Consider the following 72,089-nt stretch of genomic DNA (forward strand, 5'->3'; position numbering starts at 1 on the left):
TTGGAAAGGTGTCATCCGATTCTGGAAGTGGGGCAAGCTAGGCCCAAGATATATTGGTCCTTTCAGAGTGTTGGCATGGGTGGGCAGGGTTGTGTATCACTTGGATCTACCAGAAGAGCTCAGTTAGATCCATAGCATTTTCCATGTCACTCAATTGCAGAAATATTTTACCATTGATTCCGCATTGGTACCATTGGAGGGCATTCAGGTGGATGATCGTCTGAGTTACATAGAGAGACCAGTGGCCATTCTTGACAGGACGATGAAGAATCTTCGAAACAAGGTTGTGGAATTGGTAAAGGTGCAGTGGTAGCACCGAAAAGGGTCAGAATGGACATAGGAGATAGCATTACCCAGAGTTGTTTGCAGAGGCGGACTTCGAGGACGAAGTCTGATTCAAATGGGGGAGAATTGTAACGTCCGAATTGTCAAGTATAAATTAATTAAGTAAAATTCTTTTTGTGGAACCATGGACTCGAGTACGTGGGGCGTACATATGGTACGACGGGCGTACTTCAAGGCTTGCATGATGCAGGATGTCCCCCATGTATGTTGGGATTAGCCATATGTATGCAAGGTGTATATCCGTCAGGGGCAAACCCTAATTTTTTGGGTTTGCACCCTATTTAAACACATTAAGTCCTCCAAATCTTTCACCTTATCAGCCTCCATTGTCTCTTGAGCCATATCTCGAAACTCTAGTCCATTTTCCAAATATATTAACCTTGTGTGTATGTGTTTGTGTGTGTGTGGTGTTTCTTGATGAAGAAGAAGAAGAAGAAGACTTGTGGAGAATCATTGGACAAGAAAGAGCTTGTAGATCTAAAGGTTATTCACCATTTCTAGCTTATTGGAGGTATAAAGCTCCTACCTCGATGACTCCATGTGTCAGATTTAGTTTAGGGCTTGCTTTTATCATATAATGGTCCTTTGAATCATCCTTGAGAGTATGAGCTACTCCAGGAGCTTAGAATGTTAGATTTCATCATTTTTATGGTGTTAGTGCATAAAAATATCATCTTGATGGATCATGATAAACCATGCAAAGGTTGGTGTCCATTCTTTGAGGATAAAGTGTTTAAGTTGGCTTTGGAACGATTTAAGACATGCAAAAGCATAAAGTTTGCAACTTTATGGCTTAATACGTTTTAAGGAGCCTAGATCTGAAGTTGGACATTAGGTCTTAGTGAATTAAGACTTTAAAAGCATGAATTAGTCAACTGGGGCGTACGCCCGACGTACATAGGTGTACGATGCGCGTATGCACCAGGGGTCCCAACATTGCGAAGTTCTCGAGTACGTCGGGCATACTGATGGTACGCTTAGCATACTCACCAAAGAAGTTTTTTGGGGCTTTTTCATTTCGGTCCACTTTGGACTTAGGGATTTGCGCCCTTGTTGGGCCGTAATCCTTTCTATGATGGGACTTTTGGACTTAGGCACATAGCGGGCATGGAATATCTTTTGGGATTTGGTCTAGTTGGATTTGGGCCTTGGTGTGTTAGGCCCAATAAGGCAGTGATTAAGCAACCTTTTTACCCTTGAAGCCAGGGTTTAGGATTTAGACTCTCGGGTAGGGTTAATGACCTAATTGCTAATTGGGGCTCTTTTATTTGTGATGTAGTGAGAGGACTTCATGATTCGACAGTCCGAGTGTGATTTGCTATCTTTAGACTGAGGTGAGTTTCCTCCAATGTACTCGTGGGTCGAAGGCACCAATGTCGACCCACTAGATTGTGTTAATAGAATGATAGTTGTCTCTGTAACAATTCCATGTTACTTCGATTTATGTTTGTTGTCTTCGTGACTTTTTCTGATATGATTGTATGCTTAGCTGTAGGGGTGAAATAGACCCAGTACCGGTTGAAGATATCGAAGGGGTGAAATAGACCAAGTATTGGTTGAAAGATACGGAAGGGGGTGAAATAGACCCAATTATGTTTGATAGTTATGTATGTATAGTATATGGTATTTTGGGAGAGCTCACTAAGTCTTGTGTTTACAGTTTTCAGTTATGTTTTAGGTACTTCCGGCTCGAAAGGGAAGGGCCCGGCTTGATCGCACTGCATCCGCCCTTGTTTTCCACATTATGTGATTTTGGGATATGTACTCTAATATTATTCCACTGTGATACACTTTTGGTTTTTTTGACATAATTACCGGATGTTTTGGAATAAATTAAAAATGAAATTTTTGTCTGAAATTTTTGGGATGTTACAGTATGGATGAGTGGTGGTAATCCGACGGCAGTGGTGGAATGCGCACGTGGTGGAGTTTTTGGGAGAGGTTGGTGTGGGGCCACTTGAATAGATATTCTAAAAAGAGGTCAGAGTTGATACAGGAGAAGTTTAGTCGGTAGGATAGTGGACCAAATCCCAGACGGTTAAACGTGGTTCGGTTATGTGTGAGTATTAAAGGAAGTCATATATGAGAGAGGATAGGTAAAGTTTGGCAAAAGGGGAAACATTCTCATTAAAGACAACATGTCACGATATTATGATCTTGCGATAGGAGATATCATAACATTTTTATAACCCATATGATTAGAGGGGTAGCCGAGTAATACACAATGACAAGATCGGTTTTCAAGTTTATGAGTGGAGTTGGAGGTTGTAACGCCCACGTTTCTCGCTAGGCATTAATAAGATAATGTAATAATTAGGGTCAACAATTGCAACCTATTTGGTGTGATAAGGGAAAATTTTGGTGAATATTATGTGTTCTCTGCATCAATATTTGTAGTATACATGCTTATAACGAAATAATAAAATATGAATAAAATACACGGCAAAATAGAGTAATAACTAGGATGCATATCCTTGACGAAATTTGAAAGTCATGACAAAGATTCTGGAGATATAAGGAACGCTTAAATCCGAATTATAACGAAGGATTTATGATCCGTTGACATATCGCGTTCGACCTGGTACGGCTATAGGTATCATAAATAGTGAATCGGAGATAGATCGTTTTTGTTTGCCTTAGTAATTTAAACGAAAGTCGTAGTAGTCATTAAACCAAGAGTGTACATATAAAGAATGTCAAAATCCGACTTCATTAGAGGAAGTTATGATTTTTCTAAGATTCAGCATAGCAGTATACATTTCAGAAATCGAATTTTAGATTGGTTGATTTTTAGTCGAAAAATCATAAACAAGAATCAAAGATCTCGTTAATAGGAGTTTGTCGATATAAAGACAGTCGAGAACGGACGTTGGACGAGAAAGTTAAGAATTTTTAAACGGACATTAACAATCTAAGCTTAATAAAAATATAACTTTAAAAATAAAGTCAAAATTAGACGATGGAGTCTAAATGAAAATTGTAGATCTTGTGGATAGCTACACATGGATATAAAACCTATCGAAATGGAGCTCGTATGAAGAAGTTATGAGCTTTTAAAGATTTTATAAAAATTTGTGTGCAGACGCGCGCACAGACAAGATGCAGACGCACATCGAAAACCCACAAGATTGTGACACGTGTCACCACTAGATGAACGCCACGTCACCACCCCAACAGGATCTTTGGGCCAAGGAATCGGCCTTCCTGTTAGGGTTGTCATAAGAATTTTGAGTGTTGGCCCTTTTATGAATTTCTTTCTCTTCTTTTAATTTGATGAACATCAAGGTTCTACTTCTGACTTCATCCATTCTCTTTCATGGGGTCATCACAAGATCTTCATAGAATGGAGAATCCTTCTTCAGGCCCATTTTAAAGGCTTCCATGGCAGTGACCATGTCAATGTTTGATATATTCAATGCTTCCCTGCCAAATCTGCTTACAAAGTTCCTAAGGGATTCCTTAGGATCCTATACTACTCGATAAAGATCATTAATGATCCTTCCGAATGTCATGCTATAGGAAATTTGATCATGTAAGATTCAAACCAAAACCCTTGCATAAACAGACACAATGAGCAAAATATGTAATAGAGTAAGGAGGAACATTGAGAAGCCATTTCAAGGTTGATCATGTAAGAGTCAAACAAAAACCCTTGCATAAACACACTTCTTTTAAGTGCAATGGAATGGGAATGGTTTCCATTCTCTCTCTATATTGTGCTTTGTGCTCCTCAAGATCTATGGTTCCATCATAAGGTTTCTTGTTGGGAGTTTGGAAGCGCTTTGGAACTTCAATGTCGGCTAACGAGGGAAGGATATTTCATGTATAGTTTGAACCACTCCTAGAACGCTTGAGATAATCTATCTTAGTTGTTGAAGTTCCTTATCCATGACTGGACTTATTCTTGCATCAAGATTGACATAGTTAGTATTAAAAGTATTACTTTTGAATAATTTACCAGCATGTCTATTATCAGGGGTACTAAAAGTTTCGTCAAGATCGTAGATCACAGGAGTTCTGTTGTTTGGGATTACACCCCCAGTTGGAGTAGCAACGGATATTGGGGTTGTATTATGCAAACGCCTCCCTGAGGATCTTGTGGTATCTACATTAAGGATCTTGGGTTTCAAGATCTAGGGTGTCGCTTCATGGGGTTTGCGGATTTCTGCTATCATTCTTTCCACCTCCTTGAGCAATGTTCTGTTGTCTTCCTATTGCTAAGTCACCTGTTGTGTCAAAATCTTCATCATGGAGAAGAGTTCGTTGTTAGAGATCAAAATGGGAGGATCCTGAATTCCCTTGGGCAGTGATCAAAAAGTTGCTATTATTAGAAGCATTAGAAGTTTTCCTCTGACCAGGAGGTCCGCTTGGAGGTGGTGGAAGATTTTTTTGAGGAAATGAGAGGAATAGAGGAAGAAGATAAGGTCAGTTAGGTGAAAGTGTTGTAAGACTACGGGGGAGCCGTAGCATTCACTAATGGTCAATTAAGGTGAAAGTGTTGTAAGACTACGGGGGAGCCGTAACATTCACTAATGGTCAGTTAGGGTGAAAGTCTTGTAAGACTACGGGGGAGACGTAGCATTCACCAGTAGTCAGATAGTGTGGAAAGTGTTGTAAGACTGCGAGGGAGCTGTATCATTCACAAATGGTCAGACGGTGTGGGAAGTGCAGAAAGACTAAAAGGCAGTCGTGGCATTCATGGATTCGTTCAGATGACTTACGCCAGGGTGGGTCAGTTCACAAGGTTGTGAGTAGGTCACAAACATAATTGGAATCAGGAAACGGTAAGTCAAAGGAGACCGGGTATGATGTAAGACTACAGTTATTCTAGCAGCATTCACCTTTTACGTCGGATTCAATGGTGAAAGGTTGTCAGCCTATCATGATCGAATGGATCAAAGGATAGAAGGAACCGTGAGTGGCATATAAATAGGGCAGTTATTGTCATACGATGTATCCTTCGGAGGTCATGTGGGGCTGATGTACGTGTGTCCTGGCCCAGAAATCGGCTAGGTTTATGTTGGGAGTCGTGAAGGGCGACAGTGAGGGAGCCTTCTTGGATCAATAATTGGGTTGGAACCTGAAATTTTAGATGACTGGCTGACGAATTGGGACCATGGAGGTCTCGGTAGATTGAGGGAAGCAACCATAAGGCAACAACCTGTTGTTTCAAGTAGTTTCAAGACTTCATGCGGTATTAGCGATTTGGGTTCCATGGGAATGAGGAGTATCTCGGTGTTGGGTAATGTCAAGTCACCCACAGTGGGATTAAATAATCTCATAAAAGTCTGAGTCTATCCGTTGCAGGGAGGGATCTTCTACTCGAAGGATTATTTGAGCTTCTATCAGGTATACGTGTTCTGCAGAGAAATTTGGTCTATGACTCTGTTTTCTAGTGGGAACCTCAAGTTATCAGAGGTTGAGTAGCTAGTTGGGATAAAAGTGCAATGAATTTGGCAATGATTTAGAGTGAGCGATCTTTTAGGGAGACAGGCCATCTCGAGGCTTCAGGTTTCAGATTGAGTAAATGTGATCATGTTGCAAGGAATTCGTTTCATCTTTGGGTTTTAGAACCCTGCGGGGTTGGTTTTGGTTGCCTTGGAAAGGCTATGGTACGCTCGGGACCGTGTCCATGTTGCTCATGTTGCTTGGCGTGTCGGCATTGGTAACGAATGATTTCGAGAACGAATTTCAATTCAAGTAGGGAGAGTTGTAACATCCTGTTTCGAATTGTTCCCATTTTTAAATTGGTGATCAAGGATTAAGTGCTATCAAGCTACAGATACCAGAGGGGTTGGGTTTTAGACTAGTTGGAGTTAGATAATGTGCCTTGGATTGCTTGGATATTCAGTTTGAGATTTTGGATCAAAGGGTATTTCGGTAATTTGTCAGCTCGGGTCTTATGGGATGTGGATGTTGGTTCGGTACATTTTATGGTAGGAAAGAATTGATAGTAGTGTTCAGCGTCTCGATACCTTTCTATGGATATATGAATGGTTGGAATCGGAGTTATATCGAGTGAGTTATAGCCTTCGGAAGAATTAGGGTTTTTGGAAAAGCCCTAGTATTCGGGGAGTACCAAGGTGGTACGCACGGCGTACCGAAGAGAAAAAACTATATGAGTCGTAGCTGGAGGAACATCTAGCATATATGCGAGGATTGGATTAGGGTGCACAACCTTGTATGCATTGCGTACGGGAAGGGACGTTGGGCGTACGAGGGTCATACTGAAAACCCTAAAATTCGGACCTGACATCTATTTAGACATCCTTAAGTCTTTAGGACTAAACCCTAATCCGCCTCTAGAGCCTCATTTCATCCCTTTACACCAAAGATACCTTGTGAGAGTGTTTTTGAGCTTAAGGAGTGTATTGTGGCCATTTTTGACTTCATTCAAGAAGAAGGAAGTGCTAAGAAAGCTTGGAGTGGCATTGGGCTTCAATAATCTGCATCTAGTTCACCTTGAAGAGCTTCTGGAGGTATAAAGCTTTGATCTTGCCATCATATTCATTAGATCTAGCTAGGGTTTTCTATATTTTTCCTTTTAGTTGGTTTTTTACCTTCTTTGAGAGATAAGCGACTCTAGAGGCTGAAACGGTTAGATCTGAGCCTTGTGAGCATGTTAGATGCATAAAGGTGCTAGCTTGAAGAGTATCTAGACTCCATGCATGATTTTGAAGCTTTAAATGAAGTCCTAATGTGAAGAATGAAGTTTTTAAGTCCCATATAGCATGCAAGGGCATAAAGTTGCCAATTTTATGCCCTAGGACGTCTTAATGAGCTCAGATCTGAGTTTGGGACGTAAAGTTTTCAAGTATTAAGCACTTAATGGATTTTGTGCATAAGATGTTTGTACGATGGGCATACAATGTAGTACGTTGTGCATACAGCCCTTTTTCTTAATACGCTAAGCGTACAGAAGAGGTACGTTGGGTGCTCTCAGGAAGACTTGGGCCTTAGCGGACTTCGGACCTTTGGGCCCTAATGGTTTTGGGCCTGGATTTGCTGGTAGTTGGTCCTGAATGTACTTTTGGGACATTATTGAAATAGTTGGGTCTAATGGGCCTTTTGGCCCAATACGAAAATGGACTTCGCATTATGGTCCTTGGTTTGGGCCATGCCTTGGACTATGTTGTTGTGGGCCTTCGTGGGACAATTGGGAACAGGGTTATGGACTAAGGAAATTATTAGGATTTAGGATAAGGTCTATTAGAGAGGTTGGGCCCAATTTGGAAAATTGGGTCATTCGAGGAACAGCAACTAAGGATTTTATTCAGGAAGCGTCTACATTCGAGGTGAGTTTTCTCACCATACCAATGGGTCTAAGGCACCAAGGTCGGACCATTTAATGTTATATGGATTGATAGTTGGTTATGTGATATGTTTCTAGGACGTTTGTATGGAAGTCCCCGGGGGGTTCCCGTGGCAGTATATTAAGACCATGAGAAGGTTCCTACCACATTCGGTATAAGTACTTGGAGGGTTTCCATGGCTTCCTAGTATGCTTACTTGTTTAGTTCGTATGATATTTCCATGATTAGTGTAGACCATGTGGATGTTCCCGCAGCAATTAGCCAAGACCACGTCGGGGTTCCAGTAGCGGCTAGTAAAGACCACGTGGGGGTTTCCCATGGCACTTGGTGTAAGACCTTGGAAGGTTTCCATGACATCCTTATATGTTTATATGCATGGCTTATATGGTTTATGTAGCTTTCATAGCTAATATGGATTATGTGATTATGTGTTTTGTGTGGGGTATGTTATGGGGAGCTCACTAAGCTTCGTGCTTACGGTTTATAGTTTTGGTTTCAGTTATCATCGATTTGGAAAAGAAGGGCTCAGATTGATCGCAATGTACACACATATGATATCCGCAATAAATGATTTTGGGATGAACTCTGATAAATGTTTTACTTAACGATGTTTTGGAATGTTTTAAACAAATGGTATCAGTGTTTTGGCTGTATTAAAAATGAAATTTTTACCCTTGATTCTTGGGTCGTTACGGTATGAGAGGATGTGGGGTTATGACGACTCTGTGCATGGGATTGAAATCAGGATGACACAGGTGATAATGATCACCTGCCTTTTTTAATTTTATTAATTCAAAGCAATTTACAAGGATGAGATTGAAATTACAAGTACAAGTGTATCCGTGAGTCTAAGTTTCTAGAAGATTGTCCATGTTGTGTATCTTTTACATGTGTATATATAGTTTAGGTTAAGTAACTAAGAGTTCGATATTCCCGAGATCCTATTGAAATAGTATTTGCACATTCCCTTGACTTAGTATATCCTGGTCTTAAGCCTGATTGAAACGGTTATTCAGAGTTGATGAGTCTTTTTTTGACTAATTTTGCACGTGTGAAGAATAAATAAGAAATATATCTATTAATTTTGTTAGGAAAAAATAATAACGGTGATGGTCAGGATCATGATGTATGTTTGGGATTCTAAGATTCCTTTAAGGTCCAGAATCCTAGATAGGTTTGAGGATCTTGACCCCTAACAGAGAGAGATTATGATTCACTTTCTTGCAATTACCTCTTTCTTATTATAGGTTTTTTAAGGTTTCTTAAGGACTTAGATTCAGTTTACTAGAGGTTTCTTTGGCAATGCTTGTTCTTCGTTTTGCTAAATGGTAGCCAACTGTTGACGAGGGTTGATACATGGGGATCCCCTTTCTCCATTTTTCTTCATTTTGATGATGGAAGGGTAACATGTATCTTTATAAAATGTGGTGATAGTTGGCTTGTTTCGTGATATTGTTATAAGAGATGATGATTTCAGATATCTCATCTTTTTTATGTGGATGATGCCATTTTTCTAGGTGAATGGAGGAGGGTAAATATAATGAATCTCATTGGTATTCTTAATTACTTTTATACGATCTCTGGTTTGTAGATTAATCTTAAAAAATCTAATATCCATGGGATTTCTGTCAGTCAATCGTAAATTAATTAGTTTGCTTCTCTAATAGGATGTAAGGATGCTAAAATCATGTTCTTTTTTATGGGTTTTGAGCACAACATCATTCCTATGGTGTACATGCAAACCCTAATAGCTTTTGGATCTAATTTGTCTAATAAACATGCAATTGAATATCCAAAGCTATAAACCCTAGATCTATCATATAAGAACTGAAATAAGGGTTTAGTAATTACCTTTGATTGTTATATAGCAATAATAATCAATCCTTAGCTTCAGCAAGCTTAGTGCCTCAAGTGTTGCACCTCTAATGGAGTCACAAACACTACTAAGCAACTTGGACGAAGAGGGAGGAGAGAGGAGGCACCAAAAATGGCTGGAAACCTTAAAGGAAGTATTCACCACGTTTTTGGGGCCATAAGGGTTCCTTATATATGCTGGCTATTAGGGTTTACAGCTAGGAAACCCAAATCTGACTGCTTAAGCCCTAAGCAGCCCATGGACTCCCTCTTTAGAAGCCTTGGACTATTTCTAATGGATTTCCCCATAGAATTCGTCCACTCTAACTTCTATGGAGTCCATTAGCCCATCTATGTAATTATCTTATAATTACACAATAAGTCCCTTAAGTTTAATTAATCTCTTTTAGCCACAAAATTAATTCTTAATTAATTCTTGACTAATATTAATTAAACAATATGATTTCTCCTTTAATATATTATTCTCATAATATATTAATAAATCATAATTAAACCTTTCTCTCCTTAATTCTTCCTACATATTGCTAAGGTGAAGGCAACCCAAAAGGACCATGCCCATAATCGGGTCGAGTACATACCAAAATAGTTATGGACTTAAACACTAATCCAAAAGTTTTATCGGGGGTGATTATGTCAATGTTATCTACATGAAAAACTATTATATACAAGTTTCATTAGAAACTTTTGGCTTGGAAAATCAAACTTCTTTCAATAGTTGGTCGGTCTATTCTTTTGAAGTTTGTGTTGTGATCTCTTAATATTTATTACATGTCTTTGTTTCGTATGTCGGGCACTGTTAATAAACATCTTGGAAGTTTAACGGGGGGTTTTTTGGAGGTAATGAAGTGGGAGATCGTTAATTACACTGGGTGAAACGGGAGTTAATTTTGACGAGTAAAGAGAAAGGTGGTTTGGATGTTGGTTCTTTGGAGGCATTTAACAAATCGTTATTTCTTAAATGGAAATGATGCTTACTAAAAAACCCTAAAGCTTTATGATGTAGGATGATAAAAAAGTTTCAGGGTCATGATGGAGGTTGTAAGGGTTGAAGTCTTGTAAAGATTCGAATAGTATTTAGTCAATTTCGTATGTAACATATTTGCTAAGTCACTTTCATACGAAGCTTAATAGTTTTAGACTTAGTATTTTTTGTACTCTCTGTTTCCCTATAAATAGGGACCGGGCTTAGATTTAGACATACGAGTTTTCCAATATCGTTGTCTATTTTTGTAATCAAGCTTATTTGAGAGTAATACAAACTTCAAAGTCTTATTTACTTTCTGAGATCTTTAAATTGATTGATCTTTTTCATAATCGATTTCTCGAATACAATTCTTCTACAATTGGTATCAGAGCAAGAATCAAACTACATTCATCTCATTTTCATTCTGAATCATTTGATTTTGAGTTATTTTTTTGTCTGAAAAGTTTCCGCGCTTTTGGTTCTGAAAATCACGTTTGATCTACAGATTTGATTAGATTCTGCATTCAAATTGTATAATCGAGTGATCGATTATAAGGTTCTGATCAATTCGTTTGATCAAATTTCAAATTCATCAAGTTTTCTGTGATTTCTGAATTTTTCTCGTGTGTTCATCAATGGCGAACTTCAACATGAATACAATGACTTCATATTCCCATCTGCTCGGATCATCAACCAAAATTCCAATGTTGATTCCAGAATACTACGATCAGTGGGCTGATCGTATGGAAGGCTACTTAAATGGTCTAGATGAAGAGTTGTGGAATTGCATCAATGGAACAGTTCAACCTCCATTGAATGTTCAAAACATAGGTTCATCTGGAACTACTTCTGTTGTTGGAGAGCAACAAGCAAGACTGAAGAACAATGAAAAGCGTTGCATGAGAGAGTTAAGAGGTGTTTTTCCACCTGTTGTTTACAACTACGTTCGTGGTTGTAAAACTGCTAAGGAGATCTGGAATACTCTCAAGGAAAAGTATCAAGAAAGCGAGAAGGCTAAGATCAATTTTGTTAAGCAGTGTTTGGTTGAGCTGAAGGAGTTCAGACAAAAGGAAACTGAAACAATTGAAGTTTACTACGATCGTCTGAATGAGTTGATATACAGATGCAATCGCTATGGAATCACAAGGTCCTTAATGGAGTATAATCTTACTTTTGTTATGGGACTTAGAAAGGAATGGAGGATTGTTAGTATGATGATCAAAAATCAACAGAGCTTCGACAGTTCATCTTTGAACGATGTATACAATCAGCTGAAGACACACGAAAGTGAAGTGTCTGAATTAATGGAAGAAGCGAAACGGAGTTTAGGAGGACCACTGGCTCTGGTCTTGAAAGTGTCTGAGGTGGAATCTGCTGAAAAGGAGAATTCAGATGAAGAATTTTTTTCTCTTGAATTCGGATGATGACGTTGTATCTTTTTACTCGAATAATCGAGTTAAATTTTTTTTTCATAAAGCCTTTTAATCCTAAGGGAAAGCAGAGTGAGGTGAAAGGAAATTTTACGAAGTCTGGTGTAGAAGAGAAAAAGAAATTTGAAAAGTCTGAGAAGAATGATGACAAGGTAAAAGAGTTTAAGGCAGAAAAGAAATTAAAAGGGGATTCTGGTGTAGATTGTCATTACTGCAATGCTGCGAATCACTTTACAATTGATTGTATGCTTCGAAAGAAAGAGGAAAAGAAGAATAGAGTGAAGGACGAAGCATATTATGCTGAAAAACTGGAGGAAGTTCGTGGGAAGGCCAAGGGATTGTCTCTTGTGGCAAGAGGAGAGGGTGAAGATGAAGAAAGTGGAAATTATCAGATTTGGTCACCCGAGTATGAAGATGAGGAAATGAGGCATCCTACTCATGGTGCCATGTTTGCAAGATTTGAGGATGGAGAAAAGAGGACATATCTGGACATTGCTTCGTTTCGAAGTCAAATGACAATTCTTCGATGACAACTAAGGTATGTTCTATACTTGAATCTTTTAATATTCCTTTACATGCATATGATTCTGAAATAATTACTTTTGATGATATTGTTTCTTACTTTGATGCTATTGTTGTGTCTGCTAGTAACGAGGCAAATAAACTTAATAATCAATTGCTTGAGACTCAAAAGTTGCTAGACACAAAACGTTGCAGGGTAGAGTATCTAGAGTTACAATTAGGAAATGTCAATAATGATAGAGAGAATCTAGATAAAGATGTAAGGATGTTGTTGGCACAATGTAACATCTATTGTAATTCTGCAAAACATTTATATGCCAAATTAACTGCTCTACATCATTCTTTTGACATTAGCAAAGAACAACATCGTAAACTGTTACCTTTTCTTGCATTCGAAAGAGAAAAAGTTGATGTCATGTCATATGATTGTGAAAACACAATAGCTGATTTTAACAAAGTACCAGACGATAGGTTTGCATATGGCATTGTTAAGAGAGATGAGTTTTTGAATGCTAATGAATTGGTTAATATTGTTAATAAAAGTTTGACAAAAGATGAACAAGTGAAAATTTTGAAAAGAACTGAACAATCGAAACTTGATTCACAACTCAATTTTGCTAATGTCGATGAGAATTCGGATAATCTTAGCGAAATCAGTGAAATTGAAGAAGAAGAAGAAAGTATTGATTGTTCTCAGTTTTCTATCATTAACATCACATCTAAAGTCAAAGGTAAAGAAATTGTTAACGATTCGATGGTTGAGGATGACATTGGAAAACCCTCTACTTCGAAATTTTTTGACTTTGATGATGTGGAAGTTCAAGACAGTCAGACAGATAGTAGTGATGATGAGGAGGACGAAATCAAAGCTTCGAATGTTTGTAAGACAGAAAAGAAAGTTTCAACTAAAACTTCAATTCCAAGAATTGGTGTTGAACAAGTTTATGGAGAAACTGAAAAGTTTGACAAGGTGATGAATGAAAAAGGTGCTCACTATTTGGAAACTAATATACTCATGTATCCGAATTTTACATGCATAGATGAAGTAGTTTTTCCAAATCAAGTATTTGTCACAACTGGGAATGCTGAGAACGTCAAGCCAGAATTCAACAAATTAGTCGAAGAAGACAATAAGCGTTCAACTAATGAAGGATTCTTTGCAAATCAAAACACAGTTGAAAACAACCTCACTCATAATTCGTATGTTTTTCAAAAACAAAAACCAAAACAAAAATGGGTTGTTAAATCTGAAAAAGAAAAAGAAGTTGTTACAAAAGAAGTTGTTGATTCAACTCCAATTGTGAAACTTAATTCAAACGAATTCAAAGTGTTTGTTGATAAGTTTTCAAAAGAACACAAAGTTTCAAAAAGAAAGGCATGAAAGGCAATTTTTTGGCAAGTAGTGTCTAACGAAAAACCCGCTCTAACTAAATCCAAAGTTTCGTCTGAGAAAATCAGTGTATCAAAATCCAAATTATCAAATATTTCAAAAACAAAGAGTTTTCAAAAACCATTTGTCACAGATAAACACAGAGACACGTCTTTTCATCAACCAATGAATGTAATAGACAAATTTCCAATTCATCAAAAGGTTGCACATGTTCAAAAATTTGATAACATTCGAAAGTATGAGACATCACAAAAATTTGTGAATGATCAAAAACTTAACAATGTTCGAAAACCAACGAATAGTCAAACTCATTACAAATGAAACTTCCAAATCAAAAGTAACATTTACACCAGAAAAGCCAAAATTTCCAAATCTTTCAATCACAAAACCAACAAAGGTTTCGTGTTCAAACGGAAAATTAGAAATTCATTCAATCACTAATTGGCTTGAGGGACAAGGCAAAACATATCAGTCTGGAAGATTTTCTCAAGTTCAGATCAAAATAGCATACGAAAAGTATTTGAATGAGTCAACAACTGGAGTTTATCTTCTCAAGATTCGAATACTCCAGTTCAGAGCTGGAAACCAATCAACAAATTAACAAGAATTGAGAAGCCTGAGGTGCAATCTAATGAAAATCCAAAACTATCGAAAAGTTATATTTCAATATCTTTAGATAATGATGTTGATTTAATTGATAGTATCAAAGCAAAAGTTCGAACTTGGGCTTTCAGTTCTAAAAATCACTCTTTGTTTCAAGCTAATAACCAAGGACCCAAAAAGCCTTGGGTACCTAAATTCTTTAATTAAATGCAGGTACTATGTGACGAGCAATATGATACGAAATGGTACATTGATAGTGGTTACTCACGTCATATGACTGGAAGGAAGGAGAACTTAAGAGATTTTCGAAGTCTTGAAAATGCTGGAGTGATGAAGTTTGGTAATAATAAAAAATGTCAAGTCAAATGATATGGCAAAGTAACGAATGGGCAATTCACAGTAAATCGAGTTGCATATGTGGAAGGTCTTCAACATAGTTTGATTAGTGTTTCGCAATTAGTTGTGGGCACTGGAAATCAAGTGGTGTTTAACAAAGAAGGAGTATAATCTCAAAAGTCAAGACGAACGAAGTGTTGCTAAAGTCGAAACAATATGGCGATATGTTCACACTAGATATTAAACTAATTGTGGGCAAACCATCTGTTTGTCTACTTTCAAAAGCCTCAAATGATGTCAGTTGGTTATGGCATAGACGTTTGTCACATTTAAACTTTCAAAATTTAAACAAGTTGGTTACATAGGACTTAGTTCGTGGTCTTCCTATGTTAAAGTTTGATAATAATACACTTTGTGCAGCTTGCGAACAAGGAAAACAACATCGCAAAGGACATCCTATCGTGATAGATTCGAAAATTGTTGAACCATTGGAACTTCTACACATTGAACTTTCTGGACCTTCGACTGTTGAAACACTTAACAAGAAATGGTACATTTTGGTTATTGTTGATGATTTTTCATGTTTTACTTGGGTATTTTTTTTCTCAGGTTAAAATCTGAAGTTGCTCAAACAATGATTGATTTTATCAAAAAGATAGAGATGAGTCTAAAGAAGAATGTTTGAAGAATAAAGAGTGATAATGAGTCTGAGTTTAAGAATAACATGTTGGATTCGTTCTTAACTTAAAAAGGAATTTCACATAACTTCTCATCACCATATACACCACAACAAATGGTGTTGTTGAAAGAAGGAACAGATCATTGTGCAAGGCTACAAGAACAATGTTGACATATGCGAATCTTCCTCAATATATGTGGATTGAAGCCGTCTCCACAACATGCTTTACTCATAATCGTTCTCTTATTCTTAGAAGATTTAATATCACTCCTTATGAAACCATAAATAATCGAAAACCTAATGTCAAAATTTTCCATGTTTTTGGTTGCAGATGTTTCATCATGAATCTTAAAGACAATCTTTCCAAGTTTCAAGCTGATGAAGGAATATTTTTGGGGTATTCGCATAATTCAGTTGCATATCGAGTGTTGAACAAATGAACTCACAAAGTTGAAGAAACTTTTAATCTTACCTTTGATGATTACTATGTTAAACAAGTGGAAAGAAAGTTTGAACAAAAACCAATTCTTGTTGAATCAAACAATCAAACTGAAAATGATAATTCAATTGATTTTGATTATGATCTAATTTTTGGTGTTCCAGACATGGAAATTGATGCAGAAGTTCATGCTGATGATAATCAAACACTCGAATCCTCAAAACATACTGATGATTCAACACTCACTTCGGATACTACTGAGAGTGGCGAAAGTATGCAAGATGCTCGTATGGAAAGGGAGCATACGAATATACCTCTAAGTGTTGAGGGGATCATCCTTTCGAGGGGGAGAAGAGTAGTATGGATCGTGAATTTGAGGGGGAGCATCAAAATGATAATCATGTTGAGGGGGAGCATGATGATACTGATATAATTAATCTTGGTCAAAATGATCAATTTCATGAATTTGATGATAATATTTTTGTGGAAGGTACTGAAAATGAAGAAATGTATGAAGATGCACCATTGGAATTTGATCCAGCATATCCACCGCTTGAGAAATGGATGAAGAATCATCCAAAAGAGCAAGTTATACGAAATCCACAAGATGGAGTTTTAACAAGAGCTCAAATTCATGCGAAAAATGAGGTACTCAATACGAATCAATAATTTTGCATGTTTAATGTTTTTATTTCGAAAATAGAACCAAAAACAGTTAAGGGTGCTATGGAACACTTAGATTGGGTTGTTGCTATGCAATATGAACTTGCTGAATTCGAACGAAACAAGGTTTGGAGACTTGTTCCAAATCCTAATGATTTTTCGATTGTCGGGCTAAAATGGATTTTCAAAAAAAAAACCCGACAAAGAGGGCAATAATATTCGAAATAAAGTTAGGCTTGTAGTTAAAGGTTTTTCACAACAAGAAGGTATCGACTATGAAGAAACCTTTGCCCATGTCGCAAGACTCGACGCTGTTCGAATATTTTTAGCCTATACAGCACACAAAGACTTTGATGTTTATCAAATGGATGTCAAATGTGCATTCTTGAATGGAGAGATCGAAGAGACAGCATATGTTGAACAACCACCAGGTTTAGTTAATGAAGAATATCCTAATCATGTTTACATTTTAGATAAGGTTGTGTATGGATTATTACAAGCACCAAGAGCATGGTATGCAACTTTTACCAATTTCTTAAAACAATCAAAATTTAAACAAGGATCAGTTGACCCGACATTATTTCGTAAGAAGGTTGGGGATCATCTAATGATTGTTCAAATTTATGTTGATGATATTATTTTTGGCTCTACTGACCCAGCTTTGTCTAGTGAATTTGAGAATTTGATGAAGAGTCAATTCAAAATGAGCATGATGGGTAAAATCAACAATTTTCTTGGGTTAAATATTCGTCAAAGCAGAGAGGGAATTTTCATTAACCAAGAAAAATACATGAAGAAATTGCTTGAAAAGTTCAGAATGACTAATAGCACGAAGCTACGAGTGCTAATGGTAGTAGGAACGAAGTTAACACCATCGTTAAATTCACCTGCTGTTGATCTTACTTTGTTTCGAAGCATTATAGGTTCTCTACTTTATTTAACTGCAAGTAGACCTGATATCATGTTTTCTGTTTACAATTGTACAATGTATCAAGCAAATCCAAGAGAACCACATCTAACAGCTGTGAAGAGTATTTTTCGTTATCTTAAAGGAACAGTTTCGTTAGGATTATGGAATCCTTCGAAATCTGGATTTTTCATTCAAGCCTTTTCGGATTCAGACCTTGGTGGATGTACTCTCGACAGGAAAAGCACAAGTGGAAGATGTCAGTTACTGGATGGGAAGTTGGTGAGTTGGCAGTCGAAGAAACAAACTTGTGTAGCTATTTCTACTGTTGAAGCTGAATACATTTCTGCTACTGCTTGCACTTCTCAAATCATTTGGATTCAAAGCCAATTGCATAATTATGCAATTAACATGAAAAAGATTCCATTATACTGTGATTTACAAAGTGCTATTCGCATTTGTCATAATCCAGTACAACATTCGAAAACAAAAAACATTGCTCTTCGTTATCATTTTATAAAAGATCATATGGAAGATGGTAACATTGAAGTTCATTTTGTGAAAACTACTAATCAACTTGCTGATATTTTCACTAAACCACTTGATGAAAAATATTTTGTGAGAATTTTAGCAGGTTTGGGAATGTTAGATGCGAATTCAATACCAGGATCAAATACTCAAAATTAACGAAATGATGTTATTGAAAAAGGTGTCGATTCAGAGGCTTGTCGTTTTAATCATTCAGAAGTTACTATACATAAAGAGGCTTCGACACGCTTCGTTTTCGTATATTGTAACTAAAACTTTTTGTGTGTTTGGTAATATCATTCCATTTCATTAGTTTAGAATTTGTTCATTGAAAAACTGAAAAACCAAAAATATTTTTATTTCTTTGCATTAACATTTGAAAATTCAAAAACAACAAAACACTACTAGAAAAACAGCCTTTTACGACGCTCATTGCGCGTCGTAAAAGGCTCAGACGACGCGCAAATGCGCGTCAAGGAAGGTCATGTCATAAAGAGAGATGACGCGCTTTTGCGCGTCGTCTATAGACGACGCGCGTTTATGACACACAATGCATATCAAGGAAGGCCCTGTCATAAAGGAAGACGGCATGCATTCGTGTGTCGTAACCTTACGACGCGCGTGTTAATGACACGCAATGCATATCAAGAAAGCCCCTGTCAAGAAAGGCCATGTCATAAATGAAGATGACACACATTTTTGCGTATCATAATATTAAATGTTTAAAAAAAATATTATTTATAGATTTACTTATTTTCACATTAAATTTGTATTTAATGTTTCATAATAGAAAATAAAATATCATATACAAAAAATAGAATCCATTGCATAAATTTAATGCCATACAAATAATCATTCCATGGAAAGATAAAACAAATATAAACCATGATTGGATAACATCAAGTGAGCAAAAGTAATTACATTGACTGACTATGCAGTAAAAAAATATGTATTGCTTGAATTATGTTATACTAAATCAATATGAACCTTTTGCTGATGAGAATGCTTTTGGCAAAAAGACTTCACTCTCTCAAGAGCTTTTTCAAGAGAATATGGGACTGCAACAAAAGTTACACGAATCCAGTTTTTCAAAGCTACAGTAAGTCCTACAACACCCAAAAATAAAGATATTTATTAGGTCATTATAAAATTCAACAAAATGTTACAAAAGGATTGTAATCACCTGGAAGAAGAATCATGGATTCCTATTTGGCTAGCTTGAAACAAAAGTCAATATCATCACTAATATCTTTTAGTAAAGAAACATTCAGTTTAACCTACACAAAACAAAAGAAACAATTTTAACAAAACTTGAAAAGTATTTACCATTAAATTTAAACCAAAACACCTAAACCCTTACCATAACAGCCATAGCTCCCTGTGGTTTTTCATTATACTAAGAATTCTTGTAAAGAACATTTCTTCGTATCCTCAAGGATCCCAGGAACACAGCAAGAAATTACCTAAAATACAAAAGAAAGATTTAAGTACTAAATTAAGAATTTATAAAATGGGACAAAAGGGGAGTTGGGAAATACCTTGTCATCATCTTGCAACATCATTCTGCTACTCAAAGATGAAACCATATGTTACAATTTATATTATACCTCAAGGTCACCATCATGTTCACTCATGGCAAGGCCATGCAATAGCATGCTGCAACATAAAACAAAAGTTCATAAAGAATGATATGAGAGGATTTTTTTTATAAAAAATGAAAAAATATATATATAAATATAATACCTTCCAAAGGACACTTTTATGTCCTCTTCGAATCCGGCATTGGTTATTGACATAGGCTGAGGGATTAAAGTAGAAGCTAACATTTTTTAACCATCGCTATTTTTCTGATTAAAAGAAAAAAAGATAGATAGGAAGTGAGTTTGGTTATTTAATCATAAAAATAAAGTCTTGTGGTGACAATTTTGTTGGATTCTTTTATTCATTGTTTCATTTTTTTCTACTTTCCCTAAATTTTGTTGTAAGCAAATTTATAGGAGATCAAAAAGATTGTTGAATTCTACGATCCAATTAAGTTTTCATTTTTTGTTTACAGTCATCAAAAGCTGATAGGTAGTCAAAAAGTTTTTTGTTTCAATTTGATGTTGTTTACAAGAAGGAAGTGGTAAAATTAATGTAAAATGGATCAGAAGTTAAGCAGGGAGACAATCAACATAAGGTAATTTTTTACAGAACTTTGACACTTTGATACATGGAACACTAATCTCATTCAGCCCTAATGTGAAATTGATGATGTCTACTTCATGTATAAGGTTGCAAGATTTTGGCAAGGAGATTCAGAACAACAAGAAGATATACATAAGGTAATTCTAAGACCAAGTTACAGTCCAATGGATAAAAAAAAATATGAAAAACCTTTTTGCTTATGTTATATTTGAACGTCACCAGATTTCTACTATTCTAATAAGGTAATATTTTTATAAGCTAATGGGTTGGCTTATTATTTGTTTTTTTGTTTCAGTCACTGAATGTGAGCATTCACCTGTTGTAAGGTATCCTGCTGCCATTTTTGCAATAGTTCAATTTTATTATCAACATCAGGTGTTTTCTGTTTTACTTTTCCCCATTTCCAGTTACAATTTTACTGATACCATTAGAAGTGTAGTTTTTTTCTTTTAGAGAACATATAATGATATATCTTGTAAAAAGACTTAGAACTAAATGCTCATTACATCTTAAATAATCCATGGTTTTTTGTCTGCCTGTTCCAAAATTGGTGGACGTAATGGTTTGCCACACGACCCATATGGATCAATATCTGATAAAATATTATGCATATCAAATGTTTGACAAAATTCCACGCCTATACCATTTATGATCTTTAGTCCTTTTGATCAATACTAAATTTGAAATTAGACATAAACAGTAGCACCAACGCCCTGCCAAAACAATAAAAATGTTGACCACTATTTTCATGAAATTTTTTCTTCATATGAATTCCTTCTACATAGGGCAATTAAGCAAACTAACTTGACTAAGTTGACATGGTTTCTAATTGGAACTAGTTTCTAGATGATGAATGGAATATAAATTCAGCAAGTAGGGTTTTGAACAACAGATATGTTGTTACCTTAATGAGGCCAGGTGGACCAATGATAACAAGATCTTCTAGAGCTTCTACTTTTTCTAGTGATAAGGTGTTGTATAACATATCAACATCCTCAAACTCATCGAAATCCTCCTGCAGATGAAATGGTTTGTGGTGGTTTTAGATGCTTTGTGAAAAGTGAAAACCCAAGATTCTTTTATCATCAATGAAGTCCTTATTTCATTCCACATAGTGGAGAGAACCTTAAAGAAACTATTGAGAAAATGTGAAAGGGAAAAAAGTATATGATGACCTGATGTCGTTCCACATAGTCATCAATGAAGTCCTCAACTCTAGTTTCATTATATGAGCCTTATGTCGAACAATTGATGAATCTAAATGTGTCTATGAAACAAAAGAGTGAAAGACATCCATTAAATTATCAACTGTAAGGTAGATATTGAATAATGGCGGTTGATTGAGTGAATGCAGTAAATAAAACATACCTGTATAGAGTTGTAGAAATTAGAAAATGAATGCTTTTTTGATTGGAGGGAGATGAAGAGAAGAAGTTACCAGAATAAAACGAGGACAAAAACTGCGTTTCTATAGAAATTGTAAAGGATCATGTAACCCATTATTTGGTAATTCCAGTGTCCGGGGACTAACAAAATAGGGACCAGAAAACGGAATTGAGCCATGGCAAAAATCCGATGACATCACACACTACTAAAAGTAAGCCCATCAAAAGAACTACATTGCAGTGTCAATTGTAATATTGGTAAAGATGAATACATACCTTGTGCTCTGTACAACCTGACCAACAGTTGCAACAGAAACCTCACGTTTAGTAGCAGTAGCTCCATCTAACAAAGCATCAATAGTTATTGGCATAAGTTCAGGGATATATTATCTCATAACAAAAGCACCCTACACATATACAAGTAAGACTCAACAAATCAAACATTTTACACTTAAGAGAACAAAAAAAATGTAACAATCTCCTACCACTCTAGCAAGATATCCCACAGTTACAAGAACACCACTGATGGTGCCATTGTTTGCATTCACTTCTGTTGTTTCTTCACATAGTTTAGCCAAAAGCGCCTGAAATATGCCACGTCAGCTTATAGAATAACTAAATATGCATATATATATATATATATATATATATATGTGTGTGTGTGTGTGTGTGTGTGTGTGTGTGAAAGTTTAAATAGAACTTAGGATAGGATAGCTTCCAGTTGTGAAAAAGCTTATGGATTTTAGTGTTTCAGATCTGAGTATACAAACCCCACCTCACTATATAAACCAAATCATCAGCATCCATACACCAAGGTTATAATCGTCATTTAACTCTTACATGCTTAAGCCAAAGCCTAAGACTGAATGTATCAAGTCATTAACTCTTTACCTTATGTAACTTATATCATGTTCAAATTGATGATATTATGAAATTTGTTAACTGGAACGTAAAGGGTATAATGGTCATTTTCTCTCCACACCAGAATTGAAGAGATGAAAATTATTTACCTAGCTTAATAGAGACCTTGGTCTTAACCTGATTGTCCAGAGCTTCAGCCATTGACTACAACCAATGAAACATGAAGTGATAATGATATCTCACAGATTAAATAATCATCAAAACACATACTACCTTCACACTGAATTAACACATAGTTAAAAAAGAAGAAGAATAAGAAGAAGCTCTGAAGAGTTAAGAGACCTTATCAAACTGAACAAGAACTTGAATAGCAAGCTCAGGACCAATAATCCCACTGAACAAGAACTTGAATAGCTAGTCTGGTACGTATAGACTCTGTATAAACTTTGTAAAAATCGACTACACAAACAATCATTCTAAAAGATGATTTCAAATTGAGTATTATATACAAAATTATAGTACTCAGAATAAGAAATTGAACATTAGTGTGTAAGATGGTTCAGTGAATTAGAAGAATTAAGAGTCTAAGAATCGATGTGGAAACAGTCGGCAGTTTCCCGCCATTCCATAAAATCGGCATACCAATATCAGAAATCGAAATACCAATTTCAGAAATTAAACCTGAAATCGTGTTTTGGAACTATTAGATTACCGAATCAAACTTGTTCCAGATTCCAATTGGGAACTATCTCGACACCGTACCGGTTTGCGATCCAGGTCACGTTCGGAACACTTTCGTATCCGATTGGGTACGAAACGATTTGGTACGCAGTTCGTGGCCTTCTGAGCGAATTAGGTAACTATGATACCATCTCATCCAAAGTTTCAGTCAAACACCTTATTCATGATTCTAAGATAGTGGCATGTGACTCAGTTACATAGATATTAAAGAGAAGAATTTGGAGAAGGGTGAATCGAACACCTTATTCTTTTTGTCTAATTTACACCTTACCTAATCATTTGAAACTCAGATCCATTGGTGTATGCATGACTATCTCGCATCATTGATTTATCACTAAGACTCATAATTAGGCGTTACAGCGTGATTCTAGGTTGCCGCCTCCAGCTCCTCTACATATATAATCTAGAAACTGAAAGTATTAGGCTTAAAATTGATATGTAAAAGATGAGAAGATGAGAAGATATATGTACCATGGCATTAAAATTGATACAAACCTTTGTTGGTCAAGTATGGATGTTTGATATGGGTGTTTTGGTCATCAATCTCGTTTTCTTGATTTGTCAGACCATCTGCTGATAGACTCATGCTTGCTGCTAGGTCGGATGGTTCAGATGGATCAGTGTTAACCCTGCCTCTGGCGGCAAGAATGCGAGGATTAGTTAACCTAGCCACGATTTGAGGTTCGGGAGTGGTGCTTCTAGACAAAGAACCACCGAGTGCAGATGCGTAAGTAAGAGAAGCTGATGACATCGCGTGAGGATGGTTTGGGCTAGAAACATAAAGCTTGCATGGAAACGAGATCTTCGTGAAGACCAAAATACGCAAAGAAATAGTGTGTTCGTCGCCCCTTACGTGTTTTGAACCAGGCGAGAGGGATGAGATGGAAATACGAGAGTGAGATAGAAAAAATTAGGGTCGGATTTAGGAACCTTAAATCATCGGCTCAAATTGATAACTTGGAGGTAAGAACCCTAAATCCTCAGCTCATTAGGGTTGAATTAAGAGTGTAAGAACTTGTTAGAACCGAGAATTAGTTTTTTCGTGGAGGTGATGGATCGAGGAATTGAGGAAGCTATGGATGAAGACGAAGGCCCTAATTCGAAGAGGCGGGGAATTTTTGGGATGAATAGGCGGGGGTTAATTTTTTGGATTTCATTTTCCCACTAAAAACGTGTGTTTCCAAAAAAAATATAAAGCGACATAGTTACACGACACACATCTTTTGATAGGTGCCCGCCGTATTTCTTTTTTTTCTTTTCTGACACTACTTTTAGGGTACGCAAAAATGCATGTCCTCTATCCTTCAAATTTTGGAAAACTAACATTAATTTTTAGGGCACTCTCAAATCCGCGTCCTCTATCAGTGTGTGTCATTAAATGCGCGTCAGAAAAGGTTATTTTTCTAGTAGTGAAAAGATTTTCTTTTGTTATTTTTTTTTCAAAAATATAAAATCCCAAAAAGATTTTTGTTACTTTGTTATTTTTTTAGGTCTTCAAGAACATTTTCGCGACAATTTTTCAAAGCGTCATGCTTATGTTGCTACGGGAAGGTAATTTTCTTAAATTTTTGTACTAGTTAAGATGTCCCTAGAAGCATGTTGCAACATGTCGACCCAAGCATCAACTGACTCTATGTGTGTTATGAAAGCCTTAATGAAATTTTCATACGAAAATTTCTTCCCAATTAGGCTTACATTCGCATTAGTCCAATGAGCTACCTTACTCTTCTCAAATGAGTTAAGAGTTGTATGTTTGGTCCATATATAATAGAGGTACATTCGAATCTTAGCCAATCTTTTTCATCACAAATTTCTTAACACATTTCACACACAAAGACACATGTTCAAGAGGTCATTGATCAAACCAATTGTGACGTAAACATGTCAAAAAGTTGTGTTAATGATCTTAAATCATGAGACCGTGATGCAAGTGAAACCCAAATATACGAACTTATTAAGGAATTTATGGGAAAATTCATTCCAGATTCTTACGAAACACCTGTTTCTGTACCAAAGTTTCGTATACTCCAAATCACATTCTTTCGTATGAGTGGTTTTGATCGAATGTTCGAAGCCCACGACATTTTTTTCCCAACAAAATCTAGCTTAAATTTTTTTTTCTTTGAATGTGGTTTTAGTGAGAGTATCAATTCTTTTCAATAGTCACTTTTACATAATTTACCAAAGCAGCTTGTCACTGACTACACTGGTCAAACAAGTAATTTCGATTACAATTACTCACCTTATGTTTAGGTTGATATGTAACGAAATTCGTAAGCCACCTTTTAAGCCTTGAAAAAGAAGCCCTTCAATACCTCTCTACAAGTATTCGATTGTAATTCACGGGAAAATGCACAAGTCGTTAGTTATCTCTCTTGATAATTAACGAAGCAATCTTTGCCCGGGGTTTAACTGCTTTTGTGTCTAAATTTTAGACATCACAGAATCCAAATTTTGTTAATTTGTTTCTTATCTTGTTCTTTGGCACACATCACGCACGAAATCCTTGAGGTTCTAAGTAATACCAACTTAGGCTGACGATTTCACAAGACATGCAAATGACTTCGTTTCGAATCCCAAAAACGAAAGAGCCTTGCCTCCAATCCGAAGGGTTTGATCCTATCTTCTTTATACCTACGAACAGTCTAAAGTTACCGTTTGGCAACTTGGTCCTAGTTTCAAGGTACTTTTTCAGACGTGATGGTATTAACGGCTACTGGTGCGAGTTTCAAGGAATGGCGTGGCCTGCTCATTAATGATAAACGGTTCACATTATTTTGGGCTTACTTATAAAAGGAAAATATGTTCCTTTTTGTAATCACACGTTCAAAAATTCACAAAAGAACAAAAAGCCCTAATTTTTCCATAAAGCTTTCAAGAATTCACACATGGCTGCTGTTCAGAACTCAAACACTGAAGAAATTGCTTCTCAACCGATAATGAAGATTCAAAGCACAAACTATCAAGTTGAATCCAATGTGTCGTTGTATCCAGAAGAACTCAAAATGCTGATCGTTGTCTTGAAAAGATCTGTTTTGGCTACTGCAATGTTCAACTCCTTCGCAGTTCCAGTGTCTTGGTTATCCATGGTTGCTTCTACTGCAACATACAACAAAGCCACAAATATGATTACATTCAACTTGGTGGATGAGAAACGTATTCGTCTTACCAAGAATATGTTTTCACAGTTCTTGGAGATTCTCAATTCACCACCATTCTTCAAACCTACTAACCCTCAAATCATACATATGCTCAACGAGATAGGTCACCAGCCACCACTCGAAAAGATAAGTGATTTCAAAAAGTCTGGGCTTCCATGTATATGGAATTTCTTGTTTGGGATTTTTCTCCGATGTTTAACAGGAAGAAGTGTGGGTCTTGACAAAGGAAGACTAGAAGTATATGCAATGGTAATGGGGATTTATTACGACTTGAGTGTGGACTATGCCACTCAGTTATGGAAGGAGTTCACGAAAAGTTTGGACAATACAAATGTGGCTAAGGGAATTTCTTGTGCCAGATACTAGAGTTTAATCTTGGATAAAGTATATGGGAAAGAGGGAATTCGATTCCCTGAGGGTGAGGATACTGCTGAATTCACGAAGTATCAGTTCCCAAAGACAATCGAAGATGATCTCAATATTTTTCCTAGTGTAGCACATATTATTGATGCTATGCTAAAGAAGGTGCACCCTACTCATAAGGTTCTTGTGAAATATTTGAAGGCTATTAATCTAGATGTGGAAACAGGGGTTTTGTTAACAGTTGATGCTGGAACTTCTAAACAATCCAAGAAGTCGAAGGATGATAAAGCAACGATACCAGTTACAAGTACGAAAAAGCCATCATCCAAGTCTCCTAAGAACAAGCTTGACAGTGATATGAAACAGACAGAAGAGACTGGTGTTGTTAAGACTTCTAAGGAGTTGTTGTCATCGAGGTCAGGAGTTTTGAAGAGATTAAGAAGGTTATCTCACAAACGTAATTTGTCTGATGACTCGCAAACAGTTCGTAAAGTTCAACTTATGCTCCTGCTTCTCCATCGTCTAAAAAACGAAGGGCTCATGATGTCATCAAACATATATCAAAGAAGCAGCGCAAACGAAAAATTCTACTTCCTGATGATTCATCCGACAACGAAGTGGTACCTGATACACCACCAATTTTGTCTTCTCCCATGGTAACTCCTGTTCCTATCACTTCATCCATTGATCCTATTATTTATGTTGAACCCACAACAACAATTCCACTCGAAATAGTGGTAACCAAGTCATTTAATGAGGAGGTTCTATTTCTAACATAATTGCTAACGTATCTGATACGGTGGCGAATGTTACAATGAGTATTGACAATTCACAGCCTATAATTCTTTCTTCTTCATTACCACCCATCAGTTCAACTTCATTTGTTTCATTACCACCAGTCATTCAACCCATAACTACTTCTACTTCATCTCCATTATTTGAATCTATCCTTCAACAGCCTATCACTACTCTTTTTCCATCCCAATCCACAGACACAATCAAACCTCATTCTGATGATGAAACAGAAAAAGGAGGTTTCGGAGGAACTTTCGACGAATTGCATTTTGATTCGGAAGAGGAGGAGATTCCTGATCATATGTTAATGTTAGGAAAGCAGTTCAAAATCCTGAACATGAAGTTAAACTCTATTCTTCAGTCCTAAGCTGATTCTGGAGCAAAACACTCGGTTTCAGGTATTGAAGTGGATGTTATGTTAAAAGTTGCTGAACGAAGAATTCTTGAAAAGATAGATGCATCTGATCAGAATAATGAGCTTCGAATAAAGACTCAAGGAGGAAACTTTGAAGGAGCCTTGAAGGAATTGAAGTATGTTGCGAAGGAACGTCATGTTCTCTTCATACAAGATGTTAAAAAGGTTCGAGAAGATGTCAACTTGAAACTGGAAGAGTTGAAGAAGGAAGTCTCTCAGGAGATTAATAATATGCATTCTCAATACAATTCAATTCATGAGAAGGTCAATATAATTGTTGGGGTAGTTACAAATTTTATCAAGACTTTTCAAGATACAGTGCTGAAGTTCGAATCTAAAGCTACTGATGACATAGATCAATTTGCGAAGTTAGAGAAGTTAATCATTGACTTGAAAAATGTTGTATCGAAGCCTGCTCAACATTCCTTTTTAACTCCTGAGTTCCTTACTCATAAGCTGAATGTGCTTGACCAAGTCATTCAGAAGGTAGTTGCTCCCATATCGAAGTTTGCTCAAATGCTGCCACAGAATACCCCACCTATTTTCACAGGGGTGCAAGGGGGAGAAAAGAAGGTGAGCAAAGGAACGAATGTGAATAAAAAGGGAGAAGGTGAGAAGAAGACAACTGAAGATTCGAAAGTTGTTGGAAAGGTGATTTCTACACAAATCCATGTTTCAATTCCAATGAAGTCTGACCCCATCTCAACAACTGTAATAACCACAAAACCGATTACAAAACTAAAATGGATTGTGATTGGTTCGGCTATAGAAGGGGGTCGTTCAAGTTCCTCAAAACCGAATCCTGATTTGAAAGATAAAGGGAAAGATATTTTAATCGAAAAGTCTAAAGAAGAAAAGAAAGCAGAAGTCGAAGCTGAGATAGAAATTCAAAGGCATATTCAAAGTATTTTGAGGCTGAGGGAGAATGATCCACCTGGTATGGACAAAGGTGATCCCAAGAAGCTATATTCATATGAATCAATCGAGTCAAGAGTTGCATTTAATCACATGTATGCTTTCGAGAAGAAGCCAAGAGAGAGCTATTCGATTGCTAACACTGATTTCAGTCAGTTGGACTTTCCGATCAACGAAATGATGTTTATCACTGCACAATACAAAGTTAGTGAGAAATTCAAAAACCCAGATGATTATACACACATGAAAATTCAATTTCATGTTGTACTTGGAAAAGATCAAGATGAAGTTTGGTCCCTGGTCAAGATCAAGAAAGTTATTGCTATTAACAAGGATGTCATGTTCGAAGACATGATACAAAATTTCAGGTATCATGTTGTTCGTGCAAACAACAAATCATTCGACTTCCGCATTACATACTTCCCTTTAATGAACTTGAATGATCTTATTCAAGTTGCATTGCTTTTAAAAGAAATGGAAGCATCTCAACTCAAGGGTACAGACAAAGAAGTGTTCAGACTAGGTCTTGCTCACATTAAAATCTTTATTGACAATTATTATGATTGTCTGGCCCTAACGGACGAAGAATTGGCTTCGAGTTTGGATAGGAAAGTAATTGTAGCTATGGAACCTTCGAAGCCACAAGCTGAGTTGAAGAAGTATGATGATGGAGAGATATGTTTGAAACCATTCGGTTTAGTTTTTGTTGGGAAGGACACGAAGGGGAAGGCTAAGAGGTTTCTCTTTCAAGTTGTTGAGATCGAAAGATATACAACGTCGCAATATACGAACTTTGTAGTTCGTATGAACAACTGCAGGAAAAACAACGATGGTGACAAGAAGGGGTTAATGAAGGTTTTAACCTGGTACTCGGAGATACGAAGGATGATGCACTTTGTTGCTCAGATTCTCACGAATTGAGTAGTTCGACTCGTTTACAAAGGGGGAGATTGTAAGGGTTGAAGTCTTGTAAAGAGTCGAATAGTGTTTAGTCAATTTCGTATGTAACATATTTGCTAAGTCACTTTCATACGAAGCTTAATAGTTTTAGACTTAGTATTTTTTGTACTCTCTGTTTCCCTATATATAGGGACTGGGCTTAGATTTAGACATATGTTGTCTATTTTTGTAATCAAGCTTATTTGAGAGTAATACAAACTTCAAAGTCTTATTTACTTTCTGAGCTCTTTACATTGATTGATCTTTTTCATAATCGATTTCTCAAATACAATTCTTCTACAGAGGTCTTAGTTGGAATGAGGCCTCAAATTAGACCAATGATGTTTGAGAGAATATAATTGATGCCATAAATCAGTTGTACGATGATGCTCTAGTTTCTCGGGATGTTTTTCAAAGAAAGGTTGGTGATGACGCTGCTACTTCTTTTTGGAAAGACCATTGGATTGGAGAATATCCTCTGATGGTGTATTTTCACCGCCTTTATATGTTATACATGCAACAAGATTGTCATATTAACCAGAGATAAGATGGTGCTTTTCAACTTGGGATTGGAGTCAAGCGATTCAAGGTGGAACACTGTTTGCTCACTTACAATAATTGTGTGATGTTTTGATTGATTCCTCTTTCTTTGATTCCAAAATGATAGTGGGGTATAAGATGTAGGTGGTAGTAACCAATTCATGGTCTTAGATGCTATAAACTCATCAATGATAACTCTCTTCCTGATGACGTTTTTTCTACTAAGTGAAATAATTACCCTCCACGCAAGGTGAGCATTTTCTATTAGCGTTGTCTTCTGAAAAAATTGCAGACTCATATGAATTTGGATGCTAAATGTATTGATACTTCGATGATGATTTGTGGTGTTTGTAACTCAAATATTGAAGACATTAATTATCAAAGTTTTCTTTGGTCGTGACATACATTAACTCAGATATAGAAGACATTAATCACCTGGTTATTACTAGCAAAGTCGTGGAAGAATTGTAGAATTTCATTAGTAAGTGGTGTGACATTATGACACTTGTGTTTTCTTTGGTTAAAGAGGTAATGGCTTGGATCATTTTCATTCGTTTGTCTTCTACTAGAAGTATGGCTTTGTAGGCAATAATAATGATGATGTGATGGTTAATTTGGAACACCATTATTTTCAGTGAGCATAACACTTGACGTATGACTTTGTAGGAAATAATAATGATGATGTGATGGTTAATTTGGAAGACCATTATTTTCAATGAGCATAACATTAGGAGGAATTCTCTAATCGACAGTTTGGTTGTTTATTCCTATAATTTGTTTGTGTATAGAAACATAAAAATAAGTTCTAGTAGAGATGTTTGGTTACAAAATCATATTATATCTACTCCTTTGTAACGTTTGTGAGCGGTTTACTAACTTTGGTTTCTATAAAATCTGGTTGTTCAAAACAAATTCCAATAACCTCCTTGTTTGTATCTTTGAACTCGAATAACAACCACCAAAGCCTACTAAGATAGGATAAGACAACAACACGTGTTCCACAATAAAGACTCTTATGCAGTCTTATTGAACCATGAATTCAATAACCTCACGCTAAATATTTTGCAGAGTAAATCAACAAGGCCAAGAACAATGTCAAAAAACAAAGTTTCGTAACCGTTTAATTTCGAATACACCTTTACAAGAAAACAAAATAAGAAAGTATATATAAATTTTTTTTTGCATTTTTCATATTGCAATGTGTAATACCTACCAAAAGATTATTCATGGAAGCGGATCAAGCAATTGATATAGTGGCCCAATGATCTATATTGTCAACAATATTAACAGGAGAGATAAAATAAAAGAGATTTTTTAACATGTGCCAAAAGGCAACATATAAGGTGTCCTAAGGGAATATATAAAAAGAATTAATTAATAAAAAATATTATCATAATTAAATATGAAATGCATTGATTATAAAAAATATTACGATAATTAAATGTGAAATGCATTAATAACCTCCATAATAAATATATTTAATATTTAATTATAGTAATATTTTTCACGATTAATACTTCTTGTATTTGTCATTATTAGAAAATTTCAGAATAAAATTGTATGGTATCATTGTTTTGGGTTAAGATTTTATTTTAAAGTTTGATGATCGTAAAAAAATAAATAAATGAATAAATAAATAAAAAGGGTTAATGAGCGAGAGTTGGAAAAGACTAAATTCGTTAACTAGACAAGTTAACGTTACAAATTAAACTATTATTAATTACAAGGACCAAATTCGTTAACAAACCTAAATTTATTTTTTACAAACATTTAAACATATTATATTCAATCCATAAAAAATCAAATTTGAAGTTTTCTTCTTCCTTTTTCTTTAATCATAGCTATGATATTTGATATTATGGTAGTTATTAAACCTTTTAAGGTTTGGAAGTACATGTAGCCGTTCTAGCTCAGTTGGTAGAGCGCGTGGCTTTTAACCACGTGGTCGTGGGTTCGAGTCCCACGGATGGCGATATTTTTACCTTCCACTTTTGTTTTTTTACAACTAAAAGAAGTCAGCAGAAGGAAAGCAACTTAATATTTTATTGGGAATAAAGAAAACCGTACGTATTATTAATATTTTGTTATCAAAATGGGTATGAAAAGCAATTTTACTTCTCGTTATCTAATGAAACATTGGGTTTTAAAATTTAAATTAAATTTATTTTTTACTAAATTGATAATTTAAAAGTAAATAAAAATGCGCGAATGGTGATGAATTCAACCCCCCCCCCCCCCCCCCCCAAAAAAAAAAAAAAAAAAAAAAAAAAAAAAAAAAAAAAACCTTGACTTAAAACATGCTCTGAAAATTGAGACCAAAATCAATTTTCTCCGTAAATTATCATGGAATTGTCTATCAATATTCGAATATTATATTATCAAATTCCATATTCCAGACCACAAGCAGTCTCTATCTTGTCACATGAGCGACAAATGCATCCAACTCCATCCGCGTAACGCCACCATCCACCACCGATCGCCGCACCCTATCACCTAGCTCAGCCGCCCTTTTCCGCATCTCCTCCCCTTCATCAGACGCCATCAATCTCCTAACCACCCCTTCAACCACCGTCGAGCTCACCAACTCCTTCCTTTGCGTCCAATCCCTCACGTACATTCCAGTTTTTAACACTCTAGTTATAAGCATAGCATTTCGTGGCTGATCAGAATGCATCGGCCATGCCGCCATTGGCACACCCATGGTGATGCTTTCCATGCTCGAGTTCCACCCACAGTGACTCATAAAACCACCGGTGGACGGGTGGGCCAAGATCTCCGACTGTGGTACCCAGTCCGCCACCACCAACCCATTCTCTTCGAACCCTTTTGGAAGTTGGATCTTTCTAACTTCCCCTTCATCAAAGATATCGCCTTTATCAGCCTCTCTCAAGACCCAGATGAAACTTTGTTCACTTTTTTCTAAACCCAAAGCGATCTCTTGGATTTGCTCATTGCTGATGGAAGTAGTCGTCCCAAACGAAACATATAGAACTGAGTTGGGTTTTTGTTTCTCGAGCCAATCGAATAGTTTATGTCGTTTGTGAGTTGAATCGTGAGTTATGGCAACTGGGTTGAATGGGCCAAGGGCCCACAGCTTTTGGTGATCTTCATTCTCTTCTTGTTCGAGTAGATCGATGTATTTCCCTTCGATAACCCTACAAGCATCGAGAATCGTACCAGATGTAAATTTCTTGTAAGAAACATCTGTGGAGAGAATGAACTGTAAACCATCTGTTGAGTAACAATCTTCACCAGAAGGGAGTTCTTTCTTTATCGATTCTAGTTCGCCGTCGAGAGGTGGCCGGCCGGTGGCTTCCTGGTGATACCAAAAGGAAGCGAAAGCGGAGCAGCAAGAGAACATATAGGCCTCGGCGTTAGGAAAAGAACCAACGTCTTGAACAACTGGTCCCATGAGATAGTCGTAAATGACGACGACTCGTTTAGACGCCGGCGATATTGTCGAAAGTAGGTCGACAAAGGGTTGTCGGAGATGCATGGCGGATTTGAAAGATGGGATGAGGTGGGAGGGGAATTTGATGGCGGCGGTGGGGTCAGGTGGAGGGGAGGGGAAGTGCGGAGTTGGATAGTCATGGAAGTGGATGGTGTCGATTGAAAGTGAATCCCAGGCGCCATGGATGCGGGTCTTGGCTTGGCGAGCGTGACTGGTGGTGGTGATGACGTGGATTGGGATGTTGTAGGCGGCGATGAGGCGGGAGAGGTGGAGGAGCTGGTTGAGATGACCTTGTGCCGGAAAAGGGACGATGACCACCACTATATCGGATTGTTTTATGGCTGCCATGCTGGATGTGGTTTCAAAATGTTTGTTGGAAAAATAATGCGATTGCAGGTAGTTATTTTTCTAGTTATTAAAATGTTTATGGGACCCACATAAGAATAGTGCGATTATGGGGTAATTTGTTTATTTCTACTCATAATAGTTTATTAGTTTCAACATATTATAAGGCAAAAATATCGTTAGAAATAAGTTGATTACACAGTAACTAATTTGCAACATAGCGAAAATTATATTGTTTCCTCATTTTTAACAACAGTTCTAGTCTGGCAAATGCAACACAAAATCAACAAAATACATTGTTTATCAACATCAAACAACTGTCTCACAAATATACATAAATAACCCCCCTTCATCACACCACAATGTTTACTTGATATTTCAAATCAAATGCTATCAAGATGCAGAAGGTCGTGGTAATCGCTTTGCAATTTCCTGTTAAAAATAAATAAATAAATAACAATTGCCACGTCATCAATAATGCCAAGTCATCGGATTCTTTTTCACATAAAAACCAAGTTTTACTGTTTTACCTCAAATAGCTGATTGATGTTATCAGCTGTTTTGGCAGAAGTTTCAATGAAGAACATGCCATTCTTTTCAGCATACTCGATTCCATCCTTGGGTTAATAAAAAAAACAAACTCAACCATGGTTAAGCAAGGGCAAAAAAGACAATATATATATATATATATATATATATATATATATATATATATATATATATATATATATATATTTAGTCCTTGAAATGAGGAAAGTTTCTTACTTGAACTGACACCTCTCGTTTTTCTTGAAGATCAGCTTTGTTTCCAACTAAAGCTAATACAATATCTGGGCTACCATGTTTTTGTAGTTCCTGTACAACATAAAAAGGTATTTATTTTGGTCTAGGAATATGAAATCCATTAAGCATGGAATGGAATCTAGAATTCCAGTTCCATCGGAATCAATAAAGAAACACAATACCTTGACCCAATATTGAGCTTTATGGAATGAGTCAGGATTAGTTATATCATATACAATAACTCCAACAGCTGCACCTCGGTAATAAAGTGGAGCCAAAGCTGCATATCTGAAAAATACAATATATATATTTATTTTTATTTTTTATCTTTCTATAAGAAGTAAGAAAGATGGGAATCCCTGTTGACCAAGTCAACAAAAAAATTTTTAACCTCTCTTGGCCAGCAGTATCCCAGATTTCAAATTTTACTGTTGTAGAATCTTGGAGAGCGATTGTTTGTGACAAGAATGAAGCTCCAACAGTGACCTGAGATTAGATAAAAAATAGTAAAGCATATCAAATCAATTACTATTTTAAGTGTAAAAACTATATAAAAAGTTTAATATGAAATGAAATCTTATTATATAAGTGGAAAAAGAAATATTTATATAAGTAAAACCTTGGATGTTGGATCAAACTGACCACGAACAAAGCGAAGAACAATGCAGCTTTTCCCAACACCAGAGTCCCCTAATAGCACCAGCTGTAATAAACAAAATGTTGCCAATCAATTTTCATTTATTGATAAAAATAAAAATATCTTTTGACAACTTAATACATGAAAGTAATTTAGATAGCATTTTATACATTTCTTGTGTCATGTCAAATTACCTAATATTTATTTCTCTTCATCAAGTGATGTCATTCCCATTATAGTGTTTAGAGGCTGTTTCTTTTTTACTTAATGAGCTTTATGGGTTAAGCATTTAATCTGGACAATTGTACTTTTTTTTAATTACTCTGGATAGAATTACTAGATGGGTTAATTCAAAAAACTTGGTTTGGAGACCAATCCTTTTACCTATTTACCCTTCTAAATATTTCCACCAACTCTTCTCATGTTAAAATTGATGAATAATGTGAGAACTAGTTGTTGGAATACAAGGGTAAAATGATTATGTAGTGACAGTTTATTCAGTCTAGAATAAAATAGACATGTATACAACACTTTATCTCCCATTCTATTTCATATATCAGGATTTATTTTCAATCATGGAAATTGTTCAGGTCTTATCTGACAATTGCTAGTAATAGACTAATAGTACTAAATGAAATTAAGAACAAAATCTAGCATATCTATGGATTAATGCGACATAAACACACATTAACATTCAGACTGTAAACAAAAGAACAACCTTAACACGTAGATTTTTGGCATCAGAATCTCCGCCGTCGGGATTAAGCCCACCCACCCGCCCAACACTCCTATCTGCAACCGGTAATCCCCAAGAACAATCAAATGATCAAAAGAAATATCGCAAAAGCTAAGTCATGTAACAAGGCGGTTTTAGCAGCAAGCATAAGAAGCAATTTCAATACAAAGTCTAATTAATACTTTTTCCAGCTCAAGATCGATAATATAAATGAATATAAGGGCACTGATTAAAATTTTTAGGTTGATAATATAGAATCAGTAAAACCCTAAAATACGAAATTTAGGATACCTGGAAGGGAGGAGGAGCAACCCATGGTGTGCAACGACTATTCTTGTATATCTCTATATACAGAAGTCTTGTTTTATCGATCTGTATGGGTTCCGAAGGAATTGAACTTTGGAAAAAAGGAAAGGGTTTGATTGATCTTGATTTCGTTTATGGAAGCGTAGGTCCTCCGTTTTCTTTCTTTAATTGGTTTTCTTCGACGACCTTTCGTATTTTTCTTTCATATCCTTCTTGAATAAAAATATATTAAATATCTAATATTCTTTTAATATTAAAATTAAAATTAAGGGGTGTTTGGCTTAGCTTTTTTAAGCTCAAAAGTTTTTTTTGGGAAAGTTATAAAAGGTCAGGATTTTCTGATTTTTCCAAAAAGTTCATTTTCCTTATATAAAAACTTTAAAAGTAACTTTTAAAATTAGTTTTGCCAAACATCTTTTGCTTTTTTTTCTTTTCCAAAAAGGACTTTTGGCTGTAAAAAGCTAAGCCAAACACCCCCTGAGTTTAGTTACAGAAAAATAACTTTACTTTATGTTTTTATGTTTTTAATTTTTGTTTTTTATTCAGTTTTTACTGGAAAATTTAGAAAATGCAGTTAAAACTTATTTTTTATTTTTTGTTTTAGAAAATTAGAAGACGTGTTTAAATGTGTATTTTGCCATCGATTTTCATTTTTTAGAAAACGGTAGTGGTAACAGGGTGGGATGGTAGCGGTGGAAGCGGCGACGGTGGCAGTGATGGTGTGGATGATGGCGATTGTGTGGTGGTGGCGACAACAGGGTGGTGGTCATAACGGTGGTGACAGTGGTGGTGGCGACGATAGCAACAATTGTGGTGGTAGTGAGTGGTAGTGGTGACAGCGGGGTAACGATGGTAGGTCGTGAGGTAGGGTGGGGTTGCAATTATGGTGGTGGTGAGTGGTAGTGGTGGCGGCGGGGTGGTGATGGTGGGTCGATGATTATGGTAGTTGTGGTACTGGGTAGGTGTGTGTGTCTGTGGGGGTAAGGTAAGGTGAGGATGGGGTGGGGTGGGGGGATTGGGAGTGGGTGGTGTGGTTGGATAGGGGTGTGGTGACTTAGGAGTGTTAAGGTGAGGGTAGACAGATGTGGGTGGAGTCGGGTAGGCTTGTGTTTATATTTTAGAATTAGAAAAATATGAAAAACAATGATTATTCGTTTTCTAAATTTTTTAAAGTTCTTTGTAGTTTTGGAAAATGGAAAATTTTCATTTTCCGTGAAAAAAATTTAGAAAAATTATTGGACTGAATGTATTTTCAGAATTCTCATTTTTCTTTGAACTTTTTTCCGAAAACAACTTATTTTTCCGTAAGTAAACACACCATAAGTAATTAACCATAATTTAATGCGCATCCAAAGAAAAAAAATAAGAGTAAATTACACGAATGGTTCTTGTGGTTTGGGGTAACTAGCACGTTTGGTGTGACATTCTCAAATTTCATGATCAGAAAATACCGATTTATTTATGATTATTAAAAATCAGAGTATTCTTTTCAAAGAATTATAATACGGATTTTGTTCGCAAAACATGATAACAATATTATCAAATCATTTTTCTGAAGAAATGTTCTTTATTTATATTAAAAACTTTAGGATGAAATCGTCAATACAATACATAAGCATAAACGAAAGATTACATCCCTTACAAAATAGTACATTAACCTATTAGTCTACATTCCAATATCCTCTCATCAGAATCATCTCAACACACATGTGCTTTTGTACAGCTACTTGTGATACAAGGAAACTGAGTAGATCAGACTTGGGAAAGCCCGGTGAGCATATTGGGTTTCAACGCACAATAATTAAGTTCTTTAATTATATTCTTTTCATCAAACAATTTAATCTAATTACTCATTCCTGTTATCCTCGCATTGTGACCCTAAATACTAGTACCTATCCTAAGGATCATTATAAGCATTGGGTTAGACAACACTGCTTAGGGATTCCTTAGCAAAGGCAACCAGGGGGGATGGACTATATTTTTAGTGAACACGTAGTTCAAAAAACACATATAAGTGGTGAGTTTGCCAGAGTACCACTAGACTGTCTAGAATAGTCCATGGTCATTATCTATACTTTGCTAAACAACTAGATCATCTATAAAGTCAAGGCCTCTCATCTTATCATCATCTCATCTCATCTATTTCACCACTATCATCCATTTTCTGATGGGTTTTGGTCATAAGACATCCTATGTGCTCATACAAACCCTAATGCTTGGATCTAGGTTTCTCTATTGTACATGCTTTGAATCCAAGACTATAAACCCTAATTCTAGCATATGGAAATCAATATTAACATATAATTAGGTTTAAGATATTACCTTGATTGTTATGTAGCAATAACAATCCTAATTACTCCTTGAATTAGCTTTGGAAGGCTGAGAGTCACAAGTGTCACTCCTCTAATGGCTTACAAACACCATAAGCAAGTGGAGAAGGTATAAAGAGAGAGGATGGAGGTTAGAATTCGTCCTTAGGACCTCTTGGGAAGGGATGGCCGAATTCACAAGCCTTAGGGGGTTTATATAGGTGTAAAGATTAGGGTTTTAGTCCTTATCCTTATCTAGTTGCTTATCCACCAAACAACCATAAGATAAGTCCTAGAAATTCTTATCCTAGTCAAATTCTAAGGGATTTACACCTCAAATTCGTTCACCATATATATAAGATAATCCTTACCTTATTTTGTAACTATCACATAATTACAATTCAGCCCCTCTAGTTTAATTAATTACACTTGATCACAAAATTAATTCTTAATTAATTATTGACCAATATTAATTAAACAAATATGATTTCTCCTTTAATATATTATTCTTATAACATATTAATAAATCATAATAACCTCTCTCTCTTTATTTATTTCTCCAATCAAGTTGCTTTGGTGAAGGCAACCCAAAAGGACCATGCACCATCGGGTCAAGTACATACCAAAATAGTTATGGACTTAGACACTAATCCAACAGTCTCCCACTTGGATAAGTCTAATAACTATTCTGCGTATGACTTCGGATCCCGATTTGCAATCGTAGCTTTCCAAAGCCGTTGTCAACTCTGATCATATCAAATACGCGTGTCCTTAGATAAGGGATCATATATTCCTCCATTCTAGATATCGTATGAGATATGATTTCAAATCATTCTCTTTGTACTATATCTCAATTCCCGATTTATGACGACTGACTAATTGAACAAATCAAATTAGCCATAGCCCGGCCGAGCATTTACGTTTGTCATCACAGAACCATCGAGGGGCCCAAAGACATCGCTTTTATCCTACTTTGAATAAAAGGAATGGATAAACTTTGATACAATGCTCGCTTGTATTCACTCACCGAATCACACACAACAATATGTTTTATAACACCAAGTTACTAGTGCGTTTACATATTATCAATGTGCAACCGATTTGCAAGATACAACTCACACATCTCGGTTTCAAGAATATAAGATGTTATCGTCTCACCAATCACTCGTGATACAATTCATGGAGTGATCCAAGTGAGCGTGGGTCTAATCCAATGCTCAAATCACATTCATAAGCACTCATGAACGTTGCAGCAAACATTTGCTTATGTCTAATACTCTTTTAGACAATCCACACACCAATTCACGACAGCCTTCATTCATATCTACTTCCAACATATGAACGACTGTGGCCCGTTTGAATAATTCGATTATACTTAATAAACTCAATTATTCTGGAAGTCAAAACATGCAAATGTGAAACACAAGAATAATACTAATCCCATATGGCCTCAACCCTTTGAGCATAAATAAAACACCTTTTATTTATCACCATATCGATTACTCATTATTTGTCGTTTCGGTTAATCAACTTCTTACTTGAATTCCAACACTTGTCCCATGCTCCTAGCATGCACACAATGTTTACCTATGGTTCTTACTTTGTGAAATAGATCACATTGAACACATTTCCAATCCTTCTCATTTCACAACTCCAAATCCGTTTTTCATAAGTCAAAGAATATCAAATTCTTGCTACTTATAGAATATGCTAGATTCTAACATTCTATGCAACTATCCTTTCGTAATGTCACTGCACCAAAGTCACAAAGACTATTGCCAATGATATTACAAAGTCCTCTATCAGAGATTGTTACAAGACAATTCCATAGACGTGATGTCTCTCACTCAAAGTACATTCTTTGAACATCCTTTTGCATAGAAGTTTCTAATCTAATCATAGATTTCTCAATATTCAATTCCCAATATGGACACACTTCCATATGTTCCATGTGACAACTCATTCTTAATAGTATCTTATCTATTCGTAATGATGTCGATATGGTCCATCCAATATGGAAACATTTCCATATTTTCCAATACTATACTTCCAACTACTCACAAGCGACCAATCCTCGTCGAACTTTGGGTTGTCCTTTGATAGTTGTTTAATTGTTTTAGTCAAAACCAATTCTAGTCCCTTTTCCCTCTAAATGCGCTCGACATTTGGAAAATTTTAGAATGGTCAAACATTAAAGCATTTGCAATCGATCCTATACCCGAAGCGTATGGGACACGACGCATAATGTTTTATTTGCTATGTTCTCAAAATTCGAATAGTGAAGAGGGATGCCGTAAGCATAATATTCTCTCCCTTAATTATAGCAAAATAACCTTTCAACTCTTACAACTTTGCAAAGTATGACTCTTGTTTTCTATAATTAATATTGCTTAACCTTGCAATACTTTCCTTAATAATCATACAATCATAACATTTATGCTCCCACTATCATGATGATTATTATAAAACATAACACTTATGCTCCCACTAGCTTCGACATGTATTCATAAACATCTTAACTTTCAGAAAACAATACTTATTGAATTTCTTAAGTTCATGTTTTTAATACTTAGTGCTTTGATAATCCTTTATCAATGCTTCTTGAACTTATACACCTTTGCCTTCGATAGTTCATATGTGTGTCTAAACAATTAAGACTAATTGCCAAACCTCATAATTCAAATTATGGAAAGGGATGCCGTAACCATGATTGAATTTGAGAATGCAATTTTACAATCACTATCTTCTTAAAATCTCTCTTAGTGAAAGTATTTCTTCACAATCATTTTCATGAAGGAGGAAATCTTATGACACTTAGATTTGAGCGGTGTATGTGTTCCTATCCATGTGAATTTGTTAAAACCAAAGTTTACGACAAATTCAAACTCATATGGATCGAACTTTCTTGATGTCGATTTCTTGCCTTTATGGTAGCACAGCTGCCCACCATGTCTTCCAAGTAGTTAAGCAGCTCACCCTTTCCTATCAATGTACCTTTCATTGATTAATGTGCTTTGCCTTTTATGTGTTCAAAATGAGAACTCATAGAACTCACATGCATAATTAACTCGATTGGATTGACACATAATCAAATTAATGTCAACACGATAGGTTGTAAACCTCAACTCGTGTGCTAGTGATGATCGACAAGGTTTATTTGATTTGTTCTTGAAACCTTTCAAGACCATTAAGACTCCCACTGACTCCTTGACATATAAGATTCTCTTGTCAATAAACATTTCTTGACAAACAAATATTCAAGAGTTAGTGTAGTTTTTATCAAAACACTTCATAAATTGGTCCTAGTTGGTCTTTGTCTTATCCAAGACATCACAACTTTCCACATTTAATGAAAGTTACAAACCTTCTTAATACCTTTCACTCAATGTCACAATCTTAACTTTAAGACTTGTTATTGGAACGAAGTATGATTGACTTGTTGATTTAACCATTTCTTCAATTCTTGATTCCTCTTCTTAGACATACAATTGTACTAAGACTCACTTAGAGGATCAATTGAGATATGGTTCTTAATCATTAAGACCTATCATAAAGCATAAAAGGTACTATCCCTTCTTCTTAGAATGGAGAAACTTTTATCTCTCTCCCTACTTGATTCTTGTTATTCGTTCTGCTATTGATCTAAACCCTTTAATCAATTCAAAATTACACTTAATCTTGTAAGTATAATCATATTTACTAAACCTTTAGTAAATCATGACGAATATCATTGTTACTCTTATGGTTGACTTGATCAACACGCAACATTGTGTGCTCGATCTCTTAGTCCCTCACTTGACACTTTGTCAATGAATTTGTCTAATTTCCAAATATGAAATTTCTCATTCATCGTGCAACCAAGTTGCGTGATTCCAAATTTCTGTCCAATTGAAACTTTGGGCGATGAGAAACTCTCCCTATTTGGTAAATCCTCAACTTTCCATAAATAACACAATAAGAACCAAATCCATTATTGCTAATAATAGAAACATTTTAACATCAATTTTTCATACACGCCATTGCAAGGATAAATAAATAAAATTTAAAATCAAAATTTATTTTATTGCGGAAAAATTTGTCCTTACAATGCAATTCATTGAAAAACTTATGCTAATACATCTTTCTTAGCAATCTAATTCTAACTCAAAGTAGTAGCTCAAGAATCTAATCTTCGAGAAACGTGATCGAAATCCATTCCTTCACGGTTAGATTCTGCTCACTTCTTCCCTTAAGCTCCCTTTCTTTTCTTCGATCCTACAAAACATCAATTGTAATCTTATTACATTATGTATTAAGAATCTAGAATAGAAGCTTAAAAGAGTTAGTAAATGGATTTTATCTATATTAGAGCCATACGTTTCGACTCTCCCATCTCTTAGATCTCTTAGGTAAATGGGGCAGCTTCGTCTCCAATGCCCTTTCTCTTGGCAATAAAAGCAAATCGACTCTTTTGGAACAGGACATGGAACTACTTCAGACATCGCCTTTCTCTTATGATCAAACTTTTCGATTATAGCATGTCTTCGTTGTCATTGTCTATATCCATAGAGGTCTTGAAGGCAGATTCACCAATCAACTTTGCTTTTCTATTGCGCCAAATCATTGCAGATTTAGCAGCAATAAGCATATAGGTGAGATCTATAAGGGTCACGTCGTAGTTCATCATATAGTACTCTCTTACGAACTCACTATATGAGTTAGGAAGTGACTGAAGAACCCAATCAACAACCATTTCCTCACAGACAACGGATCCCAACATTCTTAACCTATCAATGTGTGACTTCATCCCTAGGACGTTTGCACACACGGACTTTCCTTCTTTATGTTTACTTGCCAAAAGGGCTTGAGTGATCTTGAACTTTTCAAGCCTTTGAACTTGTGGGTTAGGGAGAATAATTGGAGGAGGTAGAGGAAGTGAAGCATGATTTCTTGTTCCTCGATCGAATCGTGGAATATCATCTTCATGTGGAATGCTTGTTCCACGGGATTTGAGAAGACCATAGTTGTCGAACTTTGACATCTACAAAACGGGAGAAAAACGAATTCAAGTTAGTTGATTGATTAAGTCCTTAGTAAATCACCCAAATGAGATACTAAGGCTAGGATCCAACACAATATTCTACAACTCGGGAGAGGGATGTCGTAACCCTAATTGCAGAATATTTGAAGGTAAGTGAATGACGATTCACTAATTTCCACCATGAAAAAACGAAAAAGAAATTTAAGTTTTAAATCTATGAAAACTCCTAGATCCTTTGAGATTCATTGAACTTTCAATGGCATGTTTAAATCTCGATATGCCCCTCTTGTTTGTGACTGGGATGCCGAGGATCACAAAGCGGGTGTGAATAACCATGCAAACTACCTGGTGCCCTCACATGTTACAGTCACCTATTCGATGTGCCGGTAAACCACACACGCTCCACCGAACTATGACAAACATTGAGTCACCCTTTGCTACCTTTGCTTAGACCCATTTAGTGTGCCGGTTAACCACACACGCTCCACTAACGTCTTCGCAAGGGCACAAAGTGTAATTTCATGGAATTGCATCAATTCACTTTTGCCTAAGTAACTAAGATTGGGAATTTCGAAAAACATTTAGTTACTTTAGTAATTCATTATACTTATAATGGAAGGTTTCGTCCTATCCTACCCGTTCGGCTAACGACCCTCCACTAGTCAAGAGTGCGGTGGGTAAGAGTGGATACCCATTCAATCGCCATTTTATAGGCAATTTCCTTAAACACCCTTTATAGACTAGCTTCGTGAATGAGGCCTACTAACGGTAAGACTGACTTTTACTCATACATATATATAATGTTGGACTTTTAATGTTATATATAGTATAGGGTGTATTTTATACTTTCAAAATACTAGGTGGTTAAATTTAACAATTATACTTTTAATTCCATTAAATTGTTAGCCTAAACTTTTATGGATTTATTAAACCTCTTTTAATTATACTCCTTAATTAATTAATAAAACCATAAGGGTGTGATTTGAACTTTTTCAAAACTATACTAGGGTTTTAGAATTTAACATTCCTAATTAAACTTTTAATCAACTTTTAAATTCCAAAACTTGAGGGCAAGTTTTGAAACATTTCAAACTATTAGGGTTTAGAATTTAAATATGCATCAAAATTAAACTATTTAATCAAAATTTAAATTCCAAAACTCGAGGGCAAGTTTTGAAACCTTTTTTCAAAACATTAGGGTTTCAATTATTTAAATTTCAAAACAACAAAACTTTTGGGGTTCAAATTTAAACTATAAAACCTAAAGGGAAAATTTGAAACTATTTCACAAGATAATTCAAATCTAAATTACAAATAATCAAACTTTATCTAATAAAACAAGTGATTATCTAAATTTTAACAATTATCTTCTATTTAGGTAAGGATAATCACATAATAATGAAAAAATTCGGATTTTATCACAGGAACATGTTTATGGTAATTATCCAAATGCAAAACAGGAAGAAAATCGCGAATCTGAGCTGTCAGACCCTTTGACTCGTCGAGTCTTGACCTGGACTCGTCGAGTACAGTTGACTCGGCGAGTTCACCAAGTGACTCGGCGAGTCAAACATTCAGAAACTCAAAAAATCGATTTTCAGTGCTTATTTCGATCAAATATGCATCAATACAATAGAAACCAATCATGGCTCTGATACCACTGATGGGTTTTGGTCATAAGACATCCTATGTGCTCATACAAACCCTAATGCTTGGATCTAGGTTTCTCTATTGTACATGCTTTGAATCCAAGACTATAAACCCTAATTCTAGCATATGGAAATCAATATTAACATATAATTAGGTTTAAGATATTACCTTGATTGTTATGTAGCAATAACAATCCTAATTCCTCCTTGAATTAGCTTTGGAAGGCTGAGAGTCACAAGTGTCACTCCTCTAATGGCTTACAAACACCATAAGCAAGTGGAGAAGGTATAAAGAGAGAGGATGGAGGTTAGAATTCGTCCTTAGGACCTCTTGGGAAGGGATGGCCGAATTCACAAGCCTTAGGGGGTTTATATAGGTGTAAAGATTAGGGTTTTAGTCCTTATCCTTATCTAGTTGCTTATCCACCAAGCAACCATAAGATAAGTCCTAGAAATTCTTATCCTAGTCAAATTCTAAGGGATTTACACCTCAAATTCGTTCACCATATATATAAGATAATCCTTACCTTATTTTGTAACTATCACATAATTACAATTCAGCCCCTCTAGTTTAATTAATTACACTTGATCACAAAATTAATTCTTAATTAATTATTGACCAATATTAACTAAACAAATATGATTTCTCCTTTAATATATTATTCTTATAACATATTAATAAATCATAATAACCTCTCTCTCTTTATTTATTTCTCCAATCAAGTTGCTTTGGTGAAGGCAACCCAAAAGGACCATGCACCATCGGGTCAAGTACATACCAAAATAGTTATGGACTTAGACACTAATCCAACATTTTCTACCCCATATATATATATATATATATATATATATATATATATATATATATATATATATATATATATATATATATATATAGACACACACACACACACGATTAAATCATATAAAATCATTTTATAATATTTCATCTAACACATATAATAGGAAGTACACATAATAGGCACATTTAGCGTATAATCATCTAGATACTTCATATGTATGTGTAAGTCAAATTTACTATGCACTCACTTGTTTAAAGTGATGTCTGGAAAGTTGGACAATGTTGTGCTTCAACACTTAGCTTTTTTCCTTTGGCGTGACCTAGTATCATTATCATTAAGTCTTAGTCTAATATTCTACGCAACTAATGATAATATAGATTCATCATTAATCCCAAAGTCTACTGGTCCATAGATGATAAGGGACAACCAGGTAAGATCATATATAAGGCAGGGTCCGTTTGGTATACAGAGTATACTGTTTGGGAATCCCAGATTAAAGCACCTCACTAAATCTAGCCTAGACATCATCCCTGTAAGTAGATCAATTAGTATAATGACTTGGAATTATTGTAAATCTTATTTCTAGGTTCATAATAACGATTTATGACTATAAATATAAGTTACACCAAAAGCAAAAGAGTGTAGCTTAACTTACATAGGTTTTAAGCGAAAACTAGGAAAATGCAACGATATAATCTCAAAACCGAAAGTTTCTATTAGTTGGGATCCTAGAGACCTCATAGTCTTGCAAAAATTCCCTAAATACTAAGAGAAATTTGGGTTGAAGAAGTAAAAATCGAGAGATAAGGATAGGAGAAGTGTAGTGAAGGAATGAGTTGAAAGAAGCTATTTATAGGGTTGAAAACAACCATGCACTCCATGCAAGGTATGTTGCGCGTCGTGCATATCAGCCTTGCTGACTCCTACTACCTTCTGCCACATGTCACTAAATTGTTAGTCCACCACACCTTTTTCTAGAAGCTGCTCATGCCGCGTTCCTATGGAGACACGTGTCGGCTTTACATGGTGCCACATCACTATGTCTCGGAAGATAGGGATCGCCGACCAGGCTACGTGTCGCCTCCAGAATGTGTCATGTCATCAACATAGTGTAATTTTCGCATATCTTTGGATGGCCATAACATTCGCATACAAGCTCCGTTTTTTATGTTCTTTATATCCTCAAAATCCTCTCGTTGAGCTCTACAGCTTTCATTAAGGCCTCAACATCTAATTTTTGCTCTAACAAAAATTCTTATTTAAACCGGTTTAGACTGTTAAAATCCGTGTGGAATTTATAACTTCTTCATACGAACTTCGTTCTCGACTAAAGTTTTATCGATGAGTTCATATTCTCGAGTCTTCAATTATCGTTTAGATTGTTTCGACTAACAATTAACCGATTAGAATTTCAATTTTAGTGTCCGCACTGTTGCGCTGAAAGTTCGAAAAATCATAACTTCCCCTTACGAAGTCAGATTTGGACGTTCTGTATATGCACACTCTTAGTTTTACGATTACTATGACTGTCATTTAGATCACTTAGGCTAATAGACAACCTATCAAAAATTCACTTTTTACAACGCATGTTGTCGTATCAGGTCGAACTGCGAAACTTCAACGGGTCATAACTTCTTTGTTATAAGTCAGATTTGAGCGTTCCTTATATCTCCGGAATTCTCATCACAGCTAATTCAACATTTATAAAGGATATTCGACCTAATCATTATTCTATTTTTAGGCGTGTATTTTATTCATATTTTTTTATATCGCTATAAGCATGTATATTACATATAATCACACATATCACATAATACTCAAATAATTATCTTTATTTACTTCATAAAAAGGTTACAACTGTTGACCATTATAATCACATCATTTATTATTGCCTAGTGAGAAAAGCGGACATTAAAATTCTCTTACCCTTAGGATTATTCCGTCACAGAATCATGCATCAGCAAACAAATGTGGATAACAATTCTTTATTTCGCTTTATGTCTCCCAGGTGAGGTTCGGCCCAGACGTATGTTTCCATCGCACAAGCACTAAAGCGATCATATTACGTTGTAACTTCTTCGTCTTACGGTCAACAATTTCTTCAAACTCTTCGATTAACCTCTTGTCTTCATCAATCCTCGTCTCCAAAAGTGGAATCATATCGGGAACTTCTTCCATGAACTTCCTCAAATAACACACATGGAAAGTGTTATGAATACCATCTAGTTCTTCTGACAATTCCAGTTTGTAAGCTTGGTTCTCAACTCTCTGAAGAACCTTGAATGGTTCAATAAATCTTGGACTTAACCTCCCTCTTTTTCCAAAACTTATAGGTCCCTTCCATGGAGAGACTTTAAGCAACACTTGGTCTCCGATTTCAAGCGTAATCGATTGTCGCTTCTTATCTACATAGCTTTTTTTATGATTTTGAGCTACAAACATTCTTTCCCTTATTACTTTCAATTTCTCTATAGTTTCATGGACAATCTCAAGACCCATAAACTGCTTTTCTCCTGCTTCAAGACAAGAAGATGGCGTACGACACTTCTGTTCGTACAGTGCTTGATAAGGTGCCATCTTAATGCTCTAATGGTAACTATTGTTGTAAGAAAATTCCACTAATGGTAGATGCTCATCTCGGTTACCCATAAACTCCAGAGTGTCGGTCGCATGTCCCTCCTCTGAGACTCGGCCTCCTCCCTGACATGAGTCTCCAGCTCAATCTCTCTCTTTAGGGCATTTTCCTGGAGCTTGGCAAATTTCCGGTATGATGAGTTCGCCACTAACTCACAAATATCCCTCCTCAATATGCTCAGGTATCGACTCATACGTGCCTGCTCAGTCGACACATGCTCAGGGCAAAACAGCGCCCTCTCATGAAACATCATGGTGATCACCGTAACAGACTCAGTTCCCTACTTGAGGGACAAGAACTCTTGGGCTAGACGTTACCTCTCCACAGGATGAACATACTCATCTCAAAACATCGCGGTGAATCTCTCCCAAGTCACCGCAGTAAGCTCTGCCGAAGTGAAGTCTTCTGTCACAAACTTCCACCAGTCCTTCGCCCCCAGGAGAAGCTGGTTTGGTGCAAACCGAACTCTCAAATGCTCCGGACACGAGCAGGTATTGTAAGTCCCTAATTTGCTTGTGTATCAATCAGATCCGTTTGATGGTGCGGAATCCCAGTCAAAGGGATGATGTTAAATCAAATAGAATAGAAGGAGAAGAATATTAATATGAATCTTGTATGTATTGATTAGAATGAAGTTCCTTTACACAAGATTCACACAGTTACACACATACGCTCATTTCTCTCTATATGGCCGTAAACTCTATTCTGTTCATCAAATTCTACTCCTCACCCTAACACCTATATATATACAAGGGAATATGGGCTAACTGAACATGGGCCTTAAATGGGTTTACGGTCGTAAACATTGACCGTAAACCCCACCTGACTGTAAACTAGACCGTAAGCTCATAAAATATTACATAAAAATATAATTGTCCAGAAAAGCAAAGCATAAACCATATTTTAACCCAACAATCTCCTCCTTGGTTTATAACTTTCTTTTCTTAATTGACCCAACAAGCTCCCCTTAAAAAGTAGCTGGGTTTTCTTGTTAATCTTCAATTGGAGATTGGCTTCAACGTTTATCTTCAACGAATGACTTCATCTTGAGCACTTGGGCAATTCTTCAATATTTGGCATGGAACGCACATTGGGTGAGGAGACTTAACGTACTGATTCTTGAAAGATGACGCTTTCAGCTTGAGAATCTTCAGAGAGAACAAATCTTCTAGATCACTTCAGCAGGTACAACGATAGCAGCAGACTGATTGAGGAGGCTTCAATGCAATCCGACACATAATCTTCAATTTCTTCTTCACCTTGCTTCTGGAGTTGACAAATTGAATGTTGAAAGAATAATCTTCATTTCTTGCTCCTTCGAATGCGAATTCTTCGATGATCACGGATGAAGCCTTGGCTCAGAAATTCTTCGATACAGTCTCTATGAGTTTCATCTTCACCTGAATTCACTTTTCCAGACAAAACAAAACTAAAAGAAAATTTAGCACACAATATTTTTGGATTTTTCATATTTTATGAACAAGAAATAAAACAGTTTTTTTTATTTTCTGATTTTTGTTTGGTTTTTTAAAATTTTTAATTCTCCCCCTTTTATTTAAATTAGAATAGCACTATGAACAAACTTAATAAAAACAAAAATAATAGCTAACTTTAAGAGTGATTTGGGATCAAAATTTTTAGACAGCCTTTATCCATTTATCAGTACCTCTCCCTTCATGAATAGATCTGTTCAATCGCCGGTATTGTGGTCCACTTAAACACGAGAGATTGTGACAAAATTAGGACATACTATAAGTGACAAGACAATGTGATCCTAAGTTCCTAGATAATATTCCTTAAGGATCATTCAGCTGATGACAACCAAAGATATTGTTGTCCACCTAAATTGAGCAGCAAAATCTACAAACAACCTATATGTGTTCAATTTTAATTGTAATAGAACGCGTTTTCTGCTTCTTGGCATGCCCCAGCCATCAAGGATTTCCAAAACACTCCTTACACCGGGTGAGCAGACAATTATTAAGAGAGAAGATAGATTTAGAATGCATATACTGTACATCCAGGTCGGATCTCTTCCAATCATGCAAAGGATGAAACATATGACTAACTGAAGTTTTTAGAGGGATTGAGAAGAGAATGGTGCATATACTGTGTACCAGGTCGGATTTTGAGTCACGCAGAGGAGACAGTATATAGCTAGCAAATAGAAAGAATTGCATAGATAGAATATGCAGAGAAATAGAGTTGCATATGTTACAGTCCATGTCGGATCTCCCGATCACGCAGAGGAGGCAACATATGACTAACAGACAGAAAGAAAGAAAAAACTTTCTACAGACCTAGTTTATCGGAATTCCCCAGTCACCCCCATCCAACCGGAATTAAGGACAGAATCCGCACATCGAGGAAAAGTGAATCCACAGTTCTAGATACGGGTTCATTAGTTTGACCAGTAGATTCCCGTGTATATCTCCCTACTCAACCTATCCGAGTGTCGTATTATCAGGCTAAACGGATCTAACTAGGTCAATGTTTGTCAAGTCCTTGAATTCATTAAGTTCAACTCTCCCTAGTCAAGTCCATTTAAAATCTTTCGTGCCTACCAGCACATCGAGCACAGAGCGTAGACGATTCAACTTGGGTACGTTACGCAGACTCAGATTGCCTGTTATCACTTGATAATATCACTTCCCAAAACATCTCCGGCAAGCACATTCTATTAACACCATATTTTTGATTTTCTGATTTTCTAATGTTTTTGGATTTTTTAAAATTTTCTATTTTTGTTTTGTTTTTATTTCTCCCCCTAAATTTGTGCATAGGAGAAAAACGAAAGTAAATGCGCAAATTTAAACTATCCTAAAAGAAAAATTAGTCTTTAAAGCGAACTAGCTTAAGAAAAACTCAGGAGTACAGAGAAGAAAATTCAAATCGTAAGTCAACGATTGAATTTGCATCCAAAAGGTCTGAGAACAGCACGCGTAAGAATAGATCCAAAAATTCTTTACATCATTAAGCACTAACCCCATGTGATCCCTTCTTTTCTTCCCTTATTTCCTTTCCCTAAAAGGACACATACTCTCGAACAAAGTTCTGAATGTTGTACAGTTGAGAGATGTCTCCTATCATGTGCCTGGAACAGCCACTACCAACAAACTGAAGGCTGATGATATGCCTCCATAGCTGCTTCGACACAGAGCGGGATCAGTTGGTCTTTGGAACCCAGTCCATTCTGAAACTAGGTCGACCTTTATCATCAACACACGATACTTTTTCCCATGACATGTCCTGCTTATCACAAACAAAAGATGTAGAAATATTAGAATCATTAATTGATTTGGGAGATTGAACCTTTGGTACCCATTTGTAGTCGGGTTTAACCCATTTCTTGTTCGATCCGATGGGTGCCTTGGCACTTGATTTGGAACTTGAAGCGGGCTGCCGAGATGACTTTGACCTAACCGGTTTTGGCTTCACATTAGCATCTCTTGAACTAGACTTCTGGGCCATCACTCCCTTCTTGTTCTTGGGAGTTGGATGCTTGGCCTTAGGAGTTGAATTCTTGGCCTTCATGGCATTCCAGTCGGCATTGTCTGAACGTGACCTTGAGGGGTTTCTTTTGAAAAATCTCCCTCTTGGCGCGTTCTGCCACTCTTGTGCATAGTAGGGAACATATGCACGATTAGGACAATTTCTAGCAATGTGTCCAGGTGTTCCACAGTGAAAACAAGTCTTTTTCTTCACTGTGAAGTTATTTATTCCTGCCCCTGGTGACCTTGTCTCTTGCTTTTCCCACACGCATAGTTACAACAGGCACTCTGTTTAGCTTGAAATAGTGGCCTGTATTTACCAATGACAGGTTGATTAGAAAGAATGGATTCAGAGTTCAAGGGGTCGTTTGTTTGTTCAGTAGAACTCTCCTTATTCTCATCCTCTGTTACTTTGCCGTATACCATAAATGGTTCTCGGTCAATCTCTTCCTGAGTCAAAGGTATGGATATATAGTTATGATTGAAAAGGGGGGGGGGGGGGGAACACTATCATACCCTAAACCCTTGTTTTGATTATCTTTGAATTTTAATTGGGTTTCAAATAAGGACTCGACTGTCTGACTTGACGCAGTATAATTTTTGAAACTAATATATGTTTTTCCACACTTAATTTTCAAAGCGTTAAGTTCTTTAGTTACAACAACAAGTTTTTCCTTAATGTAATCATAATTTTCACACTTATTGCTGTAATCTTCTTGAAGCTTTCAGAAATCCTTGATTTTGGCTTCTAATTGAGCTTTCAGAGGTTTCTGACCTTTCCTAAGGGTATATCCTTCGTATTTCAGCTCCTCAACTTCTTTTTTTAATAAATCAATTTGTTCCCGAAGAAATTTAATTGTAGTTTCACAAGCTGGAGTACATGTAACTTCAGTGACCGGAATGTTTTCAGAACTCATTGTTCTTTTTTTTAATTGCCCTTTGACTTAAAAGCCGAGAAAAGTCAACCTTAAAAATCAAATTTAAAAAGTCAAACTCAAAAGTCAAACCGAAGCTAAATTTGAAATTTTAAAAGTTAAACGAAAAAGTCAAAGTTTAAAGTCAAAGGTCAAACTTGAAAGTCAAAGTCAAAATTTAAGGTCAAAAGTTAAAAAATAAAAGTCAAAAATCAAAATAAAATAAAATTTATTTATTAATTTTTTATTTTATTATAATTATTATTAATTATATATATATATATATATATATATATATATATATATATATATATATATATATATATATATTGGATGAAAAAGAATTTAAAATTAAAAGGAATTGAATTTTGGGGTTAAAAGTGTCAAATTTCAAAAGTAGGTGCGAAAGTGAGTCTTTATCAATTAAAATCGGGAGTAATGAAACAAGATTCAGGTTGGTTCAACTGGTAAGGCGTTGAAGAAGGAAGAATTTGAGATCCGGGTTCGATCCCAGGCGTCGACAATTTCGCTCCTCCCCTTTCCTTTCTAATGAAGCGCGGCTACTGATCTGATTTCCTTAGCCGATCATCGAGCCTATCCCACCAAGCCGAGCCGCAAGTCTCCGAACCTTAAACGCCGGCCGCAAACTCCGCCACACCCTCGCAGGTTTCGACCAAAAACATCGATTTTTCAACTTTGAAGCTCCAAAACTCGATCAAAAACCCTTTTTATGAAAAACATGAAGAACAAACCCCTCTTATTTTTCAGATATCTATCCAAAAAAACGCAAAAATATTTAGAAAATAAGATCAAATAATGCTCCAAATCTGACAAAATTGACTGATACAACCAAACTCTGATACCAATTGTAAGTCCCTAATTTGCCTGTGTATCAATCAGATCCGTTTGATGGTGCGGAATCCCAATCAAACGGATGATGTCATATCAAATAGAATAGAAGGAGAAGAAGATTAATATGAATCTTGTATATATTTATTAGAATGAAGTTCCTTTACACAAGATTCACACAGTTACACACATACGCTCCTTTCTCTCTCTCTGGCCGTAAACTCTCTTTTGTTCATCAAATTCTACTCCTCACCCTAACACCTATATATATTGTCACACCCCGAAAACCAAAGGCGGAAACGTTCCCGGGGTTGACTCCACGTTGAGTATCAAATCCAATGTACATAGTAATCACAGTAAACAACCATTACATTACATATATATGAAAGTTTACATTTGGTTCAAAAGTAAATTGTACAAAAGTTATACATATATCATATGAATAAAAGAGACGAGTCTTCGGAGCACTCCGTCTTCACCAAAAGATATCGCCGGGTACCTGTCTAACTTGGACCTGAGAATACAAGCAGTTTGAAAATCAGCATAAAGCTTGTGAGTTCATAAGCGGTTTTGTTTTGTGAAAATGTATCGGTTTCCTTTAGTTTTCTGAAAAGGTTTGATATCCAAGAAAATCCCATATTTTCTTATGTAAAGTAGTTAAGTTATCTTTCGTTACAGTTCTGTTACAAGTTATAAGTTAACCCCAGGAAAATCCCATATTTTCCTAAATGCAAGATTGATTTAATAACACAGAGTATAGTTTAATATACAAAACTATAATTTAGACGAACTGTAGATAGAAAGTATTTTGAAAACCTTGGGACTAACATCCCGAACCAGTTATAAGATAATTCGATAAAGACCATGGGATCATTATCCCGAAAATAGATATAAGATAGCTTGATAAACCATGGGATAACTATCCCGAAACTAGATATATGATAGATTGATAAAATCATGGGATTATCATCCCGTATAAGATTTAGTTTCAAACCATGGGATTACCATCCCGAACAAGATTTAGTTTCAAAACCATGGGATTACCATCCCGAACAAGATATAGACACAAGATCATGGGATTATCATCCCGAACGAGATATAGACATAAAACCATGGGATTACCATCCCGAACGAGATATAGATACAAGACCATGGGATTATCATCCCGAACAAGATTTAGATTCTAAACAAATCCTAGCTGTGAATAAGTTTATATTTATACGTATTGTGAGTCGGGTAACCATACTGATACGACAACGAGACCTCCTTGACGTTAGTCAGACGTCGAATGATATACAGAATTTGTCACCCCAGGCGTGCCCGCCTAATTGTAGCTAGCAGTTAAGGTGTGGGATTGTCAGTCCCGATTAGATCTATTCACAAATTCCTCGCTCTCCCTCCAGGAGACTCTGGTTACACTTCCGGAGAGGATTTACTTGATCATCCATAAAGGGTAGTGACTATCTCACAAGCTAGTATTAAACTATTCACAGGATTCTCATACGATACCAAACATACAAAGATTTCAAGACATGATACAGTGAAAAATAGATACATACAATGAGACTATTTGGCAAAACATTCGAATGATACTGAGATAAACTGGATCAGACATAGTTTATCTAATAACTTTATACAGATATCAATACATGATATAAAGAGAAATATAGAACCCCAAATTATTCCCATAATAATTTGATTAGTTTGGTTATTTTCTTAACTAAAATCCATTTAGTTGAAATTGATAAATCATTCCTTATGCTCAACATAATACATAAGGAGTAAAAGAGTTTACAAGTTTGCCAGATAATATTTGAAACATATTAATGTTATAATTCGAAAACAGTTATAGTTTTGCTTGTATTCCCCCCTTGAAAACATTGAAAAACACGGAAAAAGGCGTAGGGGTATGAACTCACCGGACGAGAAATGTGACGATTTGGATGCTAAGAGTTGATCCGGGGCTTGTAAATACACGAGGTTCCTAATTATAATGTAAAGATACACATTTGTATCTAATTAGGACTTAGTTTATTCATATGTTAGGGACACTTGCTTCAAGTCGCGAAAACACTCTGATACAAGTGTTTGGAGGGACCCGGGTGGCGTTTAAGGACGTGAAATGACACTAGGGACTTGGGACTTGAGTTTACTCCCCATGAGTAAATTAATATAAGAGTTTTTGGTCTAAAACACCCATTCCCCATGAGTTTACGGCCGTAAACTCATGGTGGGTGTGGTTTAAGGTGCTAAATGACTTCTAACACTTAGGGGATAATTTCTAGACTTGGTTTAAGGACTTGGAATGATTTCAAAGCATCAAATAGACCCTCTTATGGGAGTTTACGGCCTAGCATGGCCTCATGGCCGTAAACTCCTGTTTTTCCATGAAAATGGTGTTAAATGGTTCCAAAACAAATCACATGTGATTAATAGAATTATTCCAAGGCCTAACATGAGTTTGTATGGGACATTTGAGGGTTTTATGGAGTTTACGGCCCATGAGACCCCTCTCATGGCCGTAAACTCTTCTATAGGGTGCTACAAGGTGTTTCAAGGTCTAAAACTTGCATAGAAGGGCTTCTAAAATTCATCTAAAGGCTTTAGGGGTGTTTAGTTAGCATTCTAACACCATGAATCATGGAGTTTACGGCCCAAGAACAAGCCTTGGCCGTAAACTCTTAAAAATCCCACAAATAGTGTGTTTAAGGTCCTTAAACTATTTTTGGTTGGTCCTATGATTTGTTCCAAGGCTTATGGTGGTGTTGGATGGCTTTCTAACACCTTAGAATTGAATTTATGCCAAGTTTTGAGGAGTTTACGGCCCAAGCACATGCCTTGGCCGTAAACTCACATAAGTCCCCCAAAAATCATGTTTCAAGTGTCCAAATGCTAAAACCAAGGTTCTATAATTCATAACTAAGCCATACTAGTGATTCGAAAGGGTTTAAGGGCATGAAAAACCCCATTTACATGAGTTTACGGCCCAAGCTTATGCCTTGGCCGTAAACTCCTTCAAATGAATCAAAATCAAAGTTTTAAATGTTCTAAGTCCATATCTTGAAGTCCCTTAGCCATATCTAAAGTCCAAATGAGTTTAGGAAGGAGTTTAAGGGCTTAAAACCCTTCAAATTGGTGTTTACGGCCTAGGCAGCCTCCTGGGCCGTAAACTCACATATGATGTCCTATTTCATGATTAAATGTCAAATTTGGAAGCCAAATATGCTATAGATTAAGGCTAGGAAGGTACCTTAAGGATTTGAGGCCTTAAAATTGAGTTTTGGACCCTTAATCTTTGGATTTAGGAGAGAGGTTAGAGAGAGAGTAGAGAGAGAAGGAAAAAGCTTCAAATGATAGGTTAAACACGTTTATATAGTTCCTAAAACTTGGACACGGAGGAATTCTACCCGATACCGGCCTTAAACGAAGCTTTAGGTCGCACCCGATTGAGTTTCCGTCACCCGACGAGGATATTTCTAAAACTTATGAAATAAATGTTTTGGGATAAATTCATGAGTTCCCAAATGATTTGGACCCTCATTGAATGATAATAAACATATAATTTTAGTTAACTAAGCCCAAAAACGATATCGGGACATTTCGATCTCCGACGAGTTATACGGGTAGAATGGGTTTTCGGCGATGAACAACTTCGGGTTGTTACATATATACAAGGGAAAATGGCCGTAAACACTGACCGTAAACCCCACCTGACCGTAAACTAGACTGTAAGCTCATAAAACATTACATAAAAATATAATTGCCCAGAAAAGCAAAGCATAAACCATATTTTGACCCAATAGGTATAGAAACATTCCTCAATGTCAGAAATTCATCTCATCGCAGCGATCCGATCCTGCGTCCCGTCGAACTCTGGTGGCATCGTGTTGCTGAACTCTCGGTACAGCAAAGAGTCACCCCCCTACGGCCTCGCAGCAGCGACGGCTGCGGTGGCTGCATCAACAGCAGCATCAGTAAGAGCAGCGTAACGCTCGTCAAAAGTCTCGATCAGAGTGGTCTTGATAGACCCAAACATATCCGGTATCTCGGCTCGGATGGCAGTAGCCACCTCCTCATGAATCAACCTGCGAATCTCCTCAACACTAACACCACTACTCTCAGGTATGTGGTGTGTCCCAACCATGATGTCTCTCTGAAATACAACACAAGATATCAGAAATCTACTCGAGCATACTCGCACTCGATAACTTAATCCTACTTGTTCCCTAGTACCCTAAGGATTCTTACTTGGAATGCGCACAAATACGGTGTCTTCGGTAGTACGGGCCTTTATACTACCGTCCACACCGCATCAGTATTCACCCCAAGTCCTCCTCCTTGGATCCCAGACCACAAGTACTCTACATCTCACTAGCATAGGCTACCCTTCGGTAGACCTCTCATAAGCTCCTCACTGCTACCTACTCACTTTCAAGCATCTAATAGCAGCAGAAATCTTCCTAGGCTAAGGCATCACAAATCAGGCCACTCTAGTCCTAATATGAATACCTAGCCTACTCTAGCATGCATATCATATCATAATCATAACTCATATCACATAATGCAAGGGTGTTATGGGAAATTACCGTTCGGGCACAAGAAATCACCGTTCGGGCGCTGGCTGACCGTACACACTGCTTCCTCCTGTTTTTCTCACTCTTTTTACTTCTTTAGAAAAATTGTTTATCTTATGAAAAACTTTCTCAAATCCTTAGTTTGAGTTCAGACACGCCCGAAGGTGCATCCGAATCCCTCAAACCAAAGCTCTGATACCAACTTGTAACAACGTAAATTTCAAAACAATTTTTCACTTTATATGAATGAAATTGCATTATTAAAAAGTGAAAAATTGTTTTTGAAATTTACGTTGTTACAATAATCGGGTCAAGTACATACCAAGTTATGGACTTAGACACTAATCTAACAGTGTTCACCGGTGTACTCTATCCCCCTCATGGTTGCCTTTAGGACATCTATTGTTGAGGAAACCCCTTGCGGTAATGTCCGTCCCGATGAAAAATCCTAGATTAGGTCCCTTAAGATAGATCTTGTTTTAGGGATGTAAAGTAAGGATAACGTGAATGGGTAATCGGGTTATTTTTTGTTGGTGAAATTAAATATAAATATTTATTGTGGGTTGAAAATCCTATATACTCACCAGGCTCCCAAGCCTGACCCACTCAGTCTTATTTGTATTACAGGAAGTGGCGCGAGGGCATAAGATGGATGAATCATCAAGTTATTTTGTTTATAACATGTAGTTGTATATAACTGTTGTATGGCTTGTAATTTGTCGTTTACGCTTTTTGGTCTGTATCGGAACATGAAATCCCGAGTTTTGATATCTAATGAAAATGCATTCCTTTATGAAATGCTTTGGTAAATATTATTTTATCATATTTTGTTTTTGGGAACAAATTCCGCAACTCTTTTAAATCAAAGGATTTACTCTGAAATTATTTTAAAAGCATAAATGAAACCAGTCTTTTCTGGTCGTGATTTTGGGGATGTCACATCTATGGTTTATAAGCTTTGGAAGATTATTGCATGTACAAATAGAAAACCTAGATCCAAAGCTTTAGGGTTTGCATGTGCATCATATAATTGATGTTTTGCTTATAACCCAACACAATATTGGTGTAATAATTATTGTTATACAAAAATTCCGCTAATGGATGATACGTATCCCAACTCCCGACGAAATCCAATACACATGCCCGAATCATGTCCTCCAGGGTCTGGATATTCCGCTCACTCTGACCATCTGTCTATGGGTGAAAAGTCGTGCTGAAGTGCAGATGAGTACCCAACTCCTCATGGAATCTCTTCCTAAATTTAGAAGTAAACCAAACATCCATATCAGAGACCACTGAAACCGGCATCCCATGCCGTGCCATAACCTCTCGAATGTATATGTATGCCAATTTCTCCGTAGATATGCTCTCTTGAATCGAGTTAATGTAACATCCAGATTCCCAGGTATCTTGTTTTAAGTATTTTCGTTAAATTTTATTGAGGGACTCGGCGAGTAGGCGCTCAAACTCGCCGAGTGGAATCGCGCATTTCCAGCCTGGATTAATGAGTGGACTCGGTGAGTCCATGCGTGGACTCTGCGAGTCCACGCTGTTAAATGAAGCCCTAATTTTCGGGGCTTGTGTCCTATTTAAAGGACCTTATGGTCGTCATTTTCGGCCACCTTGTTCCAGAGAAACCCTAGAGAGAGAGAGAGAGAGAGAGAGAGAGAGGAAAGGATTGAGTGCAAGAAAGGGCTTATAATCTTCATTTTTGGGGTGATTTTGCTAGAGGAAGAAGAGAGGATCCATCTAAAGCAAGAAGGGAGCTTGGATTGGAGCTGTTCATCTTGAGAGTTCATCTTTGGAGGTATAATTCCTTTTATTTCGTGTTGATATGATAGATTCCATGATTTTAGGGTTTTTATCTCCCCTTTTTATGAGATCTAGGGAGTATGAGGTCTCCTTTGTGTTGATGATATCAGATCCGGGCCTTGAGAGGTCCATAGAGTCACTACCCTCTAGCTTTTTGCAAGCAAGTAAGCAATTGGAGACTAGGTTGCCATTTCTAGAGTTATTTCTCCATTTGAGGCTTGATATGGGTTGCATGCACGTAAAGGTTGCACCTTTACATGACTTTTGAGTGTTAGAAGGATGGATCTACTGTTTAGTGAAGCATATCTAGCCTCTAGAGATCTTTTGAGAGTTTTCATGGGGGAAACTCGCCGAGTCCACAAGGGACTCGACGAGTCGAGTTGGGTTGCCCCGAGACTCGCGACTTATGACGACCCGGAGAGTATAGGGTTGACTCAGCGAGTCAAGAGAGGACCAAGGGCGAAGAGGGCAGGCGTGTACTCGCCGAGTCACCTTAGTGCACTCGGCGAGTCCGGTCAATGCTGACCGTTGACTTTGTTGACTATTAGGGTTTAGTCAGTGGTTGGACTTATGAGTCACTAACGGGGTAAGATGGTCTTTTACCCTTCTTAGAGGATTTATAGAGAGGGGCTGGCCTTGCCTTTAGAAGTTGTATTAATTAGAGTAACTATTTTGTGAATAGGCGAAGGATAGTGCAGTATTTCAGAGTTCGAGGTTTACCGAGTTACCCGAGGTGAGTCTTCTCACTATACTTTTCCTAGAGTGGTAATTAGAGCTTCGAGACAGAGTATTTGTATGTTCTTGCATGATGGGATTTCTATGTACTTTATGCTATGTATGTTACAGAGTTTATAGAGTTAGGACCGGAAGGTCCACATAGTTATGGCCAGAGGGCCCACAGAGTTATGGGACTGGAGGGTCCCATTGAGACACATAGACCAGAGGGTCAAACAGAGTTATAGCCTCGAGTGGTTAATATGTGTTGTGGTGGTGTTTTGGGGAACTCACTAAGCTTTATGCTTACAGTGTTGTGTTATGTGTTTCAGGTACCAGTGAGGATCACGGGAAGGCGCCAGCTTGATCAGTACACACACGAGGAGTTTATTTACATTTGATCTTGGGATGTGATATTATGTTTTGACTATGTGATACAATGGTGTTTTTTATAACAATCATGAATGAAAATGTGTTCTATAAAATTTGAAAAATTATTTCGAAAATTTGGGTGTTACTGTTAAAGTGTGTGCTCTATGTCAATCGATCAACAATGACCTATATCGAAGCCACTTCGTGCGTCGTCCGAGGCAGTTTGGTAATAAAGTCCATCGTAATCTCTTCCCATTTCCACACAGGAATATCCAACGACTCCATTTTTTTGTGGGGTCGATGATGTTCAGCCTTGACTTTTCTGCAAGTGAAGCATCTTTCCACATACCAGGCCACATCCCGCTTAATACATGGCCAATGGTAGTCTGGCCGGAGATCTCTATACATTTTTGTCGCTCCGGGATGAATAGAGAACCTCGACTCGTGCGTCTCCTCTATCAAGATCTGACGCGCTCCGCCCTAATACAAAACCCACACCCTCAGATGAAGGGTAAACAATCCCCGATTGTCATAATCGAAAGAAGCCACTTGACCCGCTATACGCTTATTCTTCCGGTGCTCTTCCTTCATAGCCTCAACCTGAGCATCTCGAATCTGCTCTAAAAGTGGGGTAATCACATTCGTACTCAGACATACATCCCTAATCAAGGCAAAAACCGCCTTGCGGATGTGGGCATCGACTACCACATTGGCTTTCCTCGGATAATAAAGGATCTCACAATCTTAATCCTTTACCACGTCCAACCATCTACGCTGCCTCATTTTCAGATTCAGCTGATCCATCAGATACCTTAAGCTCTCGTGGTCTATGTAAACAATACACCAAACCACATAGAGGTAATATCTCCAAATCTTGAGGGCGAAAACCACAACCCCCAGCTCCAAGTCGTGTGTAGGATAATTCGCCTCATGAGGCTTCAACTGCCTCGAAGCGTAAGCGATCACATGACCCCGCTACATCAAAACTACACCCAATCCAGTGATCGACACATCCCAATATACCACAAAGTCATCAACACCCTCCGACTGGGTTAGAATCGACACCTCACACAATCTCTACCTTAGAGTCTCAAAAGCTACCTGCTGCTCAGACCCCCAACGAAACATGACAGTCTTCTTCGTCAACTTGGTCAAAGGAACCACTATCTTGGAGAAATCATGAATGAATCTCTGATAGTAATCCCCCAATCCAAGGAAAATCCAAATTTCGGATGGAGACCTCGAAACCTCCCATCTTATCACCGCCTTAACCTTAGCTGGATCAACCAAAATATCGTTATGGTTGACAAGGTGTCCCAGAAATTGAACCTCACGTAACCAAAACTCATATTTGTAGAACTTCGCGAACAACTTCCCCTTCCTCAAAGTCTCTAATACTTCCCTCAGATGCTCATCATGCTGATCTTGGGTCTTGGAATAGACCATGATATCATCAATAAGACAATAAATACAATCACTGACTGATCCAACATAGGCCTGGATATGCAATTCATGAGGTCCATGAACATTAATGGAGCATTGGTGAGTAAAGTAATACCCCGTTTATTTATTTAATAAATAAGTAAAGTAATAAATACATAATATCCCTAAAAGCGGAATAGTGTGGCAAGAAGTTAGTTACGGGGGTTAAAAAGTCATAATTGAAAGTTTAAGGGGATAAAATACCATTATCGGGATTTAATTTGAATAGATTTTGGGAAACAAGGGCGAAATGGTAAATTCCAGATTCAATTTGTAAAGTTTTCTAAGGGCAAGGACTAGTCGGTAAGTTTTGGGATTTATTATGGAAAGATTTATGGAAAAGGGGGCTGATTAGTAAAGTATGGGACTTAACTTGTAAGGGATTTCCAGGATTGGGGTTGAAATGGTAAAATAAGGACCGAGTTTGAAAAGAGATTGGGAAGGAGGGACTGTTTATGTAGTTATGGCATAATGTTTAGTCCCCTCGGGTATAAAACCTTGCTTCGCCGGTTAGCAAACCCTACCCCCCCTTATGTGCAGCCGTCACCCCACCTCCCTCCATCCGTCACCCCTCCTTCACTCACCTCCGGCGTCGCCTCCGTAACACTCCAGTGAGCCAAGAGCGACTGCCATCACGACTCCGACGAAGGGATCGAAGCTCGACATCGGGGCTGATTTCGTTTCTCAACCATCGCCACAGATAACGAATCCGGAGGCCACTGTTGTCGTCGTTTGGTTCTTCCTCCACTGCTCCCGGCGACGGATCTCCTCTCCTCTCCACTCCATTCTGTGTTGCTGCTACACCGCCACTGCCGCTCCAGCCGTTGTTCCGATGCCTTCATGTCGTCCAAGCGCCGCAAACCGCCGTGTATGGGCAATTGTGAGTGGGATCCAATGTTTGTATGCGTGTGTTTCGTTAGTGAGGTCTGAAGGATCGTTTCATGGTCGAAGATTGGAAGAAAACCCCTCCGCCACCACCATGAGGTGGTGGCTGTTATGGCAAGGTATTGATATCGCCACCGTGCGCCACCTGAAGGGGTGGCTGGATGCTTGAAAAACGAAGCATGGGTGGGTGTGGTTGTAGTTCCGTTAGCAACAGGTGTGTTTGGGTGTTTTGCTTAGTTGGAATTTACGAGAAAAGCCACCACTCACCACCGCAGGCAACCAAGGTGGTTATGTGTGTGTATGTTTAGCCTAGTTAGTGGGTGTGTTACTTTGGTATTTTCATTGTAATTGTAACAAAAAAATGGAATAATGAAATAAACTTAAAAACCACCACCTTAGGGTGGTGGCTGCCGCCACCAGCCGCCGTGTCGGGTGGCGGTGTGCTTATCTTGTGATTGATTCGTTTCGGGTGCTAGAAACCCTAATGGGCCCAATGAAGCCTAATAGGCTTAGTGAAAACCCTAATGGGTCTAATGGACTCAAATTGACCCAATGCAAACCTTAATGGACTTAATGATATTCTAGTGGGCCTAATAGGCCCAATAAAGCCCTAATTGACCTGCAAGCCCAACAAATTGATAAAAGTGCTAGTTTTTGGATTGGAAAACCCTATTTCCAATGAAACCCCAACTTTAAGAATTAATCGGTTCACACACGAGAATTATTTAATAACTTGGAATATTAAATAATAATCATTGGCGGAAATTAATCTAAGCAATATTGGACTTAATGGATTAAGTCCTTAATGGGTTAAGTAGGAAACTTAACCCTAATCATCATTTTATGAGAAACCCTAATTTCACTTGGGTTTATTGTTGGGCCTTTCTATTGGGCCTCAATGTTTGGGCTATTAAATGGACTATCCAAGATCAAGCAAATGGTCTAGAGTAATTTAATGGGCCTAGGATAAGGCCCATGTAAGGGACTTGGGCCCAATTTGGAAAATTGGGCCATAGTTTGGGCCTTAATGATAATATGATGTTGGGCCTTAGAACAAGACCATGTATAGGCCTCCAAATTGGGCCATGTGTTGGGCTTTGATTCCTAGTTGACTTTTGGCCTACGAATTGGGCCTTGGGCTTGAATAAGCCAAGCTAGGGGTAATGTAGTAATTACCCAAAGAATGTACTTATGGTTATGTATTGGGACCCAATTATTAATTGGGTGTTATTTTGGTGTTGACAGTTCGGGAATCTGTCAACCAGCAGCTGGGGTCGAGTCTGCGGGACTTCAGCAAGTATGGAATTGTGTTTTTAGGACTTCAGCAGTGTGAGGTGAGTTACCTTCCAGTAGCGGTGGGTCTACGGCCACAATGTCGGCCCACCCGTAGGAGTTGTATGTTAGATGATTGTCTGTGTGATATCATCTAGGTTTGCTACTACCTGATATGTTATATGCTGGCATGATATGTTACATGTGATAGTAGTAGAGTTCGGTTGTTAGGACCGAAGGGTAGGTCAGACACCCCAGATATGTCTGACAGTATGTGATGATATGTTTATATGCTGACATGATATGTTATATGTGATAGTGGTAGTAGGAGGGGAATAGTCCCCAAGTTCGGTTGTTAGGACCGCAGGGTAGTTCGGACACCCCAGGTATGTCTGATAGTATGTTTGTGTTATGATATATGTGATAGTAGCTGAGTGTGGGCGAGGCCCGTATCTCAGAGATAGTGGAGTGTGGGCGAGGCCCGTATCTCCATGAGTGTGGGCGAGGCCCGTATCTCCTACATGTTCAGTATATGATTGTATATACTTGTATGTTATGGTTTAGTAGCTGAGTGTGGGCAAGGCCCGTATCTCAGAGATAGTGGAGTATGGGCAAGGCCCGTATCTCCCAGCTAGCGGAGTGTGGGCGAGGCCCGTATCTCCTAGATGTTCATTATATGATTGTATGGTATGTGGTATGATGGGGGAACTCACTAAGCTTTGTGCTTACGGTTTACAGTTTTGGTTTCAGGTACTCGTTTTCAAAGGAAGGAGCCGGCTTGATCGTAGCGCATCACACTATGTTTTCCGCACAAGAGATCTTTGGGATTACACTCTGATATGGTTTTACGATAAAATGCTTTGATTATTTACACTTTGGTTTTGGCATGAGATATGAATATGAATGTTTTATTACTGATGGTTTTATATAATAATGTATTTAAAAATGAAATTTTTGGCCTTGAATATTGGGATGTTACAAGTTGGTATCAGAGCCTTGGTTTGAGGGATTCGGGCATACTTTCGAGTGTGTCTGAACTCAAACTAAGGACTTGGTATGAAAATTTTCAAAAATATAATCATTTTATAAAAGAAGTTTGAAAAGAGAAAAGAACTTTGAAAAGAACAAGGTGTGTGATGCGTGCAATCAGCCGAGCTCAAGTAAGTCTTTCCCAAGATATCCATACATGTTATGAGATGTTATGATATGATATGCTTATGAGAACTGCATGCTCGATTAGGGTTAAGTATCTAGGAGGATGCCTTATATGCCTATTATATGTGCTTGTAGACTTGTAGACTTGCATGCTAGTACTGATAAGTCAGTGATATGATAGCCTATTTAGGTTATGCCTAATTGTATGAGCCTTTTAATTGCATGTACAGATTCCTGATTAGAGGATAAAATGATTTGATTGGAATATGATGGTTAGATTTTCCATTGTCTGAATGCTGCTTGCTTTGTGCTTTATGGGACTCTTAGTAATGTGAGCTAGCCATTAAGTGAATATGCCAAGTCACATGTGGCATAGGTTGGATAATCTCAGAGTGATAGATTTGGCCCTATTGCACAACTCTCGTTTGAGTCTAACCGTTATAGGGATGAGTCTGTTACTTGAAGGATTATATGATCTCTGTTGCATGTTGCTATATTCATGAGGTTGTTAGTTGACATTATTGGGAATCTTTCAGCACCTGAGGACTGGGTGAGTTCGGGAACCTAGGGAAGCCTAGGATATATTTCAGTGAGTTAGTAGTGAGGCTCAGTTAGAATTAGGTGTACCAGTTGAGGAAGTGACTTGGAGGATCTGGGAGGATTGTTGAGGAAAGTATGGATAGGTGTGGAAGGTAGTATTGGTCCCGTACTACTGAAAGCATAGGATCCATACTCGAATCAGTGAGAGTCTTGGAGAATATAAGAAGCTTCAGGGAAGAGTTTGTGACCCAGTTTGGGGACAAAGGATGTTCCAGTTGTTGCAGCTTAGCCATTGGCAAGCGAGCTATTGAGCGCGACAGGGTGTCAGACCCTGAAAGATATGATTTCCAAGAGTTGCAGATGCGGGATCGATTTGGGAGCACCCTAGGAAGAGAGGTTTGTGCCAGGTGTGTATAGTAGAGGGTCCCGAGAAGAGATCCATGACCTCAGATCATCGGGTGAAAGGCCATCAGGGCCTGAGTCAGTGCAGCACGTACAAGAAAAGTACACGAGGGAGTTTGTCACTCCAAGGGTTTAGGCTGCTACAGGGTACCAGGGTTGGTCATCGCATGTTCAGGATAATTGTGTTTTCTCATGGGCTGTGTTCGGTTAGAGTTCAGTGGTACTGCAAGATTGGAAATGAGAACGAGGATTCGTCAGCCAGAGTGAAGATTGAGACCTTCAATTGACAACATGATAGATGGATCGAGGTGTCAGACTGGATCAGATGTCAAGAGTACTCATCGTTATTTTCGAGGATGTGAGGTCTCAAGGTTTGATTAGTGATTAAACGCTAGCATTAGCAGGCACAGGTTGTCATCAGTGGGATATTAGAAAGCGAGAAGGATTGGAAATCATTCAATTCTCAAGTAATGTGAAGACTTAGTCGAATCTAAGTGGGGGAGGGACTTTTATAAAGTTCTCCAACTGTGAGTTCTGGTTGCGCAAGGTGCAATCTCTTGGCCACCTTGTCAACCAGAAGGGTATTCTAGTTGATTCGGCCAAGATAGAGGCCGTGATATAGTGGGAGATTCCGAGGTCTCCATCTGAGATTCATAATTCCCTGGGTATAGCGGGTTATTACCGAAGATTTATACGGGACTTCTCCGAGATTGAGGTTCCTTTGACCCGACTGACCAAGAAGTTGGTGGCCTTTCGTTGGGGGCCTGAGCAGCAGGTAGCCTTCGATACTCTCAAACAGCGGTTGTGCAAGGCACTTATTCTCACCATGTCAGAGGTTTTAGATGATTTCGTGGGTTACTGTGACGCTTTGATCATGGGTATGGGTACGGTACTGATACAGTGGGGTCACGTGATAGTAGGTTTCGAGAACCAGGTTAGAGTCCCGCTTAGGACTCGAGTTCAGTTGAGGGTTAGGTCGAGTGCGTGCTTGACCCGGGTATGGAAAGTGTTGTAAGACTACGGGGGGTAGCCGTATCATTCACTAGCAGCAGATAGTGTGAGGGGTGTTGTAAGTCTGCAGGTGTAGCTGTAGCATTCACCAGGTTGGCAGATAGTGATTAGAGTGTTGTAAGTCTGCGGGTGTAGCCGTAGCATTCACTAGCAGCTAGATAGTGATAGAGTGTTGTAAGTCTGCGGGTGTAGCCGTAGCATTCGCTAGGTTGGTAGATGGCACGAGCGTGTTGTTAGAACGCGGAAGGAACAGTAGTACCCACTACTTCGGGTGCGACAGTGAGGATATGGAAATCCACATATTGGATCTCGGTATTACCCAGATGGATTAGCTCTGGTTGAGCCAGTGATAAGACTGTAGGAACACCACTACAGTTATGAGATCAGAGAAGTAAAGGACTACGTAAAGGCGTTGGTGATGTAAGGCTACCATTGGTTAGGTAGCGATCACTTTTAGTGTTGGATTGGATGATGACAGGATGCGACGCATAGACCCTATCAGTTAGACCAGGAGGTTGTTAGAACCACAGTGGCATGATAACTAGTCGCAACTAGTTTCAGAGAAGGATCACGTTCAGAAGTCGTGCGAGACGACTAAGTGGGAGTCCATTGGCTCCGCAGCCGGGCAGGAACCCAGTATTTCAGAGGATTGGCAACCGAATTGGTACCCAGGAGGTCTCGATAGCTTTTGGTAAGCAGCTATGTAGCAGCGTATACTGCTTCAGGCAGTTCAGTGTTCGGGCAGTTTCAACGTTTGGTCAGTGATAGTATGTGTGTTTTAGTTGCATATGCGCACGAAATAGCTAGTTTATTGGGGAGTGACAAGTCACCCACAACGTGATTAGCTGAGCCTTGACCAAGTATGAGTGATGTGCAAGGATATTTGGGTCTGCGACCCTGTTTTATAGTGGGAACCGCGAGTAATTAGAAGTTAAGTGGTCAGTTGTGGGATGAACGGACTGGGTTCAACGATGATGATTCAATATGAGTGGTCTGTCAGGGATTCAGACCATCTCGAGATAGTAGATTCCGACGAAGTAGATGTGATCCTGTTGCGAGGAATCCATTCACTTGAGGATATTAGGGCTTGCGAAGATTTGGTCACAGCTACCCGGGAGGGCTAGGGTGTGCCCAGAATGGTGACCATGTTGTTGTGTGGTTGGCGCATGAGAAATGGTAAGGAATGATTTCGAGGACGAAATCTAATTTAAGTGGGGGAGAGTTGTAATACCCCGTTTATTTATTTAATAAATAAGTAAAGTAATAAATACATAATAGCCCTAAAAGCGGAATAATGTGGTAAGAAGTTAGTTATGGGGGTTAAAAAGTCATAATTGAAAGTTTAAGGGGCTAAAATACTATTATCGGGATTTAATTTGAATAGATTTCGGGAAACAAGGGCGAAATGGTAAATTCCAGATTCAATTTGTAAAGTTTTCTAAGGGCAGGGACTAGTCGGTAAGTTTTGGGATTTATTATGGAAAGATTTATGGAAAGAGGGGCTGGTTAGTAAAGTATGGGACTTAACTTGTAAGGGATTTCCAGGATTGGGGTTGAAATGGTAAAATAAGGACCGAGTTTGAAAAGAGATTGGGAAGGAGGGACTGTTTATGTCGTTATGGCATAATGTTTAGTAGCCTCGGGTATAAAACCTTGCTTCACCGGTTAGCAAACCCTAACCCCCCTTATGTGCAGCTGTCACCCCACCTCCCTCCAGCCGTCACCCCTCCTTCACTCACCTCCGGCATCGCCTCCCTAACACTCCAGTGAGCCAAGAGTGACTGCCATCACGACTCCGACAAAGGGATCGAAGCTTGACATCGGGGCTGATGTCGTTTCTCAACCGTCGCCGCAGATAACGAAGCCGGGGGCCACTGTTGTCGTCGTTTGGTTCTTCATCCACTGCTCCCGGCGACGGATCTCCTTTCCTCTCCGCTCCATTATGTGTTGCTGCTACGCCGCCACTGCCGCTCCAGCCGTTGTTCCGATGCCTTCATGTCGTCCAAGCGCCGCATACCGCCGTGTATGGGCAGCTGTGAGTGGGATCCAATGTTTGTATGCGTGTGTTTTGCTAGTGAGGTCTGGAGGATCGTTTCATGGTCGAAGATTGGAAGAAAATGTTGGATTAGGTGTCTAAGCCCATAACTATAATTGGTATGTACTTGAATTGATAGCAGCACAGTCCTTTTGGGTTGACCTCAAACCTAGCAACCGGACAAGGAAATTATGAAAGGAGAGATATTAATTTATTATGAGAATAATAAATTAATATAAATGATTTATTAATATGTTATGAAAATAATATATTAATTAGAAATCATAATATTTAATTAATAGTTAGCCACAAATTAATCAGAATTAATTTTGGGGTTAAAAGTATTAATTATAAAGTGTAGGGACTAGTTTGCAATTATCTAATAGTTGAGTGGAAGGCTCCAGAACCCCCTTGGAAGAGGGTGGACGAAATCTATAGGGGAAACCCTAAGGATTTCGTCCATGGGGGCTTGGATAAGGCCCTTGGGTTTGCTTAGGCCCTAAGCAAGGAGCATTAGGGTTTTTCCCTAAACCCTAGATCCCTCAACTATATAAGGAGCCTCCTGGCTCACATTTGGGGCACTCCTTCTATTGAAGAAACCCTAGGCCAAGAATTTCATACTCCCTCCCTCCCTCTACATCTAGTTTCCTTCTTGCTAGTTCTTGGGTGTGATTTCATTAGAGACATTACATTTGTGGTGCTAAGCTTCCAAGAAGATCAAGATCAAGATCAATAGGATTGTCAACTGTTTGCTATAACAATTTAAAGGTATGTAATTCCTAAACCCTAGTTTGTTCGAAAATAGCCTCTCTCCTATAGGGTTCTTGTTTTGCAATTCAAAGTTATATGTTCAATAGTTAAAACATAGATCCAAAGTAGGTTGCATGTGAACTTAGGAATTGTTTTTCTAGTTTATTGTTTTACCCAAAACCCATCAATGGTATCAGAGCCATTGTTGTTTTAAATTGAATTGCTATAATAGTTGAATTGCAAATTAGGGTTTATAGCTATTAAACCCTAAAAGACCAAATTTTCGATTTCTAGGGTTATTGGTTCAATGGGTTTTCGAAAAACCCTAGCCTCCATAAACCCTAATCGAAATTAGGGTTAGGGTTTTGGATAACCCTAGCCTCCTCCCCTTAATTTCGAAATTTGCTAGTTATTTTATGGTTTTATCTTATTTTGGATAATTATTACTTGATTGGATAATTATTGCCTAACTAGATAATTGAGAAGAATAAGGAAATTATCCTTTACCCTAATTTTCGAAATTTAGAAGGATAAGGATTAGGATTAAATTAATTGTTTAATTTAATTAGATAATCCTTACAAGATTTAGTTAATTAATAGATAAATATTAAATCTAGTTATTTGATTGAGAAAAATAAGGAAGTTATCCTATCCCCATATTTTCGAAATTTAGAGGGATAAGGATTAGGATTAAATTAATTGTTTAATTTGATTAGATAATCCTTACAAGATTTAATAAATTAATTAAAAGTTAATTAATAGATGAATATTAAATAGAGTTATTTGGTTTATTTTAAATTTAAAAATTAATGGTTTAATTTTCGATATTTACATATAAACCCTAAAGTTTTAAAAGTTTAA

The 72,089-nt window shown here is 37.4% G+C and overlaps 2 protein-coding genes and 1 non-coding gene across 3 annotated transcripts; 1 reads left to right on the forward strand and 2 right to left on the reverse strand.

Moving 5' to 3' along the window:
• Positions 1 to 32,195: 32,195 nt before the first annotated feature.
• TRNAK-UUU (transfer RNA lysine (anticodon UUU)) lies at positions 32,196 to 32,268 on the forward strand. Its single transcript has one exon. It is a non-coding gene; the product is annotated as a tRNA-Lys (tRNA).
• Positions 32,269 to 32,605: 337 nt separating this feature from the next.
• LOC111913210 (zeatin O-xylosyltransferase) lies at positions 32,606 to 34,149 on the reverse strand. The gene has a single exon (XM_023908930.3). The coding sequence runs from the start codon at positions 34,093 to 34,095 to the stop codon at positions 32,707 to 32,709; it is 1,389 nt and encodes a 462-aa protein (XP_023764698.1). The 5' UTR covers positions 34,096 to 34,149; the 3' UTR covers positions 32,606 to 32,706.
• A 149-nt stretch (positions 34,150 to 34,298) lies between these two features.
• Positions 34,299 to 36,727, reverse strand: LOC111913233 (ras-related protein RABF1). The gene is made up of 8 exons (XM_023908955.2): positions 36,540 to 36,727; positions 36,231 to 36,304; positions 35,495 to 35,578; positions 35,267 to 35,361; positions 35,058 to 35,163; positions 34,858 to 34,947; positions 34,623 to 34,709; positions 34,299 to 34,524 (listed from the first exon to the last, which is right to left on the reverse strand). The coding sequence occupies exons 1-8, from the start codon at positions 36,562 to 36,564 to the stop codon at positions 34,486 to 34,488; spliced, it is 600 nt and encodes a 199-aa protein (XP_023764723.2). The 5' UTR covers positions 36,565 to 36,727; the 3' UTR covers positions 34,299 to 34,485.
• Positions 36,728 to 72,089: the final 35,362 nt, after the last annotated feature.

This window comes from Lactuca sativa, chromosome 8 (assembly GCF_002870075.4).
Source record: "Lactuca sativa cultivar Salinas chromosome 8, Lsat_Salinas_v11, whole genome shotgun sequence".
Taxonomy (NCBI): domain Eukaryota; kingdom Viridiplantae; phylum Streptophyta; class Magnoliopsida; order Asterales; family Asteraceae; genus Lactuca; species Lactuca sativa.

What these genes read in the sequence shown, in the direction of transcription:
- LOC111913233 (XM_023908955.2), bottom strand. Translation starts at nt 36,564, where the DNA reads ATGGGTTGCTCCTCCTCCCTTCCAG. An exon ending in AGTTTGATCCAACATCCAAG is followed by an intron (nt 35,362 to 35,494) that starts GTTTTACTTATA and finishes ATCTAATCTCAG; the next exon opens with GTCACTGTTGGAGCTTCATT. An exon ending in ACATCAATCAGCTATTTGAG is followed by an intron (nt 34,525 to 34,622) that starts GTAAAACAGTAA and finishes TATTTTTAACAG; the next exon opens with GAAATTGCAAAGCGATTACC.
- LOC111913210 (XM_023908930.3), bottom strand. Translation starts at nt 34,095, where the DNA reads ATGGCAGCCATAAAACAATCCGATATAGTGGTGGTCATCGTCCCTTTT.